Source organism: Schistocerca gregaria, chromosome X (genome assembly GCF_023897955.1).
Source record: "Schistocerca gregaria isolate iqSchGreg1 chromosome X, iqSchGreg1.2, whole genome shotgun sequence".
NCBI lineage: Eukaryota > Metazoa > Arthropoda > Insecta > Orthoptera > Acrididae > Schistocerca > Schistocerca gregaria.
Window position 1 is genome coordinate 123924910 of NC_064931.1, and position 72089 is coordinate 123996998.

Genomic DNA, 72089 nt, shown 5'->3' on the forward strand with positions numbered 1-72089 from the left:
CAAGACTCTTAATGTCAGTATGTGAGTGAGTTCGACAATGTGATACGCGTGTGTAACCAATGGGTAGAAAGCGGTCATACGCATCGATGAGTAGGCGCTGAGCCAGACAGTGTAACAAGGTCACGGGATGGCCGACATCTTGTCCGTATGACTATAACCGGCTGTAGTGCTTCGTACGTAGCGTTGGCTTGAAGCCAAGGCACTATAATGGACGTGGATCAATCTGAACCAGCAACTCGTATGCCATTGCATCTCTTCCACTGTCCAGAAACCACAAGTGTCTCAGACTGGAATGGGAATGGGAAGGCATTTTCTGTTTATCTGAATAACAAAATATAGTGCTGTTGGATAAGTCTCGCATTATCCTGTCACACAGTGAAGGGCGCACACCTGTTAGACATCAATATCAACCGCGTTGCTAGTATCGCTACTTGGGACCCACTTTAAGGCTAAGCTCAAGATAGTGGCGTGCGCTCCGAAGTCGAGGAACTGGTCTTTGATATGGTGACAGTATTTCAGTGAACAAAAAAATGCAGTAGCGCAGTCCAAGTCGCAGAACAACCTGAATCCTAAAGTGTTTCTGATTTATATTGAGAAGTAATAGCGTCTAGCAACAGTCATTCAAGTAGTTCTATGAATGCTGTTGCAGGTGGCCGTGTTTTCATTTTGGCAGGTATTATTTTACCACATATGGCGAACTACAGTCAGGTCGTTAGAGGATCTTCAAAATCCACGAAAGAAATTGGACAAGAAATAGTTATTGTATTGTAGATACAATAGTAATTTTATGAAACGTGAAACAATGATAAAGATACAGGTGTAGCTGCCCTCTACGAAAACTACGGTTCTCTAGTTTTGGTTCACTACATAAATGACGTAGTAAATGGTAGGGTTCCGGGTAACATTGATAGAACTGGTAAGAAAAGAAACACAAATGAATATGTGAGAGAAACTGCGAGTCGACTACTTCCCTATGTTTTTTGTTTGTTTTGAACATAATTAGAACGTCACATCGTTCACTGTTAGTCCATTGTCTATTTTATATCGTTACAAAATATGAATTGAATTTCATAGGTAATAAAAATTAGTAGATCGCGTAACTTCTGCGCTCTTATGTAACCAATGCAATTGTTTCTGAAGCAAGAACAGTTTACATGAACAAACATATAATAATCTATGTATCTATTGTTGTTATTTTGTACTCAATAGGACGTTCTTCATCATGATCAAATGTAGAAGGTATTTTTTTTTTTTTTACTTACATACGGTGCTTGACGGAGGGTACCTCGTACCACAACTAGCATCTTCTCTCCCTGTTCCACTCCCAAACAGAACGACGGAAATATGACTGCCTATACGCCTGGTCTCTCTTATCTTATCTTTGTGGTCTTTCCGCGAAATATACGTTGGAGGCAGTAAAATTGTACTGGAGTCAGCCTCAAATGCTGGTTCTCTAAATTTCCTCAATAGCGATTCACGAAAAGGACGCCTCCTTTCCTCCAGAGACTCCCACCCGAGATCCTGAAGCATTTCCGTAACACTCGCGTGATGATCAAACCTACCAGTAACAAATCTAGCAGCACGCCTCTGCATTACTTCTATGTCCTCCCTCAATCCGACCTGACAGGGATACCAAACGCTCGAGCAGTACTCAAGAATAGGTCGTATTAATGTTTTATAAGTGGTCTCCTTACATATGAACTACATCTTCCCAAAATTCTACCAATGAACCGAAGACGACTATCCGCCTTCCCCACAACTGCCATTACATGCTTGTCCCACTTCATATCGCTCTGCAATGTTACGTCCAAATATTTAATCGACGTGACTGTGTCAAGCGCTACACTACTAATGGAGTATTCAAACATTACGGGGTTCTGTTTCCTATTCATCTGCATTAATTTACATTTATCTATATTTAGAGTTAGCTGCCATTCTTTACACCAATCACAAATCCTGTCCAAGTCATCTTGTATCCTCCTACAGTCACTCAACGACGACACCTTCCCGTACACCACAGCATCATCATCAAACAGCCGCACATTGCTATCCACCCTATACAAAAGATCATTTATGTAGATAGAAAACAACAGCGGACCTACCACACTTCCCTGGAGCACTCCAGATGATACCCTCACCTGCGATGAACACTCACCATCGAGGACAACGTACTGGGTACTATCACTTAAGAAGTCTTCGAGCCACTCACATATTTGGGAACCAATCCCATATGCTCGTACCTTAGTTAGGAGTCTGCAGTGGGGCACTGAGTCAAACGCTTTCCGGAAGTCAAGGAATATGGCATCCGTCTGATACTCTTCATCCATGGTTCCCAAGATATCATGTGAAAAAAGGGCGAGTTGCGTTTCGCAGGAGCGATGCTTTCTAAAGCCGTGCTGATGCATGGACAGCAACTCCTCTGTCTCAAGGAAATTCATTATATTCGAACTGAGAATATGTTCGAGAATCCTGTTATTATTGATAAGTGCGGAAGTTGTTTATAAAGAACAGAAACATGTTTTATATAAGCTCGATGAAGTATTGAATCGATGTTTGATATATTTTGTTTTCGGTTTTCTTTTTTTGAGAAAATTTCGTTGTCCAGCGCTAAATGAGAAATCTGTAATTTTTTATTTTTTTACTACAATATCCATGTGTTGCACGTAAAAAATCAACAATTTTCGAAGAGAAGCTAAATTAAACATTAACAATTTTAACTCTGACATAAATGTTGATTATTTTCAAGCTACAGACACTACAGAGATCAAAAACTTTCTGTAGTTATGCGGACCTTTATATATGCTCACTCCTTTCCAAGACGGTTCGCCGCTTCCGGTTTCTAGAGATCGAAATAAGGTAATGCCCAATAGGCACACAACATACATAACATACAGATAACGCGGTTACAAATCTTAACTGACCGAGGCTGCTAGGAAAAGTACCGTAGACTGCGCTTGCTTGTGATAATCTACGGTAGCCTACGATAGTTTTACAGCTCTAGATACAATGTATAACGGAATGCCAGCTATGGACTGTGGATGACACTGTGTGTGGTGTCCTTCTACCTGTTACTAACACGACGTGATAAGGAGTGTTTGCTTATGCAACATTGACCGCAAGATGACTGAGTTCTGGGAGAGAGCTGAATACTATGGATGAGTGATGTCATCGTGTTGCACGTACTCGACCGACCGCCAGGTTAGCAGTGTTTGGTTTGGCATTATTATCTATCGAAAGGAGCCAAGGTCTATATAAACCAAGAAAAAGGTACACGCACAATCCCAGTATCCATGTAGGATACAGCAACTAAAATAGTTATGGAAACTTGATGCATTGTCGCACGCGATCCTAAAGTATTTCAGCTCTAGACTGCAATATTAGTGCCACCGTATCGGTCGCTTTTCGCAATACTGCAGAGGTTGTAATGTGTGTTAAAGGCACATAAGAAGAACAGACGATACGAATGATTATCCTGGCTACATCGGAGCTCATCCGTGAGCAGAACCCTAGTCAGTACTCTGTGAGACCCTCACGGGAAGATGCAACATTTGTAAAGGGATGCGGTGCCTAATTGTGAGTGAGATGCGTCTGGTGATTCGCTGGGCTTACGGAGCGAGGACATGCTCGCTGAGGGGAGACTTGTGACACAGAGGCTGTTGCAAAATTGGTATCCAGGGGAGGCGCTGTGCAATTTGGGCACTTGGGACATGACAACAATAATGTCACTTGGTCTACAATGCACTTCCGTTGAAAGTTTATCAGTCTTCCATCCTGGAATCTTCTCCAAAGCTGTGAAACAACATTCGACTCGCGATCCACTTCACCCGTAATTCAATCCACATGTTTTTGCAGTACCGTCCTGCTTCTCTGCGGCTAAATTACTGTGCGCCCTTCGTCACAACTCACATTTAGGGACACTATACTAGAGTCTTCTCTGTTCACACGGAGTGTTGCGCACACTGTAAAATTTCTGGCTTATTCAGCCATCATATTAGGCTCCAGGAAGCTATTCCCAGGACAGTGGAGATGCAAGAAGCATAGAGATGACGCAATGTGGGATGAGGTACCGGTGACAGATGTTAGATTCGGTAACATTCCCGTGAGAAAGACCGTCTGCATGATGCTGCTGCTCTGTGTTTGGCTGCTGTGTTCGGTGGTAGGGCGCCAAAAAGTTAAAATTTAGTTGCTATTATTAATTAAACCTGTCATCCAAATTACTTCATTTTTTAAATAATCATCTCTCAACAGCCAGCTATCAATCAGTCATTTCAAAATTACTAAAATAAAAGTATTACTAAAACAAAAGACTGACGATATTACTGCCGATGCACTTCGGTGGCGTTCGGGTGACGCCTTGCTGGCTTGGCGCGCCAAGTGTCTGGGGCAGTCCGGCTGTCCAGTTCTGACCGTTCCAATAGACAGACATGTTGTCTGTTATAGCAGTATTTGTTTCATGCAATTTTATTTACTACAGTTCAGACCGTCGGTAGGTACAGACACATTGTCTGTAATAGTAGTATTTGATTCATGTAATTTTATTGTCCAGTTCTGACGGTTCCAGTAGACAGACATTTTGTCGGTGGCAGGATGTATTTCATGTTATTTTAGCCAGATATAATGACTGTGCAAAGATATGTTCAATACGTTGTGATCAAGAATAGTTTCTCGTGTCTCTATCAATAAAAACGCGAGTTATAGTTTATTCATAGCAGCAGTTCCTTTCGAAGTTAATTTCAGCCTCAAGAAAAAGAATCCACAACCTGCGTGCTGTTTTCTGCGCTGGGGACATCATCATGAAGACTGCAGGTTAGTGAAGTGTACAAGAACTTATGTATTCCACACAGGGCAGTGGAAACAACTAGGCACCTCACGTGTACTGCGTGCACAGTACAAATGTGCTCAGTGACATGTCGTCTGCAGTAATGCAGAGGAGGTATAAAGGGATAAAAGTAATAACACTATCTCACTCTTATTCCTTTTTTCTTGCCGTAACACGCTAAGTGGTTTCCTCCTTCATTTTCAACTGTGAAGAAATTCTGCTGCACTGTACACCTTTTGAAGTTAATCGAATCGAAAGACGTTCCAAATCCACGACCATAGATGATCTTACCGAGGAAGTGCAAAACGTAATACTAAACGATGGCCAACTGTACAAGGGTTGGACAAAAAAATGAAAACGCCAAAAACACAACACTTTACCACGCCTAATACATTGCAGGAAACCAGATGGCATTTAAAACTTCTTCCAGTAGTATAGGAATGGATAAATACACGTCCTGTATGATTTTTGAGGGTATCGTATAATATTCTTCCTTCAAAATAGTGAGAAGTTCAGATAACGCTGATGGATCTGGATAGCGATCATGCACTCTCCTCTTGAAAGCAGATCGCAAATGCTCAACAACATTGAGGTCTGGTAAATAAGGTGCCCAGGGGACATGCGACAATTCATCATCTCGCTCACCAAACCTAGTCAAGGTCGATGCGAGCTATGTGAGCAGGGAAACTGTTTTCTTGGAACGCAGCATCACCATTGGGGAACAGCGTACCATGGGATGGACCTGATCAGCCAAAAAAGTAACATAATCCTTAGCAGAGTAACCGTGGATTCCATGGAATACCACGATATGGCTACCTAAGTCATCACCGAACCCACGCCATATTTCAAGCTTAGGACGGACATAAACTTGGTCAGAAGTGGGAACCAGTGTTAAACAAGACTCATCCGACCAAAGGACCTTCTTCTACTGCTCCATAGTTCAGGTTTCGGCACCACGTTTTACTATTACGGGCATTTCCATCACTGATGTTCTAATTCTACATCTACATCACCTACGTTTATGCTTTTCAAGTCGTCCTGTAGTGTGTGCTGTAGAGAACTTCCTTCTTCACTATCAGTATCTCTCCTTTCATGCTCCAATCGCACGAGATACCTGACTGTCCATAAGCATTCGAATGAGTTCTAATTTTTTTTTTTTTGAGTTCCTCATTATCTCACGAGATGTATATGGGAACAAGTAATACGTTATCTCCCTGTCTTCTTGGAAAGAATGCTCTCGAATTTACAGTAAAACTCTCCGCGACGGGCAACGCTCTGTCGTGGTGTTTGCTACTGGAGTGTGATAAATATTCTCCTAGCGATAGCACATTTATCGAACGAACTTATGAGGGAACTCACAGTTCTTCCTTAGATATTGTCGATCTCCTGTATTAATACTAAGCGGGAAGCGTCACAGACTGACGAGAAGCATCCAAAATTCGAATGAAGCGAAGTTTCGTAAAGCAATACTTTCGTGAATCAGTTACATTTCGTTGCGGTTCTTGCAATGAATCTCGGTCTGGCGCCTGCTGTGTGTGTGTGTGTGTGTGTGTGTGTGTGTAAAATCTTATGGGACTTAACTGTTAAGGTCATCACTCCCTAAGCTTACACACTATTTAACCTAAATTATCCTAAGGACAAATACACACACCCATGCCCGAGGGCGGACTCGAACCTCCGCCGGGACCAGCCGCACAGTCCATGATTTCAGCCCCTGAAACCGCTCCGCTAATCCTTCCTGTCATTAGTTTAATTTGACCGATCCAAGCTAGGTCGCTTTGGACGAATACCCCTAGATATTTTAAGTTCGTTAGTGCTTCTATTGATTTATCACGAGGAGTTTAATCAAATAGTACGAGCATTTCCGCCTGTTTATGCGGAATACGATATATTCATTTACGTCGAGGGGCAACTGCCAATCTCTACTAGGCGGATCAATTTTCTGCAGATCTTCCTGCATTTCGGTACAGTTTTCTGTCGTTTCAGGTTTCCTTTACAGGGTGTATCATAATTAATGGCGCAAATACTTCGACTTGAATGTAGTACACGATACTAGAAGCAAAATCGTGTCAGTAAACACAGGTTTTAAATACCTGAAGAGCTATGGGCACTTCTTCATCTTCCAAACTATAAAACAAATATCTTCCTCTACAAGCTCTTCGCTTCTCATATTTTGGGGTGACGCAGTATGGACCAAAAGAAGAGAATATTGTCTATTAAATATAGGATCTAAAATGCATTCCTTAAGAGCTGTGTTAAGTTGAAGAGATGTATTTCACTGTAGCGATGATCAACAAGTGCTCATAGTTCTTAAGGTATGCTCTTTAGAGTCCATGTTTACTAGACATTTTTTTTCTTGTTTTAGTCCGTACTACCATCTCTCAAAATATGAAAAATGAAAGAGCTTGTAGTAGAAGAGATTTGTTTCATAGTATCGAGGATGAAGAAGCGCCTATAGCAATTCAGGTATGCGTTTAGAGCCCACGTTTACTCAACTTTTAGCTTTTAGTGTCGTGTGCTTTCAACTGTATGCGTTTATGCCATTAATTGTGCTACTTGCCTTATACAAATAATTAACGGTAATGGACATATAACATCCCATGGAGTATTCCCTAAATTAGTTTTACATCCGACGAGTTTTCCCCGTTAAGAACTATGTGTTGTGATCTGTCTGCTGGTAAATTTTGGATCCAGTCTTAGAGTTGGTCCGAGATTACGAAAGCTCGTATTTCGTTCAGTAAGCGTCAGTGCGGTAATGTAACGATCGTTTGCTGGAAGCGAATAAATACGACATCAAACTGCGCTCCTTTATCTGCGGAATTTCGGATATCGTGACCAAGAGAGCGAATTTGGTTCTACAAATCTTTGCAGAATTTATGTTGTTTCCTACAGAAGAGATTACCGTTCTCTAAAGATGTGATAACGCTCGAGCATGAAACTTATTCCGTAATTCTACATCAGACTGAGACCAGCGAGATAGATCTATAATTATGCGCATCTTTGACGATCGTTCTTGAACATGGGAATGACATGTCTATTTCCAAACATTTGATACCCTTCGTTGCTCCAGCGACTTATGAACAACTGCAGTGGGAAGGGGAGCAAGTTCTTTCAATTTGTAGTAGCGGATGCAGGTCACGAAACGACCGAGTCGAAAGTTATAAGCGAAAATTGTTCTGATGCCTCAGATAGTGGGCCTTTGCTAATACAAGCTCTTTGCTTTCCACATTTTCTGAGGAGGTAGCATGGACGAAAACAAGAAAAATTGTCCAGTAAACATTGGCACTAAAATACGTACCTTAAGAGATATGTTCAGTAGAAGAGATGTGGTTCACAGTAGCAAAGATAAACAAGTGCTCGTAGCTCTTAAGATATGAACTTTAGAGCCCATGTTTAATGGACTTATTTTTCTTGTTTTAGTCCATACTACCTCCTCCCAAAATATGGAAAACAAAGAGAGTGCAAAAGAAGAAGTATCAGAAAGATTTTCGCTCATGACTTTTGACTCGGCCGTTTCCGGACCAGGGTCCCTTACTTCAAATTCGTCCATTTACCCTTCTCAGTCATTCTTGAAAGTCTGTAACTTTATCACAGAATCACTATATAGAATCGTGCATGTACATCGTCAGGTCCAGTCGGCTTTCCTGCCTTGAACAATTTTATCTGATTTTCTGTTCGGCTTATCTCAATATGAACATTATCGACGTTATGCGATGTAAGTAGTCTCTGCATTACGATCTTCAGCAGTGGAACAATTCCCAATCAGTATGTCAGCCTGCTGTGAGCAACGGAACAGATGCTTATTGCCTGTTTACTGACTTTATATAAGACCAAAAGTAATAGGAAGTTTTGCTTACTGAAGTTACATGTTAGCCTGTTCTGGAGTTGAGTTGCCTTACTGGAGCACATAAACTGATTTTCGTTTCGATCTGCCTCTATGTATCACAACTGTATACTTTACGTTGTTTCAGTTACTTGAATGTTCCATGGGTCATCTTTGCATTTTCTCCTAATTATACAGAATGTGTCATTTGGTATATAAACACGATAATATCCTCAGTGAAAATATGGCTACATGCTGTCCATCTACAGTGATTAGCTTCTACATTAATCTTAATATATTTTTGAATTTCGTAACTCGATCTTACAATTATTCACAACGGAGTAGTTGCCAAAATCCTTATGGCTCCATTCTTTGTTATCTTCTGTGCAAGTGAGAAGTTAATCATCGAATAGTAGCGGCCATTTTTGCTTCTGTTGTTTTTAAATCTGGCTGGTTATGAATAATAAACGTCTTAAATGGGCAATGATTTGCGAGTGTTTTGTTAGTTCACAGAATTGTTTAAACAGTTGCTTGCACGAGGGTCACTTGAGAGAACAGTTTATACACTACTGGACATTAAAATTGCTACACCAAGAAGAAATGCAGATGATAGACGGGTATTCATTGGACAAATATATTATACTAGAACTGATATCTGATTACATTTTCACGCGATTTGGGTGCATAGAGAGAAATTAGTACCCAGAACAACCACCTCTCGCCGTAATAACGGCCGTGATACGCCTAGGCATTGAGTCAAACAGAGCTTGGATGGCGTGTACAGGTACAGCTGCCCATGCAGTTACAACACGATACCACAGTTCTTCAAGAGTAGTGACTGGTGTATTGTGACCAGCCAGTTGCTCGACCACCATTGACCACAAGTTTTCAATTGGTGAGAGAGCTGGAGAATGTGCTGTACAGCGCAACAGTCCAATATTTTCTGTGTCCTGAAAGGCCCGTACAGGACCTGCAACATTCGGTCATGCATTATCCTGCTGAAATGTAGGGTTTCGCAGGGATCGAATGAAGGGTAGAGCCACGGGTCGTAACACATCTGAAATTTAACGTCCACTGCTTAAAGTGCAGTCAATGCGAACAAGAGGTGACCGAGACGTGTAACCATCACGCCGGGTGATACACCAGTATGGCGATGACGAATACACACTTCCAATGTGCGTTCACCGCGATGTCGCCAAACACGGATGCGACTATCATGATGCTGTAAACAGAACCTGGATTCATCCAAAGAAAATGTCGTTTTGCCATTCGTGCACCCAGGTTCGTCGTTGAGTGCACCACTTCAGGCGCTCCTGTCTGTGGTGCAGCGTCAAGGGAAATAACCGCAGTCATGGTCTCCGAGCTGATAGTCAATGCTGCTGCAAACGTCGTCGAACTGTTCGTGCAGATGGTTGTTGTCTTGCAAACGTCCCCATCTATTGACTCAGGGATCGAGACGTGGCTGCACGATCCGTTACAGCCATGCGGATAAGATGCATGTCATCCCGGCTACCATTGGGAGTGCACGGCGTTCCATATTACCCTCCTGAACCCACCGATTCCATATTCTGGTAACAGTCATTGTATCTCGACCATCGCTAGCAGCAATGTCGTGATACGATAAACCGCAATCGTGACAGGCTACAATCCGACGTTTATCAAAGTCGGAAACGTGATGGTACGCATTTCTCCTCCTTACACGAGGCATCACAACAACGTTTCACCAGGCAACGCCAGACAAATGCTGTTTGTGTATGAGAAATCGACTGGAATATTTCCTCATGTCAGCACGTTGTAGGTGTCACCACCGGCGCCAACCTTGTGTGAATGCTCTGAAAAGCTAATCATTTGCATATCACAGCATCTTCTTCCTGTCGGTTAAATTTCGCATCTGTAGCACGTCATCTTCGTGGTGTAGCAATTTTAATGGCCAGTAGTGTAGCTTTACATTATATTTTTGGGTGATGAAGATTTAATGCCTAAGTTTGAAATTGCCGGAGAATATTATTCCATATGATGCAAATGATTGAAGGTGCTAAAAGTAAGCTAATTATCTGGCGACTGCATCACCAGAATTAGCTACTGCAGGCAGAGCAAGTGTTGCTGGAATTAAATTCTAGAGAAGATCTATAACGTATTTTGTATTTCAAAATTGTATCAGCATGTAATCCAATTTTCAGATATTCAGTTTTACATATTTCCTTTTCGCCACGCTTAATTGATACTGGTGACGTTACAGGGAGTAGAGAAAAGTGTGGAAATACAAAAGCGCAACACTTTACCACGCCAAATACGGCGTAGGAAACCCGTTGGCATTCCAAACAGCTACCAATTGTTGCGAAATGGATACACACTGATCCTGTATGATTTTTAAGGACAGCTCATACCATTCTTCCAGGAAATAGTACGAAATTCAAGTAATGATGGTGGAGATGAATAGCGTTCACTCACTCTTTTCTCTAAGTAGGCCCAAAAAGCTCAGTAATATTGTCCAGGGAGATGTGCTAGTACATCTGGTTGATCACAGAACCAGTGCTGGAAGATGCGAGCAGTGTGAACACCGGCCCTGACGTCATAGAACATATCATGACCTCTGTGGAAGAAAGGTCGTACCAATGGGATGAACCTCATCAGCCAAAACGGTCACATAATTCTTGGCAGAGTAATTACGGGCCTATGGAATACTATGATATGGTCGCATAAATCATCACCGAGTCCCTGTCATGTTTCACTCTTGGGACTTAAACTGCTGCAGAAGTTCGAAAGATTATGAAACAAGACTCATCCTACCAAAGGACCTTCTTCCATTGCTCCATAGTTCAGCTTTTATGGATTCGGCACCACTTTTTCCTATTACGGGAATTTGCATCATTGGTGAGTGATTGAAGAATTCCATCTCACCCTGTAATTCCTTGGTTATGGAGCTGCCTTCGTGTTGTTTTGCTGCTGACAGGGTTCGCGAGTGCGGCCTTCAGTTTTGAAGTGATTTTTGCAGCTGTCTTCCTCTTATTTTTCGGCACGATCTCTTCAGTTACTGTCTGCCACGAACACTCAGCCGGCCGGGGTGGCCGAGCGGTACTAGGCGCTACAGTCTGGAACCGCGTGACCGCTACGGTCGCAGGTTCGAATCCTGCCTCGGGCATGGATGTGTGTGATGTCCTTAGGTTGGTTAGGGTTAAGTAGTTCTAAGTTCTAGGGGACTGATGACCTGAGAAGTTAAGTCCCATAGTGCTCAGAGCCATTTGAACGAACACTCAACACACACATACGTAAGCGTTGTTACTTAGGGGGTGATGTTTTTCCACTTTCCCTGTATGCAGTATAGATCTTCGATACGGTGCCTCTTGAAACACCAAACACTTATGCTCCGTTGGTTACGGAACTACTCATCAGACGAGCACCAACAATTTACCCACGTTCGAATTCACTTAGCTCCGACATAATGTACTCAGAACTACACAGAACACTGCAACGTATTAAGGACATTGCACAGGTGTTTTTCGTGGTCAAACATTACAGCGCACCCAGCAGACTTGGTTAGGATCTGCATTTATATCCAAGCATTTATTCCTCGCAGTGCTCCGATTAATCAGACCCCTTTAATCCTGCCTTGCACAGAACTGAACGAACTGTGTATGATGTTCTCACACACTAGATGACGCAGCCACTCCTCAACAGCAGTATAGTTATCGTTTAGATTTATATTAAGCATAATCCCAGCTATGATCTTCTTAGAGACGCAGTATTAACTTAGTTCGGAGAGGATGGGGAAAAGAAATGATGTTGATGGAAACCGTCTTGGGGAGACTACCGAAAACCAGAATAGGGATGAAGGAACATTTGATTAGAGAAAGTACGCAAAATTTAAACCGGTGCAGAAAGACGGAGGATTTAAGCCCAGTGTCAAACAGAAGAGCTTAGTGTCCCGTCAACATTGAGGTTATTAAAGATGCTGCACCTGTATCGATTCGATTACTCTGCAGTCTCACTTACGCGCCGGGCGTGTGTTCTTCGAACCACCTTCAAACTATTCCTCTACCGCTACTCTCTGTGAGAGCGCATGGGGAAAATGAACACTTAAAACTTTCTGTACGAGTTCTGATTTATCTTATTTTATTACAGCGATTGTTTCTCCCTATGTTGGCTGACGACAATAAAATATTTTCAGATTCAGAGGAGAAAGCTGGGAACTAAATTTTGTGATAACATCTTGCCGCAACAATAAATGTCTTTGTTTTAATGATTGCCACACCATTTTGCCTATCATATCCGTGACCCTTTCTCCTCTATTTCGCGATAATACAAAACGAACTTCCCTTGTTTGGAGCTTCTCGATGTTCTCCGTCAACCCTGTGTAGTAAGGACCCCTCATTGCACAGCAATACTACAGCAGAGGAGGGGGCAAGCGTAGTGTAGGCAGTCTCTTTAGTAGAACTATTTCCTCTTGTAAGTGTTCTGCCAATAAAACGCAATCTTTTGTTTTGCCCCACAACATTATCTATGTGATTGTTCTAATTTAAGTTGTTCGTAATATTAATTCCGAGGTATTTAGCTGAATTTGTAGCTTTTAAATATGTGTGCATTATCTCAATTGGGCTAGGTAACTGCAGGAAATTAGCAGCTTACTTTTTTGCGGTAATAATCCCAGAATTAGATTGAAGCGATGTAGGATAAATGGTTGTGAACACAATGCCTTGAACACTGCATCCTCACATAGTACACGGTTATCTGTAAGCAGGAATCATCTGCCCGCTACTAAAATATAGACTGCAAATGTTTTATGTTAATCATGTCAAAAGGCGAAATTGATTTCTTTAGAATGATTTCATCAACATTCTATGTCCTATGAGTAGTACTTTGGAAATATGCGTATAAAGTATTCAATCTATTTTTGTTGGTAAAAACTTGTTATCAAAAAGTATTTAGACTTTTTCTAATCCAAACGGTACGTATTTCCGAGAAAAAAAACAGCATTTTAGCACTCACTTATATTCATTAAACTTCTTTAGCATAACTAGGCGAAGCACCAGTTATTGACAGATATTTCATTAACGAGTTAATGAGGTGGGAGCAACGGACTATTTCGGTCCACGTGACTGGCACCTGAGAGGATCCTCCCATCTCCTCCCCTCTCCCCATCGACACTCTTCTCCTCCCCCCCCCATCCACTCCCCTCCCACACGGATAGTCTAGTCGGCAATATTTAGTATTTCGAAGTTTCCTGAGTAAAAAGATTGAACTTACAGACATCTCCACAAGTAAATCAATAATCTTTCTTTTTCCTCAGATCTGACAGTGTTTGCGAGTGAAATGTGGAATGGTATGTTTAAGTACTAGATACTATAGTTCTGCACTATTTAGTTGCTTTTCAACTATTTAGTGCTGTCTGCAATGTGGGGGCAGCATGTTGTTGTTGTGGTCTTCAGTCCAAAGACTGGTTTGATACAGCTCTCCATGCTACTCTATCTTGTACGAGCCTCTTCATCTCCCAGTACCTACTGCAGTCTACATCCTTCTGAATCTACTTAGTGTATTCATCTCTTGGTCTCACTCTACGAATTTTACCCCCCACACTTCCATCTAATACTAAATTGGTGATCCATTGATGCCTCAGAACGTGTCCAACCAATCGATCCCGTCTTCTAGTCAAGTTGTGCCACAAACTCCTCTTCTCCCCAATTCTATTCAATACCTCCTCATTGGTTATGTGATCTACCCATCTAATCTTCAGCATTCTTCTGTAGCACCACATTTCGAAAGATTCTATTCTCTTTTTGTCTAAACTATTTAACGTCCACGTTTCACTTCCATACATGGCTACAATCCATACAAATACTTTCAGAAACGACTTCCTGACTCTTAAATCTATGCTCTTTGTTACCAAATTTCCCTTCTTCAGAAGCGCTTTCCTTGCCATCGCCAGTCTACATTTTATATCCTCTCTACTTGAACCATCCTCAGTTATTTTGCTGCCCAAATAGCAAAACTGAGCTACTCATTTCCTAATCTATTCCCCTCAGCATCATCTGATTTAATTCGACTACGTTCCATTATCCTCGTTTTGCTTTTGTTGATGTTCATCTTATATATTTCTTTCAAGACACTGCCCATGTCCTTCAACTGCTCTTCCAAGTCCTTTGCTGTCTTTGACAGAATTACAACCACAAGTTTTTATTTCTTCTGCCTGGATTATAATTCCTACTCCAATTTTTGTTTTGTTTTCTTTACTGCTGGTTCATTATACAGATTGAATAACATCGGGGATAGGCTACAACGCTGTCTCACTCCCTTCTCAACCACTGCTTTCTTTTCATGCCCCTCGACTCTTATAAGTGCCATCTGGTTTCTGTAAAAGTTGTAAATAGCCTTTCGTGCCCTGTATTTTACCACTGCCACCTTTAGAATCTGAAATAGAGTATTCCAGTCAACATTATCAAAAGCGTTCTCTTATTCTCTATAAACGTAGGCTTGCCTTTCCTTAACCTGTCTTCTATGAGACGTCGCTTTGTCAGTTTTACTTCGCATGATCGTACAGTTCTCTGGAATCTAAACTGATCTCCCCCGAGGTCAGCTTCTACTAATTTTTCCATTCTTCTGTAAAGAATTAGTGTTAGCACAGGGTAATTATAATTAAAGTTAAACATTCAAACCACTGTAGAAATAATACCACTGGTCAGAATGACGTGAAATTGCAATGGAATATTATCGGAGAAGGGGGGAAACATATGGCAGAAGAAAAATAAAAAGTTACAAAATGTAGAAATAAATGGCGCTGTAAGCATAATCATTTATGAGTTCACGATTACGAATGACAAATGAATCATATAAGAATGCCGAAGGTGTGCGTTTGACTTTAAACAAACTGTACTACTCAGTGTGCATGGGTGTACAGATGTGATACTGTTAGTTACGTAGCGCCATTAACCACGGCAAGGTCATATCACATCGGGTGGGAAAAATAGGTTTTTAATGGACCAGGGGCCAAAAACCGCATAAAAAACATCAATCAAAATCAGATCGGCTTATTAATTTCCGTGTGACTGTCGCAAAACATGTTCAATATGCTGTCCACTGTTTTCTGCAACAAGTTGAAATCGAGAAAAAGCATGTTCCACAACTGATCGAAGTGTTTCCGGGGTCAAGTTCAGAATGTGTTGCGCGATGTGCGTCTTCAATGCGGCTAAGTTTGCAATCGGAACACTGAACACAATATCTTTCAGACAGCTACACGGATTAAGATCAGGTGACCGGGACGGCCAGGCTGTAGAAACAAGACGGCTGATAATTCCAGCATTTCCGAAATGGCGCCTTAGCGGCTGCTTAACTGGATATGCAATGTGCAGAGGTGCGCCATCTTGCATAAAAATTATTCCATCCAAATATGCACGCTGTTGAAGAGCTGGAATTATGTGGTTGCAGAAAATACACTCATAGCGCTTACCAGTGACGGTACAGGTAACAGGAACGGAAGCACCTGTCTCTTCGAAAAAATATGGCCGTATGATAAATGATGCCGTAAACCCGCACCACACAGTGACCTTTTCAGTGTCAAGTCGTGCTGGTTGATTTGCGTGTGGATATTCCGTGACCCATATTCGACAATTCTGTGTATTTACATATCCTGTCAGATGGAAGTGGGCTTCGTCTGTCCACAAAATATTCCACACCGAATCATTGTCCACTTCCATGCGAGCAAGAAATTCTAAAGCAAAGGTCTCTCTTGCTGGCATGTCAACAGGAAGCAACTCGTGCACATGGGGGTAATTTTGAATGGATAGCAAAGAAGGATATCTCGTAGGATTTTACGCACCGTGCTCAGGGATATGTCGAATGTTCGGGCAATTCTCCGTGCACTACACGTTTGCGCACCATCACTCGCTTCCCCCGGCATTGCTGTGGCCACTGCTTCCACTGAGATCGAATCAATCCGTATCCTCCATCTACCAGGTTGCACACCAAAATAACCCGTCTTTTCGAATTTCTGTATCATTTTCTCCAGACCCACGGCAGTTATCGGACCAACGTCTTTTTTTAAAACCTTCAGTGTCCGGAACTTCTGCAGCGCGACGCGCGCACAGCCATCATTCTTGTAATACAGCTTTACAAGCAGAGCGCTGTTTTGCATTGAGACAGTCATGGCGAACGTCGCGGACACGAAAAGAGGAAAAGCTATGTACCTCACGTGTACGAGAGCTGGAACTTAAATAGTGGCAACTGTTTATTCACAACCGACACAAAAGAGTCGTATGTTTGCACCTGTTACTGTCCTTCAAAGTAATCATCAGTGTTGTGTAGAACCCGTTGACAGCGACGTGGAAGGCGTAGAATATCGTTAGCAGCACCTGTTCTGTTGAAGGTGCGAATGGAGCGGTCTTAAAGTCATGGTGATTCTCGTGTATTACTGTGATGGTGTTATCCTAACGCATTACGTTCCTCCACAGCAAACCGTCAATGCACAGTATTACTGTTCGTTTTTGGAGCATCACCTGCGACCAACTTTGCGGAAGAAGTGGTGACACTTTCTACGCTACCCAACTATCATTTTGCACGACAATACACGGGTGCATAGCGCAAGCTGTGGCTGCTCTGTTCGGTCGATGGGACTGGGAAGTACTGTACTATCCATTACACTCCCCGGACTTAAGTCCTTGTGACTTTGATTTGATTCTGAAGATGAAGGAATCACTTCGTGGCATTCGCTTCAGAACTGTTCCAGAGATTCGACACGCAGTAGACCGCTCCATTCGCACCATCAACATAACAGGTTCTGCTAACAGTATACTACGCCTTCCACATCCCTGCTAACGGGTTCTACATAACGCTGGTGACCACTTTGAAGGATAGTAACAGGTACTAACATGTAACTCTTCTGTATCGGTTGTGAATAAATAGTTGCCACTATTTATGTTCCAAACCTCGTATATACCAGCTTCAATGGGTCGTGCTCATGAGAGGTATTTTCAGTTACGTATTCTGACACATACAGCGCTATCTATTGCTACATTTTGTAACTATTTATTTTTCTACTGCCATACGTTTCCCTCCTTCTCCGATAATATTCCGTTGCAATTTGATGTCATTCTGACCAGTGGTGTTATTTCTACAGCGTTTTGAAAATTTAACTTTAATTATAATCACCCAGCATTTTGCAACCACGACTTATTAAACCGATAGCTCTGTAATTTTCACACCTATCAACACCTGCTTCCTTTGGAATTAGAATTATTATATTCTCCTTGAAGTCTAAGGGTATTTCGCCTGTCTCATATATCTTGCTCAACACATAGAAGAGTTTTGTCATGGCTGGTTCTACCAAGGCCATCAGTAACTCTAACGGAATGTTGTCTACTCCTGGGACCTTGTTCCGACTTAGGGTGTTCAGTGATCTGTCAAATTCTTCACGCAGTATGATAGCTCCCATCTCATCTTCATCTACGTCCTCTTCCTTTTCCATAATATTGCCCTCAAACACATCTCTCTTTTGTAGACCCTCTATGTCCTCCTTCCACCTTTCTGCTTTCCCTTCTTCGCTTAGGACTGGCTTTCCGTCTTGGCTCTTGATATTCATAAAGGCGATTCTCTTTTCTCCAAAGGTCTCTTGAACTTTCCTATAGGTGGCATCCATGTTTCCCCTAGTGAAATATATTTCTAAATCCCTACATTTCCCCTCTAGCCATTCCTGCTTACGATTGTCATTATTCTTATTGAAACATAAGTCACTGGTCACTTTCGTGCCTCATTTCTTACCATGTAACTCTATTGTCCATTTGCATCAGCACAACCCCTAGCAGTAAAATGGGGTGAAACGTCTCTATACCTTCTTCTGCGCTGATCTGTCGTTGTGAAGAGGGTCGTTCAAATATTAAAACTATGCTTTTATGCAACGTAAACTAGTCTGTCGTTGGCGATATCATACGCCGATGCACAAGTGTAGATGGAACTGACATATCGCCACGTAAGCGTCAGGTGATAGTCTTCATCTCAAAAAAATGGTTCAAATGGCTCTGAGCATTATGGGACTCAACTGCTGTGGTCATCAGTCCCATAGAACTTAGAACTACTTAAACCTAATTAACCTAAGGACATCACACACATCCATGCCCGAGGCAGCATTCGAACCTGCGACTGTAGCAGTCGCACGGTTCCGGACTGCGCGCCTAGAACCGCGAGACCACCGCCGACGGCTCTTCTTCTCAGAGAAAGAAGTCTTGTCATGCTTTCGACAGAGCAGAACTCTCACCACAGTTGGAAGGCAGTGTGAAGAAAGTAAACCGAGCGACAGGTAAGAAAAGAATACGTGTAATGATGTTCTACAATAAAGTACAGTGGGAGATTTTTGATAGCATGAGATGTATGTATTTGACAGAGGTGGATGAACTAACGTTTGTTAATGACACATTCTGTAAAGAAAGATATCTAACTATTATAAGAATGTTTACAGAAAACTGTGGATCACTTCAGCGACTAAACACGGCCAAGATACCGACGCGAAATATAAATCTCACATAGCTCATTTATGATTAATTTACAGTTTTCCCAAAGCTACTGAAACTTATGTATAAGCTCGAGATATCAATTCTATTTACAATGCACGAGAAGCGCTGGACACCAGATCAAGACTATCCCACTATCAAGACAAAGAGCACTAAAAAAAAAAAAAAAAAAAAGGTTGGAGGATGAATGATAAAGTATACAGGCTGATGCAGCTGCCCCAACGATGGCGTTTCATGCAGATCTGTGTTATCTCTGGCGTTCAAAAACCACCCACGGGATTTTTATACTCTCTCGCTCGCTACGCGCAAACTACACTACTGGAAATTGAAATAAGAACACCGTGAATTCATCGTCCCAGGAAGGGGAAACTTTATTGACACATTCCTGGGGTCAGATACATCACATGATCACACTGACAGAACCACAGGCACATAGACACAGGCAACAGAGCATGCAAATGTCGGCACTAGTACAGTGCTATATCCACCTTTCGCAGCAATGCAGGCTGCTATTCTCCCATGGAGACGATCGTAGAGATGCTGGATGTAGTCCTGTGGAACGGCTTGCCATGCCATTTCCACCTGGCGCCTCAGTTGGACCAGCGTTCGTGCTGGACGTGCAGACTGCGTGAGACGACGCTTCATCCAGTCCCAAACATGCTCAATGGGGGACAGATCCGGATATCTTGCTGGCCAGGGTAGTTGACTTACACCTTCTAGAGCACGTTGGGTGGCACGGGATACATGCGGACGTGCATTGTCCTGTTGGAACAGCAAGTTCCCTTGCCGGTCTAGGAATGGTAGAAAGATGGGTTCGATGACGGTTTGGATGTACCGTGCACTATTCAGTGTCCCCTCGACGATCACCAGAGGTGTACGGCCAGTGTAGGAGATCGCTCCCCACAACATGATGCCGGGTGTTGGCCCTGTGTGCCTCGGTCGTATGCAGTCCTGATTGTGGCGCTCACCTGCACGGCGCCAAACACGCATACGACCATCATTGGCACCAAGGCAGAAGCGACTCTCATCGCTGAAGACGACACGTCTCCATTCGTCCCTCCATTCACGCCTGTCGCGACACCACTGGAGGCGGGCTGCACGATGTTGGGGCGTGGGCGGAAGACGGCCTAACGGTGCGCGGGACCGAGCCCAGCTTCATGGAGACGGTTGCGAATGGTCCTCGCCGATACCCCAGGAGCAACAGTGTCCCTAATTTGCTGGGAAGTGGCGGTGCGGTCCCCTACGGCACTGCGTAGGATCCTACGGTCTTGGCGTGCATCCGTGCATCGCTGCGGTCCGGTCCCAGGTCGACGGGCTCGTGCACCTTCCGCCGACCACTGGCGACAACATCGATGTACTGTGGAGACCTCACGCCCCACGTGTTGAGCAATTCGGCGGTACGTCCACCCGGCCTCCCGCATGCCCACTATACGCCCTCGCTCAAAGTCCGTCAACTGCACATACGTTTCACGTTCACGCTGTCGCGGAATGCTACCAGTGTTAAAGACTGCGATGGAGCTCCGTATGCCACGGCAAACTGGCTGACACTGACGGCGGCGGTGCACAAATGCTGCGCAGCTAGCGCCATTCGACGGCCAACACCGCGGTTCCTGGTGTGTCCGCTGTGCCGTGCGTGTGATCATTGCTTGTACAGCCCTCTCGCAGTGTCCGGAGCAAGTATGGTGGGTCTGACACACCGGTTTCAATGTGTTCTTTTTTCCATTTCCAGGAGTGTATTATTCCTACAAAAAATGGACAGTACCTTTTCGTAGGTAGTTTAACATAGCTAAATTTTGTATGGGGATACGTTTCCGCTGGAGGCAACGGTTTTCGAGTAATTCAACAAAATTGACCTCCAGATGCACCGCCACCCTTACACTCATCTCTCACCAGTCAGAATTTCTAGCATGTTGTTCGTGGCACTCGCTTCAACCGCCGGCCGGTGTGGCTGTGCGGTTCTAGGCGCTTCAGTCTGGAACCGCGCGACCGCTACGGTCGCAGGTTCGAATCCTGCCTCGGGCATGGATGTGTGTGATGTCCTTAGGTTAGTTAGGTTTAAGTAGTTCTAAGCCCTAGGGGACTGATGACCACAGATGGTAAGTCCCAAGGTGCTCAGAGCCATTTGAACCATTTTTTTGAACCCTTCTACCACTGTACAATTCTCGGTATTCGACCTTTTTTGGTCTCTATTGATTGGGATATTAAGCTACTAGCATAGTCGAATATTTCTTTAACTTATTAATTATACGTACCCCTGAGGGTAATGAAAGAAGCACTGTAGCTACATAGTTATAACGCCTGACAAATACAAGGATGTAATTTTTTATTTCTTGTTGTTATAATTCAGAAAAGTGTTTGGTAAAATCTGCACAAACATCAGTTTTACGATTCTCAAGTGCTCGACTAAGCCGTTGGCGTAGTAAGGCCGGTCAATGAACACCAAACAATTGTTCAGTGGTAGAAGGGAGTGCCATGAACAACATACCAGGAATCTTGACCATTGGGGCTGAGTGTTGAAGTGGTGTTGCGTTTTAAGGTTACTTTCGTACGTCTTTCTTGAACAACTTGGCCTCTAGCGAAAACATATTTCAGTACAAATTTTAACTAAATCAAATTTCCTTGAAAAAGATCCTGTTCATTCTTTCTGTAGGACAAATAGTTTGGACTTAGCGAGCAAGAGAATATGAAGGTCTCGAGAGTGGTATTTGAAAGTCAGATACAACATCGCTGGTTGTATAACACATCGCTAGGGACTGCTGAATAGTCCTGTACACAGTGAGTACGCCAGTAAAATGATCGGAAGTATGAAGTCACGCAACGATTAATAACCAATGTTATGTAAAACAAGGTGTCGAGAAGAATTTTTATTGTTCTAAGTGGAAGGAGAATACTGATTTCACGTCCCGCCGACAACTAGATTATTCCTTGATAATGATAACAAAACCAGTGGCAGTATGTGAATCTACCGTCGCTTATTCTTTTTAATACATGCTACCTGTTTCGACACGACATGGAGTCATCTACAGGCCCTGAACGTAACCTGCCGTCCACAACCGTTTTCATGTGCAATGAACAGAAACGTATGCAGGGGGCCAAAATTAAATGAATTCCATACCTTCCGTGGCAACAAGAAGCGTTCGGGGCCTGAAGATGACACCATGTCGTGTCGAAAGTGGTAACATTAAAAGGAGTAAACGACGGTAGATTCAACACAGCCGCTGGTTTTGTTATCATTATTCATGTACTACATGTCCGGCTGTCGTCCCACTTTCCTTCATGAATTTCCGGAGACTGAACGAGATCACTAGAGATGGAGGACACTCTACGCCAACATTGGATAAGTATAGAGAAAAAAATCTGAAGTGTGATAGCTATACTTGTATCATCGGCGAAATGTACCATCTTTACATCTTCGTGAATATAGAATGGCAAGTCGTTAATATATATTAAGAATAGTAGAGGACTCAAGACCGAACCTTGCGGCACCCCATTTTTGATTGTTCCCCAGTTTGAGAAATCACCAGTTTTTTTGCATATTCTATGATCTACTTATTTCAACTTTCTGCACTCTTCCAGTTAGGTATGATTTAAACTATTTGAGCCCTGTCCCATTCATACCATAATACTTGAGCTTATCTAGAAATATTCCATGATTTACACAATAAAAAGCCTTTGAGAGAGCACAAAAAATCCCAACGGGTGACTTCCGGTGGTCTTGTCTTGCTATAGTACGCGTATGCGTGAAGATGATAGCGTTAGAGTGACACATTATTTAAACACGGAACAGTCTACAGCAGTCACCTCACAAGCTTAAATATTACAACTAACATCACACAGCATCAGGTTTGCCTTCTTTTTTCTACATAAATGCAGAAAGATTTTTCAGTTGCAACAATGTTATAATTTTTATTGCATCCACAGCCAACAACTGCAGTGAGATAGTAAATGGTATGAAACGCATGGCACGGATGTCTCCCATTCCATTAATATTATACTCTCTCATCAATAGTGCATTGTGTAGTAGCTTCCCTCGTTTAAGGTAGTGAAAATTATGCACTGCTTATTGTGTTTCACATTCTAAATAACATTTGTACATACAAATAAATGGGACGAAATAATATGATTACCCTCTACAACTAAGTTTAGGTCATGTTGCAGGGTGAACCGGAAACAGTGTTTTATTGCAAGAACACTTAGCAGATGTAAAAAAATCCACTAGAAAAGATTGGCTACACGATGCCTGTCAGTCCTATTTTATAATATTGCTGCATGGTATGGGATACTTACCAAACAGAACTGATGTCTCCTTAGAGAAGGATATGACTTATTTACGTACCCATTCACACCTAATCTGTGCTTGTGCTTCCCGTATCATTTACAACAGCTGTTATTATACGTATCTACCATAAAGCTTTTCTCAGACAGTGCTTTTGTCTATATAACGAGTGTACCAAAAATCAGATGCATCTGCGTGCCACCAGCCGGTGTGTGACGGAGAGTGCATCCAACATTTAACTCCCATTTCTCCACCATTTGCGAATGGTGCATGGTAAGAATGATTGTATATAAATCTCCGTAGTAGCTCCAATTTCCCCGATGTTTTCGTTGTGGCTGTTTCGCAAGACGTATGTGGGTGGAAGTAATATGTTGCACAACTCTTCCTGACATGTACTCCCTTGCAATTACATCACCACCATGCTACCGATACCTCTGGCAAGGAAACAGAGTGACGCTGAAGTATTTTTTTTTAAATAATGCATCTGGCATTGCTGTGTTCTCCATATTTAAAGAAGAAAATTATGGCTGGCAGTAGAAGAAAGTTATTTTGCCACCCTGGCACTAATTTCTCTGAAAAAAAAAGAGGGTGACGTTGGCATATATTTTAATATACAGACATGCACAATCGCAAGCGCGCGCACACACACACACACACACACACACACACACACACACACACACACACGAGGGCGCACGCAACGTTCTGGTTTTCGGGCGGAGAAACCATCTCGTCCCTTATTGCCGGTAACATATGCAATGGTCATCCGCTTCCGTAGTTGACCGTGGACGTCCACCCACTCACCTTCGGGCAGCAGTGCCCGTGCTTCGAAAGGCTTCCCTTGCACGTGAAACAATGCTGTCAGCAATGCCAAACTCCTGGGCTCCACTCGTCAAACTTAGTGTTTCTTCCAGTTTCCCCCTGATTGTTCTCCGTATAAAGCAATTCAAATGTTGTCTCTGGGCCATGTTGAAATTAAGAGCACCACCATAGTGCACTGTAATTGCTCGATGATTGACGCACACTGCCTTTACCCGTTCCTTCATCCTCCCTCTTGATGCTATAGTCACGGCGACCTCGCACCATTTGACGTCCACCTTCCTGTGAACGTTGAGAGACCTCTATGCAATATGCTTTCGCTCTTTCATTAATTTCCACCTAGTAATTAATACGTTATGGTATTTCATCTGTCTCGTCCTTAAATTTTGTAAAGCAGTGTAATTTTAACTCTGGAATGAGTTCATTGTGTGAGAAGCGAATTTTTTCTGTATTATCGCGATTGCATTTACGTATTAGTATTAGTGTTAAATTTATGAAAGTAGTATTAATTTGAGATATAGCCGAAGGAAAGAAAGGTCAGAGTTTAAAGTCCCGTCGACAGTGCGGTCATTAGAGTTTGAGCACAAGTGCCCTTTTCAAAGGAACCAGCATTTGCCTGGAGCGATTTAGGGAAATCACGACCTAAACCTAGATGGCTGTCCGCATACGAGTGCAGCCTGTTAACTACTGCTCTACCTCGCTCTGCTTGATATGTAGTGGGACAGCATACATCAAACATTAAATTTCTGTAGTGGAAGAGGAAATGTTCCATAAAATCATAACATATTGTTCACATTAACAGATTTTAAGATATGAACGACACGGGAAGGTTATAATCAGACAAAAATAATTTTTACATATTTATATGCCGTTCTTATTAATGGAGATTGCAATCTGCAGTCTTAATGGGAAACTAACATCCCCTAAAGAGTGCAGAATCCTCGATCGTTAAAATTTTGTATTTGTTGGGATCCACAGCCTTCAGATGTTTCATAAACAAAAACATGGCCCGTAGTAGGCTGTAATGTGATTTTTATTTAGTGGTGCATTAGCTAATTTCGACTGCAGTGAGAAGTAGTGGAAAAGAGCTAATCGCACCATTAAATAAAAATCATATTACAGCCTACTAAGGACCATGTTTACGTTTATTACCCTCGATCATGTTTCATAACGCTCAGTAGACGAGGGACTTTACCTGCGTGTTCGAGCAGTTAGTGCGGTCAAAGGGTGAAAGCAAACTTTATTTCAGCCAAAATGTTTGAATAGATTGGACGAAAGTGCACCGTCATCAAGTCGAACACGGCCATGAAAGTGTCTCTTTAAGCAGCAGTTGGTCTCTTCTGGGGAAAGTATTGAAGAATGCATCGTGCCTGAGAGAGGTGAAAGCAACGACTGTTCGTGGAATCAGTGGAGCGTAAAATACACACAAAGGAAAGAAGCAAGTGGAACAGAACTGAACTGCGGACCACAGTCTTCCGTGTCCCACTAACACAGTGGCGTTGAGCCGCCTAACAGAAAATGCCAACCGTGCTATGATTCAGCTTGTTAGGAGTTACTCTATGACGGATCTGTGGCTCTTGCACAGATTCCTTCCTGTAAGACGATCAGAGTATGTTTGCTTTATATGAATCTTTCCTTGGCGTACTTGACCTTGGTAACGGTCTAAGCACCAGGAGTCTTTTTTTGTTCATCGTAACATCTTCCTGCAATTAAACTGGGACGTTTTACGTAACTTATACGAACAGTTACATGAACGCCTGAACAAACGACACATCATTATCTAAATTTCGTTAGACCTACGAGAAACTGCCGAATGCGTTTAACGTGTCGGCCTTCTATTTAATCTTCAAGCTGAGGTTTTTTCAGTTAGCTGTGGACGCTTGCTGCCGTTTTTAGGGTTCCTACAGCAATCGGTGCAAACGAAACCCTTGTACGATCACTTTGCTGTCTGACTGTCTGTCTCTACGATTATTAAGAATCCTTTTTCTCTGGAACGGGTGGACGACCCAAGTTGCAACCTATGTCACAATGAGGTCTATGGTTTTCTGGCGATGTAAAAACTACAAGCTTCTACGTCAATATAACCAAAAGATACGGCATTTTATATCACATATTTTGATACTCGCAAACTCACTTATCAAAACCTGCAAGGTATTTCCCGTTGACCTATGATTACGAAATTTAGCAAGAAGGAAGCTTCCACAGCATAAGTAAAAGGAAAACATGCGAAATTTGTTAATTCGTAGTTATATTACACGAAGAAAATATTTTTTTTTCGTGTTATCAGACTGTCTGTCCGTCTGTTAAGAGGCCGTTTTCTCAGGAACTTGTAGACATATGAAGTTGAAATTTTATGTGACATACTAAGGACCTGTTGGCGTCAGTGTAAAGAAAGATGTGGCCATTTACGTCCCATATTTTTGTATTTTGCCAGTATCGATATCGATTACATGCAAAAATTGTCAAAATTCTCTATTCTCAAGGTCGACGAACTCTCTGCACACTATCTACACGTATCATTATGTCTGAACGGAACTCTCAGCATTTATCCGTATTTATGTGTTTCACAGCCCTTCGTTGTTTTAGAATCAACCACACACAATTTTGCATTTTCCATCCGTCAGCAGGTACGCCGCATTAATAAATCGCCTCTGCACAGGTCTTTGTCCATGCCGTCACGAAGAGTTAACCTAATGCACTGACGACACCGCCTTCCCTGCCTCACCCAAACCCAAAGTCTTCGAAAAGGCTCTTTCAGCCATAACTTCACAATTTCACATGCTAATGTAACCATTGACGCGTAACAGTCAACCCTGTAATGATTCAGGCAATAGTCGTAGGGCGAATCACTCGTTGATCCAGTCTTTCCGACTTGCAACTCACAGTAAACAACTATTCGACTCACCTAACTAATTCACTAAAATATCTGGGGCTGATCTTCGACATCTAACTAATGTGGAACAGTATACGATTGCAGTTTCTCTCGGCGTATTCCAGTGACGAATTTTTCTTGCGTTACCAGCCGAGTGGTGGCATCGTCTTGTTTCAATGAGATGAAACCATAAGATGATGGGTACGAAACTCATTGAAATGTTGCGACAAGACGACGCCACCAATCGGCTGATAACCCGAGAAGAATTCATCAATGTGGAACAGTACCCCTCAATATACCGAAAATACGAAGAGTACTAACAGGCTCAACATAAGTATCACTTCGTTGTACCAAAAAGAGTTATCTACCCATCCCTGCCTGTGAAAGTGTTGCTTGGATTTCAGTACCGCCAAAACTCTTGCCAAATCCTTCCAGATTCTGAATCTTACACGCTCCAGCTTGTCTTCTATTTCCACCACACGCATTCTCTACCCTATGAGTAAGTTTCCACTGTCCCTCCAGGAATCCTATACAGTCCGCTAACTTAAACAACAAATCCCATCACATTACCACTTCTCACGTACCTAGAAGCTCTAACAACACATTTCCCCTTCCCTTCACAAACTGCACATCCTGTTCAAAGATAACTGATTCCAGCTTCCTCATCGACAAATATATACAGAAATTTATCGTTCCTGTGAGTTATAGGCAAACCTCAGTAAATCAAGACATTGTTACTCACGATGACATCACCCAACCTCTACAAAACCCTCTCGCAAGCCTCCTTACGATGCACCCGAGATTCGCCTCTAATCTCCCATCCTGCCAACCAACTTTTTGCAGATGCGGATAATGTATCAATGTTGCACACATCCATCATCGTATTTCATGTACGTTAGTCCCTTATATTAATCTGTTATAATTTTGTAAATAATCTTGTAAAATAACAAAAAATCTCTAAGCTAGAGAGCGTTAATATGGCAGTTGACAGTTAGCAATCGTGTACGGAAATGGAATAAGGAATAAAGAAAAAGTGTCACGTTTTTTAAATTTATGTTGTCGGCAGTATGTTTTATAACTGTTCAGGTCCTCAGAAAAGACAGTCGAAATCAAGAGTCCTTAGTGATTCTAGGTTCGTAGGCTATACTGTGTCAATGGTGTAGCTACGAAACATCCGATCGGTAACAGTAGGGATCACCGTACCTGTAATCAGTCCGTGGGTGGAGTGGGGGGAGGATGGGGGGGAGGGGGTCTTCATTTTCACCTGTAATTACGAGGTTGGTGCGCCTTCTTTGGAGCACAGAACACCAAACGCCAAACAGGTACCCGGTCCGTGTTACGATATTGATACAGAGAGTGACTACAGCATTCTCAGTGACTTACCAGAGTACTTATAATGCGAGAAAATATGGTGCGAAAATTCCATGTTCTCACTTCTTTTCTAGATACGAGTATTAGATGACAGTATTTTCATTTGTACCTTACGGCGTTCCTACCGTGCGGCTGCCCATCGGTGGACAGTTTCCGCTAACGTGCAATGATTGGAACTCTCGCACTGACTGGCCCTACCGCATGTTATGCATTGCCGAACACTAAAATTTCATACACATGAGTATGGGATTTTAAAATCTCGAAACCGGCCGAGATTTAAATAAATACAACTGAAGCAGATGTCTCTAAATGAATTATTTATTTTTCACACATTTGTTACATTATATTTATTTGTCATGTCCACTTATATTTGCTTCTGGCTTGAAGCCATAACATTGTCAACACTTATACCACTGAAAACTACCATGACGCATAAATGGGGAAAGGCTGGTATAAAGGCAGTTCCATATGATTCAGAGTAACTTCAGGATTTAATCTGTGTCTAGAGATGTTTACAAAATCGGCTTGACAAAATTTTTCTACACACTCGCAAAAATAACTACAATTAACGTCTTAGTTACATTGCAAATTAATTCCCACTTTTTAAATGACTCGCTCTTTGATATAACTGCCTCTTTGACTTTAGGTTTAAAGAATAATAACTTCTGCATCCAAGAAACTTGCATAAGCATTTGAATCTCAAACTTGAATTTTTCCATCCTATGTTATCCAGCTTCACTTCTCTAAAATATTGTTCAAATAAAAAAATTGTGGAAGGAAGAAAGTAAGAGTCAGCTCACATGGATGATAAATTAATTTCAGATTGAGTTTTCTTTGTTAAACTTTTACAATTCAATTTCATTTTTGTTGAAATGGTGTGACTGTTCTACTGTGGTTGCCGTTATGAAAGGTAACATTCCATTTAGATACCATAATGTTTATAAGAAGCTAACCAGCGTTTGTTGATATCTTACAAAAAATATATTTCTTTGTACTCAAAGAAAAAAATATTTCAGTGTGAAGATATAATGAAAGTTTAGCTCCCACCTCCTATTTTGTTCCAATCAATAAAAAATCGATATGTGCAAAATTTTAGTTCAATTAGACAATTATAAGACGACCCTCATCCACCATGAAGTTTCAAATTTTGCTGTGTGAATTTTGTTGCACAGTTTCTCATTTATTATTATCACTATTATTATTATCATTAAAATTATATTACTAAGTAAAGTCTTATTATTACAGACATATTTTAATAACCATGATTAAAGACTTTGATCCCAATATTGTAATGTACAATAAATATCATAATTTAATTTATAACAGATCATTTGTAATGTAGGTATAGTTGGTTGTAGTTGCCAGGTTGGTGTAAAAGTGGGCTCTTTCTTTTATTGAACTGAAGAGTGCTACTGTTTAGAGGTGAGGACTTCAAAGAAAACGAAGAGAGAATCTTCGTACTATCATCAAGTTTCATGGCGATAGCTGCGTGCTATCAAATGGTTCAAATGGCTCTGAGCACTATGGGACTTAACATCTGAGGTCATCAGTCCCCTAGAACTTAGAACTATTTAAACCCAACTAACCTAAGGACATCATACACATCCATGCCCGAGGCAGGATTCGAACCTGCGACCGTAGCAATCGCACGGTTCCAGACTGAAGCGCCTAGAGCCGCTCGGCCACCGCGACCGGCTGCATGCTATCGTCTGTTGTGTTACCGTTCGTGTTTCCTATGTGTGTGGTGTAATTTAAGTAAGAAATATTTCATTCTACAGTAAATATTTTGATAATTAATTGCTATAGTATTAGCTAAACGTTATATTCTAACCTTCGGGGCTATGTTTTTGTGAGCTGTTTGGGTTATGTGATTTACGTATTCAGGCAACGTCTAGTGTAATGGCGTCAATTGGAGACAGTGGTCAGTTGCTTGTCATGAAAATGTAGCCACATTTTTTAAATGTATTTATCTTGTTTCGCAAAATGTAAAGTGCAAAAAAAAAAAGCTTTTTGAGGAATAGTGTGAAGTGAAGAACATCAGTACGCTGGCTTTAAATTACTGTTTCAGAACTGTTTGTACTGCTGGTGAAAACTTACTGTTCTTGCGTGTTCTTTCTAATAGAAAATGGCATCAACCTCTTCGCGTTCTTCACTATGGATGTTGAGAAAAGATGTCAATGTTTCTCTTTTTGGATGTATTTCCAATCAAATTGTTGGAGCCTAATTATCTTCAGTCAAGCAAGTTTTAAGTGTTTTCTTCTACAATGTAAGAGCAGCAAATCTTACGATGAGGCTAAGGGCCCTACTGGCGATCCAAGAAGTTTCTATTGTATGATAAAAGGCACGACGTGCTACAAGAAGAACAGATTATTGCACTGAAAATTACTCAGTCTGTATGATGAATGGAAAGTTCTACAGAAATATTTGATTATAATATAAGGAAAAAGAAAAAAAGTTATCTTTGAGGAAAGCGTAATTGACCTCTTTGACATAGCTCATTCTGACGCTTTAGGACTGATTAAAAATGCAGAAGATAAGAAAGTTTTAACACTTCGCCCCAAAAAGGGCGACCTAGTTTCATGACTGGTGTTAATCACAAACTGAAATGCAAGCAAGAAAAAGCACAGAAGTGAACTGTAGTGACTCCTGTGACAAAATTACACTTCAGAGACTTGACGTGACATGTTTTTGGGTGCCAAACCCAATCAGGACTACAATAACATTCTCACGAAAGATGAACCTGAGAAATAATTTGTTTTACGGTTTGGTGCCGGAGGTTGTAAAAAATACCTAGCTGCTACTAAACCTTCTCTTACGAAGTAATAATGTTCAGATTTCATTCAATCAAATTGTATTTTGAGTCTACAGAAATGAATGTTGTAAAATTATTATTATAAGTAAAACATATTCCCAAAATAGAAAATGTGTGTATTACTGAAAATAAACTTGGTATTTCTTAAATTTTGCTTATTGTTTTTTGGATCGCACGAATTAACATTACCGTAACACGAGTCAAAATGATTTTAAACCATTTCTGAGTTTGCATGAATGTGTCACACACATTAATCTGACAAAAGACACGTATGCGGTGCAAATGAGGAAGAATACAGTGCGTTTGAAGGGAAACAAGTCTTGTGGATGTTATGTTCCAACTTCAAGGCGTTGAGGGTCGCCTAGAATTTGTTGGGCTCAAATGAAATTTTTCACTGACTTTTTTGTCAGTTGGAACAAAAGTGGGAGTGGGAGAAGCAATAGTCTAACTTTTAGAAAACAGCACATAGATAAGCGGCACCCTAACGCGGATGTGAGATAGAGAAACCGGAGTGCACATAATTTTTTTTAAGGAAGAATGAGTAAGATGGTAACATGTCTCAAAGTGATAAATGTTAGGCTGCAAAGAACAGCTAGTGGAAAAATTGTTCTGTATTTGTTTAATGGTGCTGCATCTTAACAGAGAAAGGATATCCTGCATTGACAAACATTGGTTATTGCAACTTTACTATGGTTTTTAATCTTGGTGATGTGCTATCCACTTGAAGGAAACATATCCCAATGCGAAACAGCTTCTGGAATCAATTAAATACAAAGGCCACAAGAGGCAAACCTGTGGAGAACTGAAGCTGACTACAGTGTCGTTAGGCATGCAGTTGGGATACACAAAATACTGCTGTTTCCTATGTGAGTGGGACAGTCAAGGCAGATCTGCACACTAGAGATGTGGGGAAACTCTGCGACCATGGTATAAGAGCATCGAGCACAGTCTATTGTTAGATACAAATAAAATTATTCTGCCGACCTTACACAACACACTCGGTCTCATGGAGAACTTTTTAAAGGGAATGAACAAGGATGGAGATGCTTTCTAGTATCTGGGAGACAAATTTACACGGCTGAGTGAGGCGAAATTGGAGCATGAGAATCTTCACTGGTTCTGAAATTCACAAAAATTCTTATGTATCAAAACTTCGGCTTAGTTCTCCAGATCAATGAGAAAAAGCTTGGGAAGTCTTTGAAATGATGTATATGGTTTCTTGAGTAACATAACAGATGTAAGTTATGCTAACTGGTTAGTAACTGGCTGGACAAGCCTTATCTCGTAGTCTCCAACATCTCACTCAGAATGCACCTTCTCCATTGCCATTTAATGCCGGCCGGAGTGGCCGAGCGGTTCTAGGCGCTTCAGTAGACCACTACGGTCGCAGGTTCGAATCCTGCCTCGGGGATGGATGTGTGTGATGTCCTTAGGTTAGTTAGGTTTAAGTAGTTCTAAGTTCTAGGGGACTGATGACCTCAGATGTTAAGTCCCATAGTGCTCAGAGCCATTTGAACCATTTTGCCATTTAATTTTTTTCCCGGAAAACTGCCGTGAAATCAGTGATGAGCATGGTGAACGGTTCCACTAAGACATAACAATGATGTTACGAAGATATAAGGGTCTGCGGAACTGTTTTATGCTTGCAGAGGACTGTTGGACATTGCTACTAGAGACCTCCGAACAGGATTACAGTATACAACCAAACACAAAGTGCTCTCGTCAGTAGGATCCGATGTCTGTGTTTAATGTAGTCTTTTGTATTCATCTATGTTTTCCTTGTTAAGTTAAATATAGATTGTTTAAATTACATTTTCATTTTTAAAGTAGATTTCGCCACGTTGTAATTGTTTCATTTAAAACTACTAAATTTTGTGTTTCCCTGCCGTTATGTTATCGTGTGTCACCGAAACTAGAACTAATAAAATAATAACGAAGTTATTTTCTATGACTCCAGATTAGTGGAGTTCCACATTTCATTCACATCACAAAAAAGTTTCTTTTGTTAACCTATGTAATTAGGCCTAATGCTGCCTATTTTATACACTGAAGAACCAAGGAAACTGGTAGATCTGCCTAGTATTATGTAGGGATCCCGCAAACACGCAGAAGTGGCACAACACGAGGCGGCATGGACTCGAATAATGTCTGAAGTAGTGCTGGAGGAAACTGACACCATGAATCGTGCAGGACTGCCCATAAATCCAGGGTGGAGATCTCTTCTGAATAGCACGCTGCTAGGCATCCCAGATATTCTCCATAATATTCATGTCTGGGGAGTTTGGTGGCCAGCGGAAGTGTCTAAACTCAGAAGAGTGTTTCTGGAGCCACTATGTGCCAATCCTGGATGTGTGAGGTGTCGCACTGTCGGTCGGAATGCACAATGGACATAAATGGATGCAGGTGATCAGACGGGATGCTCACGTACGTGCCACCTGTCAGAGTCGTATTTAGACGTATCAGAGGTCCCATATCACTCCAACTGCACACGCCCCACACAATTTCAGAGCCTCCACCAGCTTGAACAGTCCCCTGCTGGGTCCATGGATTCATGAGATTTTCTCCACACCTGTACACGTTCATCCACTCGTTACAATTTGAAAAGAGACTCGTTCGACCAGGCAACATGTTTCCAGTCATCAACAGTCCAATGTTGGTGATGGCGGTCCCAGGCGAGGCATAAAGCTTTGTGTCGTGCAGCCATCAGTTGATGGCCCAGCATCGAAATCCGCAGCAATCTGCAGAAGGATTGCCCTTCTGTCACGTTGAACGATTCTCTTCAGTCGTCATTGGTACCGTTCTCTCAGGATCTTTCCCCGGCCGCAGCGATGTCGGAGGTTTGATGTTTTACCTGATTCCTGATATTCACGGTACACTCGTGAAATGGTCGCTCGGGAAAATCCCTACTTCATCGCTACCTCGGAGATGCTGTGTCCCATTGCTCGTGCGGCTACTATAACACCACTTTCATACTTAATTAAATCTTGATAATCTGCCATTGTAACAGTTGTAACCAATCTAACGACTGCGCCAGACACTTGTTGTCTTATATAGGCGTTGCCGACCGCAGCGCCGTATTCTGCCTGTTTGCATATTTTTATATTTCAATTCGCATGCCTATACCAGTTTCTTTGGCGCTTCAATGTATTAATCTATCCTGCTACATTATACTGAGCATAACAGTGGGGTAAGATTCCTATTGCACTGAATATTGTCACAAGAATGCGCGTGAATGTCATTCGAGCTGACGGACCGGCTCTGAGTGATTTTGGAACAGAGGATAAGGTGGCATTCACTTGTTACACGAGACTTCAGCCTTTGTGCATACGCCAGTGACAAATATTTCTTAACTAGAAAGACAATTACATACCGTACAGAATATTAACTCTAGGAAAAAAGAGACAGAACAACAACAACGCTCAAGACAGTGCAATTACGGATGAACTCAGTGGTAAGATGTAACGACAATGAATGGAGCCCAAGTCAGCTGCCAGTTTTAAGTACGGTGCAGTATCAAATTGAACACTAAAAACGCAGTATCAGGTTGAACAGTAAAAACGTAAAGTATTCTCTTTACAAATGCTAAAAATGTAACAGTACTTACGCAGATGTGTTCACACGTTGTTAACAGAAAAAAAACATAGTAGGCATCAGTGCACTACAATTATGCTGCCACACCAATGGAAACTACAATGCGAATAATACAGAAAAGAGGCAGAGAAAATTTCCTCACCGCTCTTATGTTTCTATCTTTGTATGTAGCAATGAATTCTGAGTAACTAGAGTTACTGACATGGCTAACATGCAGACATCTTTCGTGAAAGAGGGTATAGAAGAACGTAAACTTTACAGAACGATGTTTTATGCCCTATTCTTGCTTGAGATCCTATTATTCGGTCAATCTCATTAGGTTTGTCCTCTATTTCTTCAATCAGATTTTCACCTTACTACGAAATAAACAAAGTCCATCTAGGTACATTTAGAGAATGTGTAACGTAACAATTATTTTGCCGTTTTGTCAGTTCTATGTGACACATTAATCCACTAAGTCTGAAATAGTCTACTTTGATAGCATTAGACGTAAGTGATTTTCAAATAGAACATATCGTGGGGCATATTTAAAGTAGCGTAGTCCAGGGGCAAAGTAATTATGAAACGAATGGTTTGCAACCCCAAAAGAGTGCAGTGAGTTTTCAATTCTGATTACATGAAAAAGAAATTATTAAATCGCGTTGGAATAGACCTAGGGCAACAAAACAACTAAAAGTTACAAAAGAGAGTTAGAAGCCACATTGTAAGACTTCCCGTAAGGCTTTACATTTTCGGGACTGTCATGAGAGCATCAACAGTCGCCATAGCCAATAGACGGCGTAGGGGGAATACAGAACCGAGGTGTTGGAACCATCACTTGGCGTTTTACAGTCGTATCATCTTCTGAGACTGTCAGCGCTTCACGTATTTCTTGTCTAACATAGTCGTACTTCATTACATCTGGAGAGAGCTTATTAATAAAATCACAAAAATGGTTAAAATGGCTGTGAGCACTATGGGACTTGACATCTAAGGTCATCAGTCCCCTGGAACTTTGAACTACTCAAACCTAACTAACCTAAGGACATAACACACATCCATGCCCGAGGCAGGATTCGAACCTCCGACCGTAGCGGTTGCGCTGTTCCAGACTGAAGCGCCTAGAATCGCTCGGTCACACAGGCCAGCAATAATATCAAATTAACACACTATAATTTGTCGCCAGTTAAAAGGAATTTTTACAAGATCCCATTGGTAACACTGAACTGCGAGAATTCATGTAAAGTACACAACCTTACAGAAGAAGTGAAGCACCCTAAAGGAGAGAAGGAAACGGAATGAACCTTCACGGGTTGAACGGGTCTATGATGTCACTGTAATAATTACAAAAACTAACAAACTTCATCTAGACGGGTCTTGTAGACCCAACGGTAACGATCGACCATCGTGTCATCCTCAGTGCAGAGGCGTCACTGGATAAGATTATGGCGGGGCATGTGATCAGCACACTGCTCTGCCGCCTTTTGTCAGTTTTCATGATCGGAGCCGCTATTTCTCAATCAAGTACTCCTCGATTGGCCTCACAAGGGCTGAGCTTACTCCACTTGCCAACAGCGCTGAAGACCCATACTTTCACCCTTTCAAGTGCTAGCCAAGCCCAACAACGCTGCACTTCGGTGTTCTGATGGAAACTGGTGTTACCATTGCGGCAAGGCCGTTGCCAGTGATTACAAAATTGGGTCAAATTTGCAGAGAACTTGGCAGTATGAGCCTACTTCTCAGTATGACGTTGCACCCCCTCTAGCCTGGATGCATGCATTGATGTGTTTGGGAAAGGTATCAAAAAGCCGTTTTATCCTGTTATGCTGCAAACTTGCATACAACTGTCGTAAGCCGTCTTTGCTGCCTTGGATACTGGCACTGGAATTGACTTTATGTCCGAGCTGGTCCCAGACATGTTCTACTGGGGACAGATCTGGGAATCTTGGTGGCCATGGAAGTACCTCAATATCACGGATACAGTTTATAGAACACGTCCCATGTGTGGATGTGCGTTGTTCTGTTTGAAAATAGAGCCATTGTATTTTCGCATGAAAGGTAACGCATGAAGATGCACGATGTGAATGACGTACCATTGTGCCATCCAGGTTCTCTCAACTACTACTAGTAGCTCAGATCTTGTAGCACCTACACTGTCTATCTGTATTATAACATGACGAGACTTTTATCAGTTTTTTCGTAATGTTATTCCTTTCTTAAATACGGTTTTATATTTTCTTTGATGCATTTTAAAGTACTTGATGCAAAACGTTCTGAGTTTCCACAAAAATCTGATAATATATTTTGTGTAATCTTGGTAGTTCACGCTTAGGGTATTAAAGTTGTAGTCTATAGGGAAAAGGGAGGAGGACGTCCCTCAGTACGTGAGAGGTAAGTGCCGCGAGTGGAAGAGGATGAGGGAAGTGTGGAGAGGCGCCCTTAGGAAGTACCATCTGTAGTAACAAGCGAGGCTAAATTGCTCATAAATTATTCCAAATTGGCCTCAGATGCAACTGACTGCAATCTTTGGCAATGTGGCTCATAATTACAAGCTCTGTATTAATATTCCCACGCTAAAAAGTGATTTACAGAGCATTTTTCGTGAAGAGCCACAGGAGCACAATCACGGTCAGCATCGCTGCCACGGCAGCTGAGTACTTCATCTACCTCCAGCCAAAGTAATGTTTTAAATTCACAGCAATAGCATGAGCTAGTGTTTTGTGCCCAAGCCACCCCCACCTGTCCACCTCCTCCAATATGCTGATGACACCGCCTTACTGGCTCTCTATCCTACCCTTCAACGCTTCCAGCGCACCCTCCAAACCACCTTCACCAGTTCACCACTTGGAGTAACCAGTGGTTCCTTCTTATCCACCCCTCCAAAACCCAGATAGTCATCATTGGCCACACCACCCGCTCCTTCTATGATTTCTACTTCACCATTCATCGTCGTCGCATCCAGCTCACCACCACCCTGAGATATCTTGGCCTCACCCTCGACCATCATCTCACCTGGACCCCTCATCTCCTGACCATCCAACAAAAAGTCCATTCCCGTCTCCGCCTCCTGAAACTCCTGTCTGGCCAGACATCTCCTTCATCAGGGCAATTTCCAGCACCTCCCCCTTCCTGGATGTTGAACTTCGCTGTGACATCTACCCTTCCTACCAACTGTAGCCTGGCCTTGATTCCCCCCTCCCCTCCCCAGGGCCCCCCTTTCTCTCTCCCCTTCTTCTCCCAGAGCAGATTTTCCTCCTTTCCCCCCCCCCCTCTCCCCCCACCCTGAGTCCCTGCACCCCCTCCAGAGACCTCATCCCTGGTCGTCACCGTATTTGCCTACCATTGACATCAGGGTTTGTGCAGAAACGCGAGCTATCGCTGAACAGAAAGCAACACCATTAATAGCAGTCCATGCTTCCCAGTCACGGCACCACTCCAGACTCAGCCTGTTGTGTTGTAGGACTATAATTCCATAATTCAGCTGCTTCTAGTCTCCAACCATCGGTCAGGGATGACAGGATGTTGCAGGGAGCTACCTGTTATCGGATGGCAGGAACAGATGTGTAGGGGTTACGATGTGCTTGATGTACGATACGCTGACACCCCCTTGTGGTGGTCAGACGTGGTCGACCAGAAACTTGATGACGAGAATACCTGCTGTCAGCTTCCCATGCAGTTCGGGCCACTGTCACATCCGAAAGCCGCACAGATCTGGATACTGCACGATTCGACAAGCCGACCAAGTGGAGACTCACAATGAGATCCCTTCTAATTATGTCAGGAGCTTATGACGCTGTTTCGCATGATTGCGCGGTATCTCCTTCACGTTAATCACTCAACATCTGCCGCTGTTCGTACTCCTTAGATACCCTACGACGCCTGCTAACAACGCTAAACAAAACAATGCACTCTGGTGGCTGTCCTAGCTGTCACAGAGGATTGCAGCTCTAATCATTTACATACTAGCCAATGGTGTGTACATGTACGAAGTTACATTAACATCCGACTATGTCTTTTGGGTGCTTCACTTCATTTCTCAGATAGTGTAGTACATGTCATAAATATCGTATTCACAATTTGAGCATACGGAGATCATCGTGTTAGTGATATTTACATGGCTTATTAGAGTACCAAGTGAAAGTACCATGTAGATTGTCCAAATTATTACTGTCTTTCGAGAACCTACACGATAATTCAACTGGTACCCTACTAAATCATGTAAATGTCTATAAGTCTCCCTTTCTGATCTCCTTTCCTCTCTTATTTCGTTCCCATCCAACATTTTCCCACAACACTTTCTTCACTGCCTTCTCCTTCAACAGCATTCCAGATCTCATCACGGTCATGCAGCAATGTCCCTTTAGCAGAGCGTCAACACGTTACAACTGCTCTATTGTTTCTTCTTCATAAGAGGATATTGGCCTGTATACCTGAACAGTGAAATCCTTAAACACTGACTGGGGTAGGACAAGGAAAACATGGAAGGGCGAACCCAAAACAGCAGCGTAATTTGTCGTTTGAATGTTTACATTTATTTACACACCACATTGAAGCACGGATAAACTGATACAATAACCACAAATAATTATGAGTGACAGGGTAAAGCTAATTAGCTGCTTACACCAATAATCTACTTTAACAAATGATTTTACTTTAACAAGCAACGATAAAACAGTAAAATATAAACAGTAACAAAATTGTAAAAACTTCCTTCTTATAAAACAGATACTGCTCAAGGTGCAATAGCAATAGTCTCTCAAGGTAATTTAAGAAAAGGTGACAAAGTCTTCAAAGGATTTTCGGAAAACTGATTGGCAATTTTTTTTCCAATCAAAGGTGCCCTTAGCACACAGGATAGCAAATACACTGCAAAAATCGGCGTAAAATCTACTGCAAATTTTTATAAGGTACTAAAACACAAAATTGATTAAGGTTATCTACACCAGAGGTAAGTAAAATGTCATGTCAGGCTCAAACAGTAATTATGGTTAAATGATTTGGAAACATAATAATCAAGACAGTGCTATGTATAAGAAAAGCATATTCCAAAGGAAATGTAAAACTTTAAATCAGGTTCCATAAATCAGAGCATTAAGTAATACAGCCACTACTTAACTTAAAATCTTTTAGCAGGCAGCGCGATCCAGTGGACTAAGGCTATCGCGGACACGTCTCAAAAGGCAGCCGATAAACACCAAAGCGGTGCGTAGGGCAACAAGTCCATGCGGACATCAGCCGCTGAAAACCCGGCCTCGGGGCTCGGAAGACTACGTATGGCTGTTAACAAACGCCACTTAGATGAAACATAGGCCAAACAAACAATTTAGGCAAATATAAACGGCCACCATATCGAAAAATGGTCAACATATCGGCTCTTAATCCGCCACAAAATTTCAAATATTTATCCTCAACCAAATTTTCATAACATCAAAAATGGTAGTAGTGGCGAAAGTAATGTCTCTTAGAGCATTTACCAGAGAACAATTTGATACAGGAAAACTTAATAAATGTGCAGAATGAGATCTGACAGTAATTTAGCCAAACCACACGGCAGCAACCTTATGCGAGGCAAAAAATTATACAGGGAAAATGACGTACTCCCCCGTGCGAGGCGGTACCTTTACATCTTACAAGTAGTTCCTACTTCCCTGGTATTTAGCCACGTAAATCTGCAACATAATTTTAGTACATATATTAAATACAGAAAAAGTCTGTTAAAGTAACAAATACAGAATATAAGGTTAAATATAAAATGGTTAAAAACACTGAGAATACTGTTACAATTATACACTGGAGTCCAAAATTAAGGCAACAAACGGAAATTTTGAAAGGTTGCGTTTATTTTGCCACAAAACATTATGAACAGGTGATAGTAAAGTAGAACCAATGTACGTAAACAACTGCAAAATGCATAACGGTATACAAAAATGTTCTTCGATTTTTCCAACTTAGCCGGCTGCGGTGGTCTCGCGGTTCTAGGCGCGCAGTCCGGAACCGTGCGACTGCTACGGTCGCAGGTTCGAATCCTGCCTCGGGCATGGATGTGTGTGATGTCCTTAGGTTAGTTAGGTTTAAGTAGTTCTAAGTTCTAGGGGACTGATGACCACAGCAGTTGAGTCCCATAGTGCTCAGAGCCATTTGAACCATTTTCCAACTTAATGGATTTGCACACACATTACGACAACTGATTATTGTGCTCAGTATGGGGTGTTACCACGTCTGGCAGTAATACAAGCCTGACAACGACGGAGCATGCTGTGAATGACGTCATCAGTCTCTTGTTGAGGCAATAACGCCCATTCTTCCTGCAGAGGTGCTCACAGACTTGGATAGTGGTTGGTGGATGCTGATGTGTGCAAGCCGTCTCGTTAGTGAATCCCAGACATGCTTTATAAGATTCAAATCGGGAGAGCGAGCAGGCCACGCCATGCGTGCAGTATCTTCTGTTTCCAAGAAAAATTCAACCACCTGTGCTCTACGAAGTCGAGCACTATCGTCCATCAGTACGAAGTCTGGGTTCAAAAATGGCTCTGAGAACTTTGGGACTTGACATCTATGGTCGTCCGTCCCCTAGAACTTAGAACTACTTAAACCTAACTAACCTAAGGACATCACACACATCCATGCCCGAGACAGGATTCGAACTTGCGACCGTAGCGGTCACGCGGTTTCGGACTGCAGCGCCTAGAACCGCGTGGCCACAGCGGTCGACTTTCATGTAAGTAAACTATCTAAATTTTACTGACCACTAGAACCGCAAGCCACACCGGCCAGCACGAAGTCTGGGCCCACAGCACACCTCGCAACAATCAAATGAGGTCCCAAGATCTCGTCACAATACCTGACAACAGATAAACCTTGCCAATTCACCCTTACAGTGTCATGAAAAGGGTTCGAGTAGTAAACATAATCACTGCCCACACTACTAGTGATCATCCTCGATATCGGTCTCTTTCCACAATGTTTCGGTGCCGAAATCGTGTTCCACTTTTCCTCCAGATCGAGAATCACTCTCCAGACAAAATTGAGACTCATCTGTGAAAACAACATTGGCCCACTCTCCGACCGGGCAGGTGGCATGCTGATGTCTCCACTCTAGACGTTACCTTCTGTGAAGACGCATCAGAGGTAGACATATAGCAGGTATCCAACAATAAAGAAGCCTTCGGCATACCGTTTACCTCGATACAACACGTCCAGCGGACGCTGCAAGCTCACGTGTCAGTTGCCGTGCAGTACTAAGGCGATAGTATCGGGCACTTACAGCCAAATAACGGTCCTCCCTTCTGAAGTCACACGTGGTAGGCCCTGCTCTGGTCTTCAGGACACAATTTCACTCCCTATAAACTGTCGCCACATCCGAGAAACAACAGAACGATTTACATTAAGCCATCGGGTCAAATCAGTTTGCGACTGTCCTACTTCCTTTCTTTCAATGGCCCTCCTCTGCAGAGAGTGTGGTAGGCATCTTCTCTGTGCCATACTGCACGTCTGTGACTTTGTACACAGCGATTGTGGATGTGGGGCTACCCGGTTAACACTACCTAGTTTCATTGATGGCCTGGCGTCATAGTTGGCTTTGTTATCCGTGACCGGAATGCCATATTCCTTGCAGATCACAATAGTACGGACATCTGGTTGATAGTTTGTATGTTTATATCGTGAATTAGGCATAGAACGGGCAAATAGCGGTTTGTTGCTTGAATTTTGGATACCAGTGTATATACAGCCATATTCGTCTGATCAGAAATGTGATTAATCTGAAACAACAGAGCCTTGGCGTAGATACTTACACTCAAACAAATATTTCAGCAAGCCACCAATTGCAGGCAGTAGAGGTGGACGTATCGTAGTCCGAGAAATACTGCCCATAAACGCACCATGTGGAGCTATTTGGTAATCCTGGAAATATCCAGTACTGCTCTCAGCACCCAGTCCCGCACAGCATGGAATACCAAAGCCGGAGAAATTCACGGCGCCGGAGAGAGGGGCGCCGTTCTTAGCTCAGTGTCGTAACTCCACCAGTTACACCGCGTCTGAACATAAACAGAGTTAACAGCCGACTGGCCCTCCTGTCCCGAACACGGCCACTTAGTACCCTCTAGTCCACTGTGACTCGCTGCCTGGCTCTAAATGCCTTTCCAAAACTTCTAAAGGCACACTTTAGGACTCAGTGACAAAACTACAATCGATTCGCGCTGCCAATAGTGGCGCCATTGAATGATACTCGAAATCAAGAGAAGCGAAATGGATTGCGAGCCCACCACGGCTCAAACAGTTCTTTCTATATCATCCCTTTGCTAAGAGCAATGAGTCTATTTCTCCCCTTTGTACACGGTATGCTCCCACATTTCGTAATAATGCCAAAGCCATCGCTAACTTCATCTCTTCGTGAATAATAGATTATGACATCCCCCACTCCTCATTTTGCTTTGTCATCCCATCTAATTTCTCTTAAGCCTATCACATCCGTTTTATTGATCTTCATACATCTCTTACACTTTTACTGGTTGTAGAGAAGTCTGAACATTCTACCTACCAATACACAGTGCACTGATTTTTCCGTTGCTGATTCCCTGGAGATCTGGTTAAAAAACTATTTTACCTCCGGAATGTACAAAGGAAGAAGACGGCATAATGATATCTTTTGTAAGTAATATCGGTTGTTTTCTTCATACAGTGGTTTATTGTTGTATTCTACATCCTAATGCCGTTGACCAGATCGAATCAGTTTATCTGCCTTTAAGGATGATTTCTGACCACAAGGATAATCGAATACCCTGGATCTCCATACACTCATACACTGTCCGAATTAGAGTTGCGTAGTTTTGGTGCAATACATAAATGACGTAGTAATTGATAGGATTACCTGTATAATTGGTGGCATTGGTATGGAAAGAAACATAAATGAATCTGTGACAGAGAACTTGGGAGGCAACGACTTCTCTTTTTTTGTTTGTTTGTTTTACACATAATTAGAATCATTCAGTGTTAGACCGTTGTGTCCTTACAAAACATAAATTGCCTTTTGTAAGTAACAAAAATTAAGTTATTGTGTAACTTCTGCGCTGTTATACAACCAAAGCAATTACTTTTGATGCAAGTACAGTTTACATACACAAAAACAATAAAACTGTATAATTAATGCTGTTACTTTGCACCCAGCAGAACGTTCGCCATCATTATCAAAGGCAAGAATTTTCTGTTACTATTGATAAGTGCGAAAGTTGTTCATGAATAAGAGAAACATGTTTTATATAAGCTGGACGAAGCATTGAATTGATGGATGATGATTTCTGTTTTGTTCTGTGGTGTGTTGCATTTTACCTTTTTTTTGAGGAAATTGCGTTTTGTAGCGTTTTATAATAACCTGTTTTTGAATTTTTACTACAGTATCCCTCTATTTCAATTTACAAATCAGCTATTTTCGAGTATAATCTAAATGATGCATTGACAATTTCAGTTTTTCTACAAGGTAACGGACAGGAGGATAACTATGTAGAACAAAAATGTTCTGTAGGTTATGTGGCCCTTTGTATATCCTCTGTTTCTAGAGGGTTCGCCACTTACGTACGTTTCCTAAGCGAATCTAGTATGAAACTGATCTCTTACGCAAACAAAGTAATCGAAATGAGGTAAGGGCTGATACGTTACGCAAACATCTTACGTGTCTGTAATACAGTTCCGATCTTAACTGACCAAAGCTGATGAAGTAACGCCCGATAGTTATGCAATATACATTACGTAGTGGAAACGCATTTACGATTAAAAAAAATGGCTCTGAGCACTATGGGACTTAACATCTGAGCTCATCAGTGTCCTAGAACTTAAAACTACTTAAACCTAACTAACCTAAGGACATCACACACTTCCATGCCCGAGGCAGGATTCGAACCTGCAACCGTAGCGGTCGCGCTGTTGAAGACTGAAGTGTTTAGAACCGCTCGGCCACAGCGGCCGACCATTTACGATCTTAACTGACCAGTCCTACTAGGAAAACAACCCATATCCTACGCTTCCTTATGACGGTATACAGTAGCACACGGTAGTTTTACAGCTCTAGTCAAAAGAGACCGCTTATACTGATCTGAAGAGTATATTGGATGAAAGTGAAGCACATTAGATGAAATGGTTTAATCAGTTTGAAATAATCGTCGATACTGAACTACTGGCTATTAAAATAGCTACACCATGAAGATGACGTGCTACAGACGCGAAATTTAACCGACAGGAAGAAGATGCTGTGATATGCAAATGATTAGATTTTCAGAGCATTCACGCAAGGTAGGCGCCGGTGGCGACATCTTTAACGTGCTGACATGTCGAAAGTTTCCAACCGATTTCTCATACACAAACAGCAGTTGCCCGGCATTGCCTGGTGAAACGTTGTTGTGATGCCTCGTGCAAGGAGGAGAAATGCGTACCATTACGTTTCCGACTTTGATAAAGGTCGGATGGTAGAATATCGCGATTGCGGTTTATCGTATCACGACATTGCTGCTCTGCTATCAGAATATGGAATCGGTGGGTTCAGGATGGTAATACGGAACTCCGTGCTGGATCCCAACGACCTCGTATCACTAGCAGTCGAGATGACAGGCATCTTATCCGCATGGCTGTAACGGATCGGGCAGCCACGTCTCGATCCCTGAGTCAGCAGATGGGGACGTTTGCGAGACAACAACCATCTGCACGAACAGTTCTACGACGTTTGCAGCAGCATGGACTATCAGCTCGGAGACGATGGCTGCGGTTACCCTTCCTTGACGCTGCGTCACAGACAGGAGCACCTCCGATGATGTAATCAGTTACGAACCTGGGTGCACGAATGGCAAAACGTCATTTTTCCGATGAATCCAGGTTCTGTTTACAGCATCATGATGGTCGCATCCGTGTTTGGCGACATCGCGGTGAACGCGCAGTGGAAACGTGTATTCCTCGTCGCCATACTGGCGTATCACCCGGCGTGATGGTATGGGGTGGCATCGGTTACACGTCTGGGTCACCTCTTGTTCACATTGACGGCTCTTTGAACAGTGGACGTTACATTTCAGATATGTTACGACCCGTGGCTCTACCCTTCATTCGATCCCTGCGAAACCCTACATTTCAGCAGGATAATTCACGACCGCATGCTACAGATCCTGTACGGGCCTTTCTGGATACAGAAAATGTTGACTGCTGCCCTGCAATTGAAAACGTCCGGTCAATGGTGGCCGAGCAACTGGCTCGTCACAATACACCCGTCACTGCTCATTATGAACTGTGGTATCGTGTTAAAGCTGCATGGGCAGCTTTACTTGTACAGCTTTGTTTGACTCAATGCTCAGGCGTATCAACGCCGTTATTACGGCCAGAGGTAGTTGTTCTGGGTACTGATTTCTTAGGATCTATGCACCCCACTTACGAGAAAATGTAATCACATGTCAGTTCTAGTATAATATATTTGTCCAGTGAATACCCGTTTATCATGTACATTTGTTCTTGGTGTAGCAATTTTAATGGCCAGTAGTATAGATATGTAAAATTGATCTATAATTACAAATCAATAAAGATGCGCAGTAGAGCAAGATCACAGAAGAAGTGAAAAACCAATTTTGAGATCCTTGAACACAGAAAAAGCTTAACAAGACTAAGCCTTACTGATGAAGATAATGATGATGAAATTAACAATTGTGTCAGAGGCGTGGCCAAACGTTAAAGTAAGACACTGTGGGTAACGAACAAGCAAATTAATCCAGAGTGAGATTTTCACTCTGCATCGCAGTGTGCGTTGATATGAAACTTCCTGGCAGATTAAAACTGTGTGCCGGACCGAGACTCGAACTCGGGACCTTTGCCCTTCGAGGGCAAGTGCCAGGAAGTGCCATATCAGCGCACACTGCGATGCAGAGTAAAAATCTCATTCTGGAAACATACCTCAGGCTGTGGCTAAGCCATGTCTCCGCAATACCGTTTCTTTCAGGAGTGCTAGTTCTGCCAGGTTCGCAGGAGAGTTTCTCTGAAGTTTGGAAGGTAGGAGACGAGGTATTGGCAGGAGTAAAGCTGTGAGTCGGGCTTGGGTAGCTCAGTTGGTACAGGACTTGCTCGCGAAAGGCAAAGGTCTCGAGTTCGAGTCTCGGATCGTCACAGAGTTTTAATCTGCTAGGAAGTTTCAAAGCAAATTAATATTTCCTGCGGGGGATCTCGACCGAAGCCGAATGTAGGATGCCTTAGGCACGGGTTCTCGGGCTGATGTCCGTGGCTAGCCGGGCCGACAAACACGGGAAGATGAGTCAGAATGGCGGGGCTTGATTTGTGTCTCCTGCGTAGCGGCTTGCAGGTGGTGTCCCGGATGCATGTGAGGCCAGCTGTTTGTGGGTTAGCGAGCCACTCGCGCCAGCCTCCTGTCGAGGGACGTCGCTGTCTCTGCTCCGGCGCAGGAGCGCCAATATTTACACGTTCCTTTCATATAAGGTTAGTATCTGGAGGGTAATCAGCTATATTCCTTTTCTTTTCTTTTGCGACCGCCTTTATCCCGCATTGTGCGCAGGTTCGGCAGGGTTAAGTACGGATTTGGCATGGTTAATTGTAAGGTGTGGCTGGATGCCCTTCCTGCCGCCACCCAGTACCATCCGGGACAGAATTAGTCTATCCCAGCCGTCTGCGTCTAGTGTAAATCGTGAAATAGTGTGAATGTGTTTCAAATGTCTGCGAGTCGGGTAACCGAGGCGGGACGTGGGGACCAGCCCGGTATTCACCTAGTAGGATGTGGAAAACCGCCTGAAAACCACATCCAGGCTGGCAGGAACACCAGCCGCTATCGTAAATCCGCCGGGCGGATTCGATCCGGAGCCAGCGCGCTCCAGGAAGCAGCGCGTTAGCGCTCTTGGCTACCCTGGCGGGTTGGTGATCAGCTGTATTTATCGTATAACATGTTACACAGTCACATAATACGGAAATATCGTTTGTATACACGAATGTTATTGACATTTCCTCTGTAGGAATCAACATCGTTCCCGCAAAACACGAGCTTACTGAATATCAGACCAGTTTTGGGATTGAACTGAGGTGTTCCTAGTACATATAACACAGCACATTAAATTAAACGGAAATAAGTGTTCATACGTAAAAGTTGCTTCGGGCGTACGTAAAGGGAGTGCTACAGGACCATTAATGTTAGCGATATATGGGGTGTTACATTAATCTTGACCACCCCAAATAACTTTTTATACAGAAGCAAAATGTATCATGCAAATATTCTTTGGCTACCAAGGTAGATTAACCAACATAATTGCATTTCTTGTATTTATGTTCGCTACGACGATTTGAAAAGCAGTACAAGTTTTTTAAACAGTAACCTCTATTATTTATTCGGTAATCCCTTTCCTCAAGAAACGTTCAAAAACGTATCGCTTGTGCAAGTAAATAAGAAAGAGAAACGGGAATACTTAATAACATTTTGTAGTACTGTAATTAATTGTGGGCACAAAAAGTGAGGAGTAAGGTACCCAAGGTGATTATCATTGATAGTAAGACACTTGTTCTCGTCTTGGATGAAAGAGTACATCATTGTTTCAAGTGCTATCTGCTGGAGCGAGTTACAAGCAAGCGCGACATGTACCTGCATATTCTCCGTGACACACAACTTCTTTTGTGCATTCCCAAAGAAAACAGTACAGAGGAGTTAAGTCAGGAGATCCAGCAGGCCATTTTATCGTCCCTCCAGGTAACCGATTCGCTTTGCTACGTAATACGTACTCCAGATACCTGCGCTGTGTATTAGTACCTGATAGTCAACGTCCGTCTTGTGTTACACTTTTAATAGCGTGATGTTTACGTGAACGGTACAGTGTAATATGTTTTAAAACAGTTCTTGAGAAGAGGGACTGGGTTACCGAATAAAAAGTATTGGGTGTCAATCAAAAAAGACGCACTGCTGTTCAAACTTTGTAACAAAGTTACAAGAAAGGCAGTAGTTCTAGTTAACGTTCCCGTGGCAGCTAAACAGCATTTACCTGATATATATTGCTTCTGGACAGAAAGTTATTTCAAGTGTTAAAAAGTGGGATAGCCTGTACTTAAGAGACCTGGCGGATAAATTCGAAAGATCCTTCAGGCTATTCTTACGAAATTTACAGGATGGAGCAAACAGAAGTGACTCGGCGAAAAGAGTTCCATTGTACAAAGAAACACAGAGGAGGAAAGGAAATACAATACTAATCAGACTATAAAAGATACTGAAAGTGACCATCGTTCATCTATTAGCACTTTTGACCCCTGGTCAGAAAGTTGGTGATGATGGATCAAAGTTGGACTGCTGAAATTGCTGCAGTCTCATCCATAATGTTCTGTTGCAGTTCTTGAGGACTATGAGTGTTGTTGCGATAAACCTTGGACTTGAGGGCTCCCCACACAGAGTAATGGCTCACTGACAGATCAGGTGACCTGGGTGGCCAGCTAGGGCCGCGACTAGACTTCAGGTCCGTGTGGAGTATTCGTCCGCGTGATCCACGTTATATGCCGGTCTCTTGCGACAGGTGTCTGGTTGACTTTGTAGGACTCTGAAGCATTTCTGGTGAGCTGCAACCACATTTTCTGTTGTGTGTGGGACGTTTCGGAATATTTTTTGACTTGTTCTAAACAGATCCTGTCTCATGCCATTTTCGGACTAAGCGTTGCATGGCACTCTTATCTGGCACTTTGACACCATTACACTTCTCAGCAAACGACTGATAACACCGCCGACCGCGGTGGTCTCGCAGTTCTAGGCGCGCAGTCCGGAACCGTGCGACTGCTACGGTCGCAGGTTCGAATCCTGCCTCGGGCATGGATGTGTGTGATGTCCTTAGGTTAGTTAGGTTTAAGTAGTTCTGAGTTCTAGGAGACTGATGACCACAGCAGTTGAGTCCCATAGTGCTCAGAGCCATTTTTGAACTTATCACACCGTTTCCACGTATTCGTTGTCACTTAACTTTTGAGTGGGATTGCGGTGGACTGGTTATCTAACCCTTGTACCACGCCAATAGTTAGACTAGGGGTGAATAGGAATCCTTGACTTCATCAAGGCGTAGGGAGAGTTTGATTGGCGATGGTCAATCCAGATAGAACGAGAGTTATCTTACTTGTCAGCAGCGAGCGGCGCACACAGCAGTCATCGCTGCTTACGGTATTGTGCGCTACAGCTATTGCGAGCCCCATATTTCTTCCACAATAGTACACTTCACTGCATTTCACACGCGACAGCCTCGACCGTACCTAGCGACAATCTAAAGGATAATTATTCAAGTTGAGTAAGCGCGCCTCTCAGCCATTCTGCCAAGTCAATAACAATCTTAAACTTTGTATAGAAATTTCATTAGCGAATCCTGTCCTTGAGAGGTAACTTCACATTCCACAAAGAACCAGGATATAACTCGTTAAGTTCATAACTAAAAGTGCCATTGTGATTTCTCAGAATTTTTGCAAAATAAATAATAATTTTCATTAGTTTCATGTTTTTCTTACACTAACTAGCACTACTCCAGTACCCAAGTATCCCACTAGTTACGTAAGAAATTTTGTGAATTTTTGTGTCATTTACTTACAGCGGACGACTCCAAAAGATATTTATTGTTGAAAGTTTTTCAGTCATTTCTCTTTAGAAAGTTAGGAGCGTCTGTCTGACTTCCGTAGTAGTGTGGGGGTGGAAATCGCATCTTGCAGGAGCCACAGGGTAAAGGATACATCTCAGATTAATCCGTTGCGCAGAATAACAGAATAGCAGATCAACCCCACGCCAACATAGTTGATTTAGTTAGTCAGAAACGGTCGCGGAGATGCTCATCCAACTCTAGTGTTAGACTCTTCAAGAGGTGCGTTTTGCATCACGGAATGACAAATGTAATGTATTGTGAATACATAGAAAGAAGGATCCTTTATTGTATGATTGTATGATAGCGGAACAAACACTGATAGCAGTTACTTCTGTAAAATAGCTTAGAGTATGCGTACGTAACGATTTGAAGTGGAATGATCATATAAAATTAATTTTTGGTACCGCGGATTCCAGGTTGTGATTCATTGGGAGAGTCCTTAGAAAATGTAGTTCATCAACAAGAGAGGTGTCTTACAAAACACTCGTTCGACCTATACCTGAGTATTGCTCATCAGAGTGGGATCCGTACCAAGTCGGGTTGACGGAGGAGATAGACAAGATCCAAAGAAGGGCGGCGCGATTCGTCACAGGTTTATTTGGTAAGCGTGATAACGTTACGGAGATGTTTAGCAAACTAAAGTGGCAGACTGCGAGAGAGGCGCTGTGCATCGCGGTGTAGCTTGCTGTCCAGGTTTCGAGAGGGTGCGTTTCTGGATGAGGTATCGAATATATTGCTTCCCCCTATACTTATACCTCCCGAGGAGATCACGAATGTAAAATTAGAGAGATTCGAGCGCGCACGGAGGCTTTCCGGCAGCCGTTCTTCCCGCGAACCATACGCGACTGGAACAGGAAAGGGAGGTAATGGCAGTGGCACGTAAAGTGCCCGCCGCCACACAGCGTTGGGTGGCTTGCGAAGTGTAAATGTAGATGTAGATCTTTTACTGATAAAATTATGTGAGCATACGTTCCTCGAAGAGTGAAAGAATATATTACTTTCTTCCGCACGTCTGTCATGAAAAGACCATTAAGATAAAATGAGAGAAATTGAGGCACACATGAAGGCCTGTCGACAGTCCTTATTCCCGCTCTCACTCCATGACCAGGAAAAGGAGCTGAGGCGCCAGTGGTGCAGTAGGTAGCCTCTGCAACTGGCTTGCGGACTGTAGCACATGTGGATGTTATTTCTACACCCTCTTCAGTTCTGAGGATTGATTTTGTAAATGAGAAGTTTATATTGTTGTGCAATTTATTGTTCTTGGGCAGAATGAGATTGAAATACTGAAATTAAAAAACTGGTGTCCTTCATCAAAAATTTAGATCATGTTCAAAGTAACTATTTATTTTAGAAAGTAATTAAAATATGTGCAATATCCGGAAAATTCAATATTGAAATCCTCAGAGGCATTGCCGCAGATCACCGAAGTTAAGCGCTGTCGGGCTGAGCTACCATTTGGATGGGTGACAATCCGGTCTGCCGAACGCTGTTGGCAAGCGGGGTGTACTCTGCCCTTGTGAGGAAAACTGAGGAGTTATTTGATTGAGAAGTAACGGCTGCGGTCTCATAAACTGACAGAGGGCCGGGAGAGCGCTGTGCTCACCACATGCCCCTCCATATCCGTAAACAGTGACTCCTGTGGGCTGAGGATGACAAGGCGGCCGGTCGGTACCGTTGGGCCTTCATGGCCTATACGGGCGGAATTTAGTTTTTAAAGTATTTTAAAAAGTCAAAAAGTAACTGTAATGTGAAAATATAAGTTGCTGGCAAATGAGTCCCAGAGCTACATAGGAAACAATACCACTCTATATTCTTGTAATGAAATAAACAATCACTTATTCGATATGTAGAGTGTATTAGCATATTACAGCAGGGTGTAAACGAGTTCTAGGCAAAAGTTACTGAAAACAAACAGAAATTACCTTTATTTTTCGAAAACGTGCTGACTCTGCGATGCACACTTTTCTTAAGCATACGGTACATCCTACTGGGAACATGCAGAGACGGAGAACAAATGATGCAGTGAAAGCACATGGTGTAAAGTATATGTTACAATTAGGCACACCAAGTTTGGTTTATTCCATGTGGTAGAAAAAATAAATAAAATTTTGATGTAGCATATATGCTACATATGGACTCAAGAGGAAATACAAATGTCCTGGGTAAAAGCTTTGAGGATCTCATTTCAAACTCAGCGAAGAGGGGATAGTCCATTCTTCTATAACAAAAAGGTAGTTTCACATAAATTTAACTTGAAGTAATTATGATATGGGAGAGGGGAAAACAATTGAGTCTATGTTAACTACATGGCGGACATTTTGGAAACAGCCATCTTGGATTAAATTGCAATTTTAAAATAAGAGAAATTCATGTCGTGCTGGTGTACGGCCTCTCAGCCGTTAGTGTTTAGGAACACCGCCACGGACCGGAGGGCACTTCAGCCAGTCAGTTTAGCCAGATAGTTCGAGCCTGTAAGCCGTGTGAGATCCAGCGTGTCACCGCGAAGGAGCCGAAGACTTAGCCTCTAGCACAGAGACAGGCAGCTCACAGCAATCTTATAGTAAACATAGCGAACTTCTACCACAACAGCATTGAGGTTACGTGGACTAGACAGAAGAGATCTTTTACCACAGCACATTGAAACTTTAAGTTAAGCAACTCTTTGTTTATACACTACTGGCCATTAAAATTGCTACACCAAGAAGAAATGCAGATGATAAACGAGTATTCATTGGACAAATATATTATACTAGAACTGACATGCGACTACATTTTCATGCAGTTTGGGTGCATAGGTCCTGAGAAATCAGTACCCAAAACAACCACCTCTGGCCGTAATAACGGTCTTGCTACGCCTGGGCGTTGAGTCAAACAGAGCTTGGATTATGTGTACAGGTACAGCTGCCCATGTAGCTTCAACACGATACCACAGTTCATGAAGAGTAGTGACTGGCGTATGGTGACGAGCCAGTTGCTCGGCCACCATTGACCACACGTTTTCAATTGAAGAGTGATCTGGAGAATGTGCTGGCCAGGGCTGCAGTCGAACATTTTCTATATCCAGAAAAGCCCGTACAGGACCTGCAACATGCGGTCGTGCATTATCCTGTTGAAATGTAAGGTTTTGCAGGAATCGAATGAAGGGTAGAGCCACGGGTCGTAACACATCTGAAATGTAACGTCCACTATTCAAAGTGCCGTCAATGCGAACAAGAGGTGACCCAGACGTGTAACCAATGGCACCCCCTACCATCACGCTGGGTGACACGCCAGTATGGCAATGACGAATACAGGCTTCCAGTGTGGGTTCACCGCAATATCGCCAAACACGGATGTGACCATCGTGATGCTGTAAACAGAACCTGAGAACCTGGATTCGTCCGAAAAAATGCCATTCGTGCACCCAGGTTGGTCGTTGAGTACACCATCGCAGGCGCTCCTGTCTGTGATGCAGCGTGAAGGAAGGGTAACCGCAGTCATGGTCTCCGTGCTGATACTCCATACTGCTGCAAACGTCGTCGAACTGTTCGTGCAGAGGGTTGTTGTCTTGCAAATGACTCCATCTGTTGACTCAGGGGTCGAGACGTGGCTGCACGATCCGTTACAGCCATGCGGATAAGATGCCTGTCATCTCGACTGCTAGTGATACGAGGCCGTTGGGATCCAGCACGGCGTTCCGTATTACTCTCCTGAACCCACCGACTCCGTATTCTGCTAACAGACATAGGATCTCGACCAACGCGAGCAGCAGTGTCGCGATACGTTAAACCGCAATCGCGATAGGCTACAATCCGACCTTTATCATAGTCGGAAACGTGATGGTACCCATTTCTCCTCCTTACACGAGACATCACAACAACGTTTCACCAGGCAATGCCGGTCAACTGCTGTTTTTGTATGAGAAATCGGTTGGAAACTTTTCTCATGTCAACACGTTGTAGGTGTCGCCACCGGCGCCAACCTTGTGTGAAATCTCTGAAAAGCTAATCATTTGCATATCACAGCATCTTCTTCCTGTCGGTTAAATTTCGTGTCTATTGCACGTCATCTTCGTGGTGTAGCAATTTTACTGGCCAGTAATATAAATAAATAGCCCAGTTATTAATTGTCTGCAGTTTGTATTATAGAACGAGGATACCGGTCAACAACCAACATCCTCTCCTTGCTCACCGTGACACAGTTCTGCAGACACAACTAGACGACATAAAAGAGTCTAAAGAGAATACAACACATGTAACGTATCAAACAGAAAATTACACGAGAAATCAATGGTACCTTTCATTTGAGCATAGCTTAATTTATTCTCATCTTATGACTGATGTTTTTTCCTTACAGATGACGTGAAAGCTGATAACATTGACACAAGCCTATTGCATTGAGATCGTCCTGATATCAGAGGAAAGGAGCATCCGCGTTACCGCAGGGGATTTAAACCAACACCACCCAGACAGACCACCAATTACCCACAGTGCAGATGTGAAACGTCTCACGGTATTCCGTGAATCCGTCGCAAATAAATCGAAAGTTGGGCGATCGCAAACGGCTACAGATGAAGCAACATCAACCGCGTGGCATCGTTCAGTAACAGTCCAGCTCAATGATTGCCGCATCTCGCAGGAAAATATGGTCGGCCTTACATTTAGACCTCTCATAAATGGCACCCTTAAAAAATGTAAATGTAGCATCTCATCGAGGCTGATACAGGTCGTCTGATTAAATCTGAAGCGAGCAAGTTGCACGAGAACCGTCGTTTTCTCTTACGGATGAAACTCATTTATTTGTGGATTAGTAGTTAAGTAAACAGGGTTCTCACGTACAGGTAGCAATGTCTAAACGTGAAACAGAAAGTCATTGCTCGCAATGGGATACTTAAGAAGCTGATTGGCAGCAGCTGGGGAGCCAATCCGCACCTCCTAAGAACTTCTGCATTTGCTCTTTGTGTATCAGCCGCTGAGTATGCTGCTCCTGTTTGGAACGCTTTAGCTCATGCTAAGCAAGTCGATATTGCGAACAACGATACTGCAAGGATCATCTCAGGATGCATGAAGCCACCACCAGTGCAGGAATTGTATCCGATTGTTAGAATAGCCCCACCCAATATCTGGAGGGCCACTGCTGCAGACAATGGGAGAACAAAGCAGAAGAATGACCGCCGACATCCTCTCTATGGTCATGAGGCAGCAAGATCCTACCTTAAATCCCGCAAGAGTTTCCTTGCTGGGAGGGAGCACCAGAGGCAATCCGTCTTGCAACAAGGAAAAGCTCACTGCCCGTAGGCGTCTCACCAAAGAACTAGCTCTTGGCGCAAACCTACAATACCCTGAATGGAGGTCCCTCAACCGCCTAAAAGTGGGCGTCCCCGTATGCAAGACCAATCTGAAGAAATGGGGAATCCTTCCAGCGGACGCTGACGCCTTTTGCGACTGCGCGGCTGAAGAAGATGCGAGCCACCTACTTGTATTCCCCTCCTGGACAAACCGTGCACAATACAAGATGGTTACGAAGGAAATGACAAAGCCATCGCACCTGCTATTTTTTGGGAATGCCTACCGTACACGGAAATGAATGAATGAATAAACAGAATCATAGTTACTGATCAGATCTCAACCCCCATTGGGTGGATTCATCGAAGATAGATGGAGCGCACAAAGTGATGGTATGATAGGGAATATGAGGTTTACATAGTGCACTCTTCTTCGTTCAGGGCACATTAACAATAGCCGGTTATCTGCAGTTATCAGACAAATATGTGCTGCCGTCGCTGCTATCTGAAGACGGGCATTTCAAACTTCGTTCCGGCGAGATGGTGCCCCACCACATTTCGGGCTAGAAGTTCGTGTGTACCTGGATATCCAGTTTCACCGAAGATTGGTAGGTAGTAGATGTCCGATGGAGTGGGCGCCACGTCCCGCGGATCTAAGTCCATTAGATTTCTGTCTGTGGGATCATGTGAAGACAGTTGTATATGCGGTGAAGATTAGAAACCTTGCACGCATCAGGGAGAGGTTTACTGCTGCTTGTAATCGCATTCTAGTACTTATGTTGGTTAAGGCCCGTGAGGAATGGTTAAGCAGAGAACAACATGAATAAAGCTGTGTTCAATTAAATACACCGTTGTTTATCTCCAGCAATTCTCTGTCTGTCTGATATGTCACAAGACCTCTCCCGGATGCGTGCAAGCTTCCTAATCTTCACCGCGTGTATGACTGCCTTCACATGATCCCACAGACAGAACTCTAATGGACTTAAATTCGCACGACGTAGCGTCCACTCCATCGGGCATCTACCACTTATCAACCTCCGCCGAAACTGTATATCGAGGTACACCTGAACTGCGACATATCAGACAGATAGAGAACTGCAAGAGATAAACAACGGTTTATTTAATTGAGCAGTTATTTGAAAATTATGAGTTTTATCGAAGATGGTGGTTTCCAAAATAGCCCCGCAGGTTTTCCTCCTGCCCATTTCAAGCTAAACTGTTTTTGTTCATTCATTTGTCGTTGTATTAGAGGAGTGGTTCAAATTACGTATCACCCTGTATATAGATATTGCATTAATTCTTCATTTACACCCTACGCCAAATTTAAATTTTTTTTATAAGAAACGTCCCACCATTTTTCTTAACTGTTTAAGAAATCCAAGGAGAAGCTAAACGGGAATTTGCTCTCCCCTCTTGACGAATTCCAGCTAGTTCCGTAGTCAATACCCCGTCTCTCTCGGTTCATACAATACACTGTTGTACATAGGAAATACAAAACTTTTATTTAGCCACACCTACTTTCATTTCTCCCACCTGTCAGCTCCCACAACCTTCCCTTCCTAGCAACCCGCAAAGTTCCGCTGGCACAGCAAACTATTTCATCAAGTAAACAATCTGTGTAACTGAACTCTAGAAAGGGAAAAATTTCCAACCATAATTAATACAATAATGTTGCCACAAAATGCAATATATGAAGAACACATCCCATACTGCGGCGAAAGCAGGGTTTCTCGGGTGAATAGTCACCATTAGGGATATGACAGGAATGATCGATCATTCGAAACAAACAAGTTCAGTAAATATGGTCTCTAAAAGGTACAGCTCAAGAACAATGCGCACTTCTGCATCGCCGCTATTGTGAAACACGTTTCTTGCACTGAGGAAGCGCTCACAGCTCGTAAGGTATGCATTGTAGCATCCATGTTTACTATACATTTATTTATTTTGGTCCATACTGCCTCCTCCCATAATATGGAAAGCAAAGAGCTTGCAATAGAAGAAATTTGTTTCACAGTTTCAAAGACTATGAAATGCTTATAGCGTTTAAGGTATGCACTGAAGAGCCCATGTTTACTGGACTGATTTGCTTCGAATGATCGTTCCTGGGGTATTCTTGAACATTGACCATTCCTCCTGTGACATTAAAATGGTGTGATACTTTACCTTGGGTAAACAGTAACCTGTTCTTTTGATACAAGAACAAGGAATCAGCGGGGGAAAATCATACAAAACGAAATTTATTCCCAAACTAAAAAGTCATTAGAACAGGTAGATAACTGAACATGACGTTACATCATAATTTTAAAAAGTTCCCGGTCATTTCGTCTCAAATGACCAATCATAACTGCCGGCCATTGTGGCCGAGCGGTTCTAGGAGCTACAGTCTGGAACCACGCGACCGCTACGGTTGCAGGTTCGAATCCTGCCTCGGCCATGGATGTGTGTGATGTCCTTAGGTTAGTTGGGTTTAAGTAGTTCTAAGTTCTAGGGGACTGATGACCTCAGATGTTATGTCCCATAGTGCTCAGAGCCAGAGAGTCAATCATGACTACAGCCTTTTTAAAATTATGACGTAACGTCATGGCCAGTGATCAGCAATGAGATAATATGAGCAACGCTTCATAGCTGAAGCACATCGGTAGACCCAGAAGAAGGCCGCTGTAACCCAGACCGGAACGTTGGTTCCTTCTAGTGTAGTTTTTCACATTACGACACGGAACGATTTTCAGAAAACTTTGATGTCAGAAACCTTGGTCTTCTGTCGCAATTTACAGAGTAGTTCGTTTGCTTTGTTACCCCTGCTGACCTGGCACTGCGCTGAGAAAACTTGAGCACAAATGCAAATACGTATGATCCGGAATGCGTCCCGTATTCTCAAGAAAAGTGTGTCCTTTGACTTGCAGCAGTCGCTGTTGAAAAATATTACATGGCTCTGAGTACTATGGGACTCTCAACATCTGAGGTCATCAGTCCCCTAGAACTTAGAACTACTTAAAACTAACTAACCTAAAGACATCACACATATCCATGCCCGAGGCAGGATTAGAACCTGCGTCCGTAGCGGTCGCGCGGTTCCAGACTAAAGCGCCTAGAACCGTTCGACCACAAATATTAAATGACCTCTTGTCTGTTCACCTACAAATTTCGTAGTGTAGTTCTCAGTCCTTTCTAGCATCTTGTTTCCGGCGGCGTTAGTTCCATGTAAGCAATTATGCGGTATTAATGTTTTACAGATGCAGAGTTGGTCCCACTGCATCTCTCGGGTGGGGCTGCGAGATGCAAATCAATAGCGGTTCGGCGGTGTTTTGAAGAGCTATTTTCGCAGCGGCGACAAATAAATCACAATGTATTCGCATTTGTATACTGACACCTACGAGAAAACGTAGCAGATTGTGTTAGGGGGACGGTGATTGGCTGTACGAGATGTATCAGAAACCCTATATTGTAGAGAACGATCACATGGTTCTCACTGGAGAAGGTTCAAAATGGCTCTGAGCACTATGGGACTTAACATCGGAGATCATCAGTCCCCTAGAACTTAGAACTACTTAAACCTAACTAACCTAAGGACATCACACACATCCATGCAAGAGGCAGGATTTGAACCTGCGATCGTAGCAATCGCGCGGTTCCAGACTGAAGCGCGTAGAGCCGCTCGGTCACAGCGGCCGGCACTGGAGAAGGATGACGACAGAGACCGGCTGTAATTTTTTTTCTTCTAGGGAACTATCCCGACATGTTTATCTATGTTGCAGAGAAAGCTGCGATAAACATAAACCTTCATATCTGGAAGGAGATTGTCATATTGTATGAGACCTGAACATAAGTCAAACAGATGTTTTGAGAACCTTATAGGAGCAACAAATGAATTTGTAGCACCCACGGAAAGCTTAAGGATTACAGCCACTGGACTTTGCACGTCGAATACAGCTTACAGATTTTTCTCTGTGTACATGTGCATAAAATCGCCGTTTTTCCTACCTACACGGAGGAGACTATATCGAAAATAAGTTAAACGTTATGCAGTAGTAATTGATTTGTATGGGATAGCTAAACACCTCCTCTGTCCCTCGCACGTGTGTGATGACACTGTCAACACAAAATCCTTAAGATTCTATGGAATTTTACTATTAACAGTTTTGTAACTTTCTGAGCTGGGTCGGTATCAAAACATTCCTTGAGCAAGTTGTTCTGCTCAAAATGTGTGTGAAATCTTATGGGACTTAACTGCTAAGGTCATCAGCCACTAAGCTTACACAATAATTAACCTAAATTATCCTAAGGACAAAGACACACACCCATGCCCGAGGGAGGGCTCGAACCTCCTCCGTGATCAGCCGCACAGTCCATGACTGCAGCGCCTTAGCCGGCCCAGGTGGCCGAGCGGCTCTAGGCGCTACAGTCTGGAACCGCGCGACCACTACGGTCGCAGGTTCGAATCCTGCTTCGGGCATGGATGTGTGTGATGTCTTTAGCTTAGTTAGGTTTAACACTTTCAACACTCTCCTCTTTACACCCGGCACTTGGGTGTGAACTGGCATATTTAATGAATGTTTGAAATTAGATTGCAGAGAACAGGAAAATGATAGGAATGTGGTTATTGCATCATTTAAAAGTAAAAAGTAAGAGCTTTACATGATAGTGAGTTTATTTTACAATATAAAATACAAATGGGTGTTATAATTAAAAAAGAAAACACAAAAATATCGTGGATAAAAAGTTTTACATGATCTCTCTCTTGAGTAATGCCATTATTACTGTATCTAAATTTAAAACAAAATATCACTTGACTTTCTAACTGCCGGTACCTGTAAAGTAGAGTATTTTAATAGTTCAGATGTAGTTAACCTTCGTCTGAAAATCCTGGTTACACTTGGGACGCAAAGGCCAACACCACAGTCCTTGCACCACCATCTACTTCCTTCCTGATGCGCTTACCCCTCTCTTTCTTCCCCCTGTCTGAACACACTTTGCAATACCTAGTAGTATTCCACCTTGTTTGCAGTGGGTGGGACCTTCTCTGGAAAATTGCCTTGCAAATGTCCTCTCAGTTTGTGAGGATGAAGCGGCTTGTTGCTGAAAAATATTTCCGCCCTTCTCAGGCAATTTCTTCCCCACTCTGTGAATATAGTCTACTAGGAATACATTCTACCTAGTGTCCTCTTTATATAAAATAAAACTATTGACAGTTGACACTATAAACAAGTGGAAAAATAGTTTTTACCACCACTCAAAGTTTTTCGTGTAAACGGGCTCTTCACTTTATGAACAGTTGAGACATATACATACCTGAATCGTCACTTGTACTTTCGTCTGGAGAGTACGAATCCTCTTTGTCAGAATCATCAACATCAGATCCTTCATCTCCACAAAGAATATCTAAGATCTCTGCCTCCGCCAACTCGCTGCTCGATATTTTCACGATCGTAAACAACCTGTGAATGAACTGCAGGTAACTTCGACTTTGCAGTGCTCACAGCCGCTCCCACGATGAGATAGCCGATAAGTGCTTGCCTCTTGCGGAAGAAGAACGAAATACGTCCACATTAGTTAACGAAACTGCTTCGGAGACGCGCTAAACGCGCTTACGGAGCCAAATAAAGGCTCGCCCGTACGGTATACGGGCGCCGTCGCCAGCGTCAGGGCGGCCGCGCTCGTATGGCGTACGGTTACCGTGCTGTAAGCGTTAAGTAGTTCTAAGTTCTAGAGGACTGATGACCTCAGAAGTTAAGTCCCATAGTGCTCAGAGCCATTTGAACCATTTGCAGCGCCTTTGACCGCTCGGTTAATCCCGCGCGGCGAGCAATTTCTCTCACATATGGATTTTAATAGTCTTATCGTTTATAATTAGTCGTCTTACGTGATTTCAACATGATGGGGCACCGCCGGCGCACTTTAACATTTGAATTCACCTTTTATATTTAGTCTCACGGAGTAGTTTTAATTTGTACATTGTAGAAAATCCCACGTAAATATGGTGGAGTGTTCCAGGACGTTCGTTACCTAAACAAATGAGGCAAAACAAAACATGAAACGAGAAATTAAGGCTTATTCTGCAAGATTTAGGATTTTCGACGATCAGGTTACACAGTTCGTGCTATTCTTTTATCTCCATTGAACGTCTAGAAACACAAGAGTTTCCACAGTTCGGAAAATCAACCTATTACAGTTAAACTGGAATTCTGCGTAGACTTTCTGCTTTATAAACAATGCTTCAGTAACTGTGACTAACTTAGTACAGCTCAGAAAATTCAAATTCTCTTCACGCTGCCAGATCGAAACTCAGCGAGATGTGTAATGCAACTGCTTTCTGTTTAACAGTCGATTACGGATGAAAATAGTGTGACAGAATTACGTATTGACTATAAATCACACATTTCCGCGCCATATAAGTCAGTAATTGAAAACGCAGTTACAAAGTTGCTTGTTAAAGGAAAATTAACTACGCCTTGCTTATTTACTTATTTTTTACACGTGGTGGGGTTAGAGCGTTCAGGCGCTCTCTTGTATCTGACCTGACATCCTCACTAAATTTACATTATAACATCTGTAATACACGAACAGTATGTAATAATAATATTAATAATAATAATAACAATCACCTTTTTATTTTTTAACTAGTGTAAGACGGAACGTGGACAGTCCCCACCAGCGTTCAACCTAGTGCTTCATGAGATCACCAAAAGTGGGACAAAGAAATACCAGGAATAAGTATAGGAACAAAAGATAAAAGACTCAACATAAGTGCCTTCCTTTTGCTGCCGACCTAGCAATAAATACCCCGACTCTCGAGGAACCCAGCGACGCCACTGAGAAGCTTCAGAAGAATGCCATTAAGATCGAACTCCAAATCTCTTGCGAGAAAACACCAACACATAAACTCCAAGATCTCAAACTTCGCATCACTTGCAATCAAGCACGGAAACATCGCACAAGCTAAACACTTTAAGTAGCTAGCTGAAATTATTGGAAACACTCGTAACGAAAGAGTAGCTAACAAAACACGTGCAGAAAAACTGCGTGAAGCCTACACAATTAACTGCAATATGTACAACATCAAATCGCTGGCTGTTATAGCGAGTTTTTGTCATTAGCACGCAGTCGTTCATATGGAAGCACTCTACGCTACTGAGACGTCATCATGAACTACCGACGTCAGAGAATCGCGAAAACTGAAAGAAAAATAGTGATTAAAATATTTGGATCGAAAATTCAAGATGGAATCTTGGTGTGCAAAAGCTCAAAAGAACTGTATTCGCTGACTGAGCGGTTCACCTCACTAATACGGAAAAGACGTAGAAATTCTAAGTCATATAGCATTAACTGACGAGTCTCACTTGGCGAAGAAAATCTTTCACACCACAACGGAACCCGAGAATCCTAAATACGTTGGTTGGTAGACACCCAAAGTGACCTCGCAGAAATCTGTATTGACCCACTGGCGACTACATGAACTACATACAGACGGAAAATCAGTACAAATAACTTCATTCCAAAGAACCCTACAGGAAGGGCTCTGAAACCTAAAAAAGCGTGGACACAAGAAAGAAGACAGGCTCAAAGTGAAAAGATGAGTAAGTTTTGGGAAGATAAGAAGAACAAGAAAGCTAGTGATATACACAAGATGTCCCAAAAACACCGAAAAGCTTTAAGGAGAGGTTTCTTACACCAAAACAAGGAAAAATGTCCAGTAAACATGGGCTCTAAAATGCGTACCTTAAGAGCTACGAACACTTGTTCATATTCGTTACTATGAAACAGATCTCTTCTATTGCAGGAATTTGGTTTCCATATTCTGAGAGGAGGTAGTACAAACCAAACCGAGAAAAAATATTGAGTAAATACGGGTCTAAAATGCATGCCTTAAAAGCTATGAGCGCTTATTCATCTTCCGTAGCGTGAAAAACATCTCTTCTACTGAAGAAGTGCTCATTGCTCTTAAGGTATGCATTTTAGAGCCCTGTTTACTAGACATTTTTTTCTTGTTTTGATCCATCCTACCTCCTTCCAAAATATGGAAAGAAAAGTCCATAAGAGCTTGTTCATCTTCGATAGTGTAAGAAACATCTCTTATACTGAAGAAGTGTACATATCTCTTAAGGTATGCTGTTTAGATCTCATGTTTACTAGGCACATTTTTCTTCGTTTGGTCCATACTACCTCCTGCCAAAATATGGAAAGCAAAGAGACCTATTTCATAGTATCGAAGATGATCAAGTGCTCATAGCTCTTAGTGTATGCATTTTAGAGCCCTTGTTACTAGACTTCTTTTCTTGATTTGGCCTATATACCACCTATGAAAAATTGTCAGTGGAGTTGTTGTTCACCCTGCATATCGCCATTATTAACAACAAAGTAATCGGCCTCTAGGAACCTGTGGGTAAAGCTTGTCGGTGTGTTTTTCGAACACCCTGTCTATAAACAATAAATATAGTAATGAATATACGATATTTTAGAAATTTTAGTGCAATTAAATAGGTGTTAGTTATATACCTCCGCAGTTTTTTGGAAATGTAATGACATCGAATGGAAATATATGGCAGCCAGCATGGGAATAATTACATGTGGAGAAGTTGAGTGATGTAGAGGAGAGGAAGAAATAAGGGATTAGGTTATCTGTTCAACCTCTTTACATGCAGGAAGCTTCTAGCACGACGTTTTATTAATGTATCAATAGGAGAATTTTAATAATTTTTAACTATAATTCTGTAAATATTAAATAAAATTCCAGGCACTCCACCCCATATCTCAGTTTACGTTCAGAATTCCAAGATGTACTCTAGAGATATCATTTATTGGGTTTATAAAAATAAGTGTACAATATTTCATAAATCTAACCTTCCTACAGTCTGAAACAAGGTACAGTAACTTTAAAAACATAATTTTCAGAAAATGCTATTTCAAGTTCAACCTAACATTTTTTGTTATGTCATGTCTTCAGAAGGCCCCAGTTTGTACTCAGAGTCCTATTTCTCTTCAAGACTTATCTTTTGGTTCCTTGTTTTCTGCCATCTTTATTTTACCAGGACTTTAACTGACTTTTCATCTACAGAGAGGCGCCATAAATCTATTTTTCTCAAGATGTCTAGAGTGAAATTTCCTATCTTAAACCCCATTCTCTGTAATAATTTCACCCTTACTGAGGTGCCATTCTTAAGTACAGAAACTGCTTCATAAGTTGCTATTATGACAACTGTAGCAGATGAAAAATGTGGTTTCAGGACATTGTTTCCATATGAATGAATTTAGAGACCCATTTGGATTCTGGGTTTTGCTATGAGCACACATTTTTTAGAAGTTCAGGATGGATCATAAACCTGTAAGTGGGCTTGAAAACATACAGGATACAATCTGGAATCCTTTGCTTGTGAATGTAGCGATTGTTATCACTCTGAGTCTATAGATATTGAAGCGTTGCTTGAAGAGGTGGGAGGGCAGGAAGGTTGAGTGACACATTTAAGCCGCGCGGGATTAGCCGAGCGGTCTCAGGCGCTGCTGTCATAGACTGTGCGGCTGGTCCCGGCGGAGGTTCGAGTCCTCCCTCGGGCATGGGTGTGTGTGTTTGTGCTTAGGATAATTTAGGTTAAGTAGTATGTAAGCTTAAGGACTGATGACTTCAGCAGTTAAGTCCCATAAGATTTCACAGAAATTTGAACATGTTTGACACATTTACTTATTTTTCAGGCACTTTGGATGCAATTTCATCATTGAAACTTTGGGAACTTATTGCCCATGTCTTCTAATAACAGATAAAAAATAGCTGAAAATTGACATTTTCGGCCAATTTCGTGAACGTCCCCCCCTTAAGGAATTATCTTCCGTGGCAATGCAACAAAGAAATGAGCGGTAAGAATATTGTGTAAAAAAGGTAACGATACATCTTGCTGAAACATTCTTAAGGATCCATTTACTCTTTCACAGCTTTTGTCGCTGACGATAAGAATCAATTTAGGTGGAACAGTGATTTACAGGATAAGAATACAAGATACAAAAACGATTTTCATACAGGCTTGGGAATGGCTGCCAGTTCAAAATAAAAATAAATTATTTCTACAAATCATAGAAATACACTTTAAGACAAAAAGACGCATCACAAAGGAACTATCCGAATGGGGCGGATATTGACAGATGAGATATACACGTATAGACAAACAAATGATTACAATTTCAGAAAAAATGGATGATTTATTCAAGAGAAAAAAGTTCACAAATTGAACAAGTCAACAATGCGTTGGTCCCCCTCTGGTCCCTATGCAAGCAGTTATTTGGCTTGGCACTGATTGATGGAGTTGTTAGATGTCGTCCTGATGAATATTGTGCCAAATTCTGTCCCATTGGCGCGTTAGATCATCAAAACCTTGAGCTGGATGGAGGGCCCTGCCCATAATGCTCCAAACGTTCTTAATTGAGGAGAGATCTGGAGACATTGCTGGCCAAGGCAGCGTTTGGCAAGCATGAAGACAAGCAGCAAGTGTGCTGGCCGGCATTATCTTGTCGAAATGTAAACCCAGGATGGCTTGCCATGAAGGGCAACAAAACGGGAAGAAGAATATTGTCGAGTTACCGCTGTACTGTGATGGCAGCCCAGACCATCCATCACTCCTGACTGTCGGGGAGTATCGCGCGCGACAGTCAGGTTGGTACACCACCACTGTCCGGGGCATCTGCAGGCACGTCTGCGGCCTGGAATCTCATTGACTGGAGTAGAACACTCTTCAGTGATGAGTCCAGTCTCGAACTGAGCCCCGATGACCTGCCATTTCTTTTCGCAACTGGAACCATTTGGTTGTCATGCACTGCTTCCTTACAGAGCGGCAGTATGTCGAAAATATTCTGCGCCCCGGGCGGGCCGCTGTGGCCGAGCGGTTCTAGGTGCTTGGACCGCGCGACCGCTACGGTCGCAGGTTCGAATCCTGCCTCGGGCATTGATGTGTGTGATGTCCTTAGGTTAGTTAGGTTTACGTAGCTCTAGGTTGTAGGGGACTGATGACCTCTGATGTTAAGTCGCAAAGTGCTCAGAGCCATTTGAACCATTCTGCGCCCCATTTTGTTGTCCGTCATGTCAGTCCATCCTGGGATTACATTGCAACAAGATATTGCGCCCTCGCACACACAGAGAGAGTTTCGACTGCCTGTTTTCGTCTGGAACATCATGGGCAGGGCCTTGCGACCAGCTTGACGATGTAAAGCTCCATTTCGACATATTTGGCGCGATATACCCCAGAAGGACATCCTACATTTCAGTCAATCATTGTCAAGCCGAATAACTGCTCGCATAAGGGCCACAGGTGGATCAACGCTTTATTTACTTGCTCAATTTGCGAAGATCTTTCTCTTGAGTAAATCATCCTATTTTCCTGAAATTGTAATCATTTGTTAGACCACATCTTCCGATTTCTGTCCACATTCTAATAATTTCTTCGTGGTGCGTGTTTTTTTTTCTAAGACTGTATATTGATCAGGAATTGAAGAGCTGTATTAGCTGTATGAGAACTAGCAGTGCCTGTAGTAAAGCTGCATGACAAGTGGTTATGTACTGTAAATAAGACGTAGTAATTATGGATGTTAGTCTACCTACGAAGCTGATTGCTCAGCACATTTGACTCCCATGACACGGGTTCAATTAATGGTACCGCCAGGGATTTTCCTTGATGGAGGAACTGCAAAGGGGTGTCCTTTCCCTCATTAGGCCATTTGAGGAGCTGCTTGAGTGAAAAGTAGCGGATCCAAGGTCTGGGAAGCCAATAACGACCGGAAGAGCGGGGTGCTATCAACATGGCCCTCCATACTGCATCCAAATGACGCCATAAAGCAGAGGCGGGGCCATAAGAGAGTATCTACAGATGTTGGTAAAAATTTTCTTTGAAAAAAAAAAAGATTTCTACCAACAGCAAATAAACAGTTCCTGTCTAGTATAATAGATGAAATATCATTTTTTCTGTAGTATTAGCCTTCTTTCTAATTTATGTCATTAAATTTGGCTAGCATAAGCACGAAAAACATTAAGCAGTTCATCGTTATAGAGTAGACAGAGAACGTTTCTATGACATTGGGGTTGGGTTGTTTGGGGGAAGAGACCAAACAGCGAGGTCATCGGTCTCATCGGATTAGGGAAGGATGGGGAAGGAAGTCGGCCGTGCCCTTTCAAAAGAACCATCCCGGCATTTGCCTGGAAATCAGGATGGCCGGACGCGAGGTTGAACCGTCGTCCTCCCGAATGCGAGTTCAGTGTGCTAACCACTCCGCCACCTGGCTCGGTTTCTGTGATCTCCTCGTCTTTTGTTAATGTATACCTTCACTCTCTCCACATTCATAAACTTTATGCTTCTTACACGTATCTGCGGAACACGGTAAATGAATGGATGAGTCGGAAAGTGAGACTTACGGGATTTATACGGCAGCACTCAAGAGCGCCTTACAACGCGTTTTATGCCTTCTCAAGAAAGACAAAAGCTCGACGGCTCTCACACGGCCGGATACGGTCTCGCGAGGTAGTGGGGCGACTGAGTCGAGGAGAAAGCGGCGACCTCGGACTTGAGTTTGGCAGCCCGCCGCAAAGGCCACGGGAGCAACGCCTCGCACCGCATTCCGCGACCCCGCCGCTGTGACTAGCCTGTTTCCGCCCACAGGCGTCACACGCGACACGCATGCTTTACCTACTCCCGCTCAACCCACGCGAAAATGTCATCGCTGATAAAGTGAAAGGATATGTTTGGCAAGTGACGTTTCTATATCGTATACTGTCAAAGGCAAGGAAATTGTATCTACAATGCACGTAGGGGAAAGTATTGTATCTTCAGAAGAGCGTTTCGAGAAACACACCATGGTTTTTGGTTAACTATTCAGTCTACTAACTGATTTTAGAATCATGTGAAGGAATGCCCTCTAGAGACCGTTATAAGCAGTTTCCGCCATTTTCTACAGTTGTCGTTGTTGTTAGTAGTAGTAGTAATTTTATTTATCCGTAGATCTCTTTTACAAGGATATTAGAAATGCCTTAGCATTAAAATTTAAGAACAACAAAAATTAAGTAATTCACATACTGATATACAGACATTTACAGACTTATAGGTCTAGAAAGACAAGGATGGCACAGTTAGTCGACTGTGACCTTAAAGTGGAATCATCCCGGCATTTGAATGAAATAAATTCAGGGATACCACGGGAAACCTAAATCAGGATGAATGGATGAAGATCTGAGCCTCCATGCTCCCAAATGCAAGACCATTCTGTTTAAAACAATGCTATCTCATTCGGTTTACCGCTAGGGTACAACACTGTTTTACGAATGAGTTATTTATGATTCACCCATTTCTCACTCCTAGTAACTGAAAAACTACACACGCCATAAACACATTGTTTTATAATACTACACACACTGTCAGGTGATGTCAGGACTATTTTCTGCACCGCAACTTCCCATTTGGTAGCCTGGAAAACGGAGTTAGCATCCTTCTATAACGAGTGAGATTTTAAATTCAGGGAGAGGATGAGGTGTCAGGGTTATACATTGCACAGTTGTAGAAGCAAGTTTTTCCAGAAAACGAAAAAAGGAGAAAAAATATAGTGTGAAATTTTTGGGTAGGAAATTAGATGTTTCATTATTGTTATTATAATCTGTGTTAAATTTTTGACCTCACCCATACTCTGTGCTGTCTAAAAATACTTCAATGTACAGAATGTTTTGGTTAACAAATATTTCAACTGTCTTTTTAAATACGTTTGTTTTAGTAATTTCATTAATAACCTTTGGTAATTTATTGTAGATTTCTATTCTTTGGCAGAAAATGCTACTCTGAGTTTTATAATTATTCTTGGTAAATGTAAGTTCAGTTTAGATCTTGTTTCATGGTAATGGACAGAGCTATTTGTGCAGTAATTGCCAATGTTATTTTTCATGTGTACAGCTGTTTGGTAAATGTATTCACATGGTGCCGTTAAAATCCTCAGTGTTTTGAACAGACCTTTACAATGAGTCTGTCTACTATTTTTGGTTATTATTCTTATGACTCTTTTCTGCACTTTGAATGTTGTGTACATATTTTGTGCTTTTGAATCCCTGAAAAGAATACCATAGCTAAGAAGTGGATGCATATATGAACAATTTGTAATTAAAAGTACCTGGCTGATACACACTGATGACAGAGCTATAAGGGCATAACGTACTGATGACATTCTCTTTGCAAGTATCATTGTGCGTTGGCACCACTTCGGCTAAGAATCAGTATTCAGTCCTAAAAATTTTGTATTTGTTACACTGTCTGTGCAGCTGCCAATTACATTTAATTTAATAATGTAACTTTCCTTCCTCAAACTGAAATTCATGGGATTTCTTTTCTTTAAGTTCAATATTACTTTATTGCTTATTGATGAATTGTAAACTTCCTGTTTAGGGGATCATTCGATTTCTCTACATGGAGTTCTCTTTGTTTTCTCAGTGATCTGCTGTCATCAGCAAAGAGAATTTTATCCAACGACTAACACTAGTAATAAAATCGTTGACGTTAGTCTGGGACAGCATTGGTCTTAAAATGATACCCTGAGGAACTCCTATATTAATGTCCTTTGGTTCTGATAAGTGTTTTAGTAAACCTTTAGACTAACCTGACATATATGTTATCTCTGTACTTTATACCCTACGTGCTAGGTATGACCGGAACCAATCATGAGCCACACCTCTTGATCCAAACGTTTCTGGCTTATTTAGTAGAATATTATGGTCAGCAATATGAAAAGCGTTAGAAACATCTGATTCCGTACTTTTGCCACTTCAGAAACCAAACTGTGATTCACTTAAACGGCTGTATTTATTTGTCTAATTCATTAATCCGTTTTTCATAACAGATTCTATCACTTTCGAGATTACTTTCGAGAATGGTGACAACAGGCAAACGGGCTGGTAATTTTCTATGTCTTTTGCATCACCTTTCTTCAGCAGAAGTATACGTCTTGCCTATTTTAAATACTCTGGAAATAATATTCTACAGTGTGAATGATTCGTTTATTATGTTTGTTAAGAGATCTTGTATAGTCTCTATGCATTGTTTCACTACACACATCGGTACTTCGTCTAATCCCATTGAATTTTTAGTTTTTAGTTTTTGTACAGATTTACTGATTCCATGCTCTGTGGTTGTTACCAACACCATTATACATAGTGCAAAATTATTTAAAAGTGTTATATTTGTTTTTGGGAGTTTTTGCTGTAATTGCGCTGCAATACTCGCAAAATGCTCATTCACATCGTTTGCTAGGGGTGTTACACATGAGTTTGTGTTTTGCGCAGCATTTGTAGGTTCAAAATGGTTCAAATGGCTCTGAGCACTATGCGACTTAACTTCAGAGGTCATCAGTCCCCTAGAACTTAGAGCTACTTAAAACTAACCAACCTAAGGACATCACGCACATCCATGCCCGAGGCAGGATTCGAACCTGCAACCGTAGTAGTCGCGCGGTTCTGGACTGAAGCTCCTAGAACCGCTCGGCCATCACGGCCGGCGAATTTGTAGGTATTTCGCGCTCGACACATCTAAGTACTCTACAATATATTAAAACTCTTTGGATATTTTGTTAATTTTTCAGGTAGAGAACTTTATGATGAGTAAAATGCTACATATTTTTAAAACAATTCATATAACATGTCGATAGTTAAACAATACTTCGTTGATGATGCATCATCTTGTCCACTGAAACTGAAGAAGGATTTTTACCATGGAACATGGAACTGAGTCTCTTCAATATCTTAACAATTTTGTCTGTCTGGACAATGGAAATCAGTATCAATTTCCAATAGCTTCTATTTATTTGTAAATACTGTTTGATAATACTTCTGCTTCATTTTAATTTAACTTACCTCCTGTTGGTGTGTAGTAGAATAACAATCGAACACATACACTATTAAATACGGTTCTAGCTAGATTTCCTCAGTTTCAAACGAATATTTGACCATAGCTACATGACCATGTTTACCTTGGAACATGTTTTCAGTTTAGAAAAGCCTTAATTTTCGGGAGTATTTTTTGTAATTTCAGAAAAAGACTGCAGCACGTAAAAAGCGAATGTCATCAGCTATAAACAGAATAAGAAAATATATTAAATTTGTCTTACAGGGCGAAAGTCTGAAAAGTACGCCGCGGGTGCTACTCTGCAAACAACCATACCGAGGTTATTATTTTTTTTGGGAGGGATGGAAGGGGAGGAGACCAGGAGCCTCACTGGTTTGATGGGACCCGTCAAGACTTCCTCCCCTGCTCCCATCTCTTCATCTCATTGTAGGCCGTACGAAAGCTACTCATAAAATATTAATTCTTCTGCTTTCTTCTACAGAGTATCTGTCTTATGACAGATTTGAACTGCA